We start from the raw sequence: 60,274 nt of genomic DNA, 5'->3' as shown, positions 1-60,274 counted from the left end.
TTTTAGGGAAGGGTATTTTGGTAATTTCACAGTGCAATTAAATTTGCTGAGGTTGTAGCCTTTTATTTAATTTGTTAAAAATAAAATAGTGAAATTACATTTAAATATTGTTAACATATATTTAAATAAATTATCATTATTGTTATGTTAATATATTATATTATATTATATATATATTAAATATATATTAATTGATTTTAATTGAGATAATGATAAATAAAATAAATATCTAATTAGGAGTGTTTGGAAACATGGGGTGTTTGGGTTGAGCCTAAGCCTATCCATATGGGAATATGGCAATTAAGCTTTACTATAAGAAAAAGGTTATTGTAAAAGTTAGAGATTTCATTTTTCATCATTCTTGTAAAAGAAAAACACAGCCCCTAAACACCTCTCCTCACGCCAACTTTTTTTTTTGCCTAAAATCAACACTCTTCATTTCTTTGATTCTTAAGGCTAAACATGGATCTAGCAAATCCCTCCTTAGTTCCTTGTGATTTTCTTCGTGTGGACTACGTCGTTTGACCCTACCTTAGGTTGGTAGCAAAATACATTCAGAGACAAATTTGGAGGAGCCTCCAAACGTGCGTATGGTTTCTTAAACTCTAGATTAATTTTCTGCAGATTCTTATTGCGATATAAACTGTAAAATTACCCTGATCTTGGTTCTATGGAACGATCCTTGTTATTATATTTTTGTTTTCCGTTGCCTCAATGGATTGTTTCCTAACAGTGGTATTAGAGCCTAGGGTACCAGATTTTACAGTTTTTATGTGGATGTTGATAACATGTATTTGATGATAATATTTTGCCTTAAAGAATTGCGTAAAATCTGCCTTAAAAGCATGTTTTAAGAAATCAATCAATCGATTATTTTAATTTGTTGATGATCTACAAATTTGGTATATGGGTGATGGATTTTTGTTGAAATCAGTGTATATATTGATTGCAAATCCTTTGGTGTGTATTTGGTTACTGTATGAACAGATCCGAAGCTACAGATCTGTGTACGCTCGCTGCAGCGATATAACTCATTGTTGCGGCGTGTGTTGCTCACGTTCGCACTGATTACGAAATCAGCGCTCGCCGCAGCGTATAAACCATCGCTGCCGCTAGGACTAGCGCTGTACAAAATCGCGCTCACTGCGACGGCGATCGCACATTGAGTGTGAACGTCAGTTACCAGCGCATGCTGCAGCAATCTAACTTGCCGTAGCGAGCGCACTTCCGAGTGCACAGGGGCCAGATTATAAAATTTCAAAACTTTTGGACCAAACGCATCTACAAATTTTCGGGGTCATAAATAATAACCCACCAATTTAAAAAATTGATTGTTTTTAAAATGTATGCTATGTACTTGTTTGTATATTGCATGGTGCCTGGTACATAAGCCTTAGACCTATGGTGAATGTTTTAAATATTTTTGGATAGTATGGTTGTATAATTTATTAAATAGGGCCTGCGTGTCCTGGCTTTCTCCTCTTCTCTCTCATCTCATTCCCCTCGAATGTAATTGAGGTTTCTAAATTTATTGATGTAAAGAATTTTGTATATTATTCTTATTGTAAATTTAGTATGATGTATTTGTAATGTCTTAAAGACGGAGCAAAGGACGAGGCAACCATACTTGAAGACTCAAGATATTTATTACAGACCCTAGGTGACCCCATCGATTCCTTTAGGCTCGAGGAAATCGGTTTTAGTTAGGCCATGTTCGGCACATTTAATATTGTATTTAGAATGCATCTAAGGTTGAATGTTGAATAACATGCCAAACAATGTCATTCTAACAAAGATAATAATCTGGCGAGATATTAATAACAAACCCTCAATTAAAGTATATTAAGTCACGTAAGCCTTCCATCACCATGGTTTTAATCAAACCACTGTTTGTCAAAACCTTGTTCGCCAAAGCGAAGGGTACACTTCTACCAGTGGGAGGTTAAAATGCATTGGAGTTTTCCTTAATGGTGATGGGTCGACTTAAAATGATGGTTTTGCTTGTTCGCCAAAGTGAAGGTTGATACACGTTATAAGCATAGTAGTGTATTACACATTTTGTGCTACGTGGTGATATGTATGGTCCATTCTACTGATACTGAGACACACTTGAACAATGGTTGGAGCCACTGGATTGTGTGATTGGCTTGTTGGCTTTTTCACATTTGAGGTTGTAGTAGGAGCTATCAACTGGTGTGGATTAAGTTTGTTGGCCTACCCAATCAACCATTTGGCTTGTTCGCCAAAGCGAAGGTTTGAAATTGACAGGATGGGATCTTGGTCCACTAGGAAAGTCAACGGCTTTCCCAAGTTAATATGAGGGCTATTGACTTGAGTAAAATAGTGGGATATCGTTTAATAAAAGACCATTTATAATAATGAACTTTTAATGACTTTATTTTTTGCAATTATAGATTCACCAAAATGAGCATTAGGAACCTCCGACCGGTAATCGAGAAAGAAAACAGGTTGGATGGATCCAATTTCTCAGACTGGTATTGTAATCTTCGATTATACTCAAGTCAGAAAGAAATTGTATACCCTTGAAAAGCCATACATGGCTGAGCCTGATCCTGAGCCACTCAGGAAGTAAAAGATACTTACAAAAGTTCCTTGATGATGTGATAGCGTTCAATGCTTGATGTTACATCGATGATACCTATGCTGCAAAAGCAGCATGAGAATATGGACGCTTCTTCCATTTTTACACCTCAAGGAGCTTTTCGAAAACAATGCTCGACATGAGGTACAGTATCGAAAGCACTGTTTGGAGTCGTCTGACTGAGGGAGCTCAATTTGGTCCTCATGTGCTCAAATGATCGAGCACATAGAGAGACTTGAGACTTTGGGATATGGCTTGGATTGAGATTATAGATGGATTTAATTCTGTAATCCTTGCTTGACTCTTATGCTCCGTTCATAATGAATTTCAATATGAACACGATGGAGAAAACCCTATCATAACTTTTGAACATGTTGAGGACTGCAGAGCAGGACTTGAAAAAGTCCAAGCCTGTTTATTGTTGTTGCCATAAGCAAAGGGTAACGACAAGGGTAAGGCGAAGGCCAAACCCAAGCTCAAGCCCAAAGGACTGTTGCTTTTGGTCTTGAGAGTGGCATAGGGAAGCAGGGTAGTTTGCTTCTTTTGTGGCAAGCCTGGCCACTGGAGGAAACACTGCAAGGCTTTCCTCAAAGGAAAAGAAGTCAGATGCTACGACTTCAGGTATTTTTATGATTGAGATGGATTTCTCTCCCTCAACATCTTGGGTCTTGACACGGATGTGGTACTCACATTTGTATTGATGTGCAGGGACTAAGACAAAGTAGAGTGCTCGCCAAGGGAGAGGTGGACCTACGAGTTGGAAATGGAGCACATGTGGCTGCATTGGATATACGGACTTACTGTTTATCTTTGCCTACGGGTTTGTTTGGAACTACATAACGTGTATCACGCATCTTCTATTTCTAGAAATATTATTTCATTATCCGCTTTGGATATATGGGTATCATTTTGGATATCTAATGAATTGTTATCCTTTAGTTTGAATGGTATTCTATTTGGAATTGCAAGGTTATATATGGATTATTGTTCTTGATTTAAACAATAAAGATATTCTCAATACTGAAACCAAGAAAGCTAAACATAGCGATCAAAACCAGACATATCTCAGCACGGTAGATTGTGTTATGTTAATAAGACCCACATTACAAAACTTTAAAGGGATGGAGTTTTGGACCCTTTTGACTTTCAGTCATTTGAGGTATGCGGTCATGCCTGTTAGGCAAGATGACCAAGTCTCCTTTCATAGGACAAGGTGAAAGGGCTACTGAGCTGTTAGGCATTATCCATAGTGATGTATGTGGTCCACTAACAGTTGAGGCCAGGGTGGTATTTCATACTTCATCACATTTATTGATGATTTCAGTAGATATGGTTATGTCTACCTTATGAGACATAAATTTGAAGCCTTTGATAAATTCAAGGAATTCATGAATGAAATACAGAATATGTTAGGCAAAGTATGAAGCTCTTCGGTCGGATCGAGAAGGTGAATACTTAAGCTCAGGGTTTTCGAAGTACCTGAAGGAATGTGGTAGTATCACAACTCACCCTTCCTTAACACCCCAACATAATGGAGTGTCAGAAAGGGGAACAAGACTTACTACTTGACATGGCTAGGTCTATGATGAGTTTTAGTGATTTACCTACATCGTTCTGGGGTTATGCCTTAGAGACTACGACTCAAGTTTTGAACCGTGTGCCGTCAAGTCTGTAGATAGACTCCATATGAGCTATGGAGTGGTGAAACCCAACTTGTCTTATCTAAGGATTTGGGGTTGCGAAGCTTATGTTAAGAAATTGACTTTGAACAAACTGGGCCCAAATCCTGTAAATGTATATTTGTGGTATCCAAAGGAGATCAAAGGATACTATTTCTACCACCAGAAGAGCACAAATTTTTGTTGCAAGATCTGGTGTCTTCCTAGAAAAGGAATATTTTCTAAGAAGTATAGTGTAAGAAAAGTAGAACTTAATGAAGTTCTAGAACCACAAGTATACTAGACAAAGGACGAGATGATATGCCGCATGAAGTGTTGAACATTAAGAGGAGGTTACTCCATAACTTGTGGATCAAATGAACCACCTCAGTAGCACAGGAGCTATGTAGATCTGCAGAGTACACCATGAGCCCGAGAGATACGTTATCTCATGACTCAACATGGTGACGTACTAGTCTACCAAGACGATGAACCCAGAACCTATGAAGACTCTAAATCGGATCCAGATTCCATTAAATGGCTTGAAGCCATGAAATCTGAGATGAACTCCATACCAGACCAAGTGTGGTCTCTAGTGGAACCACCTAAAGGGTAAAACCCACAGGGTGTAATAGGCCTTCAAGAAGAAGACTACATGGATGGCAAGGTGCATACTTGTAAAGCACGACTGGTTGCCAAGGTTTCAAACAAATTCATGGCATTGACTATGAGGAAACCTTTTCACCGGTTGCCATGATTAAATCCATTCGGATTATGCTTGCGATTGCTGCATATCATGACTATGAAATTTGGCAAATGGATGTCAAACAGTTTTGCTGAACGGAAACCTTGAGGAGGATGTGATATGACAAACTTGATGGTTTCGTTCTTGATGGGCAAGTTCAGAGATTCATATATAGACTCAAGCAAGCTTCGAGGAGCTGACATTCGTTTTTGATAAGCCTTAAAAGAATTCGGTTTTATCAAGAACAAAGATGAGCCCTGTTTTTACAAGAGTGAGTGGGAGCGCAGTAGTATCCTAGTGTTGTATTTCAATGACATACTTCTGATCGGGAATGATATACCGAACTTGCAGTCGGTAGAGACTTGGTTATCCAAGTGCTTCTCCATGAAGACTTAGGGAAGCAGCCTACATCCTTGGAATAAAGATCTATCGTGATAGATCGCGTAGGTTGCTTGGCCTAAGTTAAAGTGCATACATTGACAAAGTATTGAAAAGATTCAATATGGAAGAATCCAAAAGGGGTTTCTTCCGATGTCACTGGTGTTTTTTCTCTAAGGAATTGTGTCCTAGAACACAAGATGAGAGAGATAAGATAGAGGATCCCTATGCATTAGCAATTGGATCCATCATGTATGTTAGCTATGTACTCGGATTGATGTCTCATGTGCTTTGAGCACGTATAGTAGATATCAATCAAATCCAGGTGACGTCACTAGATGGCTGTCAAGAATATTCTTAACCTGAAGAGGACTACGGATATGTTCTTAGTTTATGGAGGGAAAGATGAGCTCACTGTAAGAGGATACAGTGATGCTAGTTTCCAAACTGACAAAGATGATTATCGATAGCAATCAGGTTTTTTATTTTGTCTCATGGCGGTGCAGTGAGCTAGAGAGCTCCAAGCAAAGCACTGTAGCGGACTCTATATTGGAGCCTGAGTATATTGCATTGTTAGATGCGGCCAAGAAGGCAGTTTGGATTAAGAAGTTCGTACTGAACTTGGTGTGGTTCCCACGATTGTTGATCCAATAGACATTTATTGTGATAACAATGGAGCAATCACACAAGCCAGAGAACCACGGTCTCATCAGAAATCCAACACATACTCAGACGATTCCATCTCATCAGAGAAATAGTTGAGAGCAAAGACTGCATATTAGTAAAGTGCATATTGACGACAATCTCGCAGATCCATTGACAAAGCCTCTATCGCACAGAGCATGAAAGGCACTTGAGTCTTTTGGTATTAATACATGAATGATTGGCTATAGTGCAAGTGGGAGATTGTTAGAGTAGATGCCCTAGAGCAATTAATTATTGTAGAATTGACTCTTTGTAATAATGTTCATATCAATAAATGCATTTTATTTTATATCGTGTAAATCTATTATTACAATATGTATTGATATATGTCCTTAGAATGGTAGAACCATGACGAGGGTATCAATTGTTTCAAACTTGATAGTGAGAACCCTATGAGCACATAGGTGCCATCTAGAAACGTCCGTAGCCCTAGTATTATTCTGAAGTAAGGGCACAATAATCGGTAAGCTATCATAGTATTGAATGACCTGTCCAAAGACAGTGATTGATCTCACTTGTCAAGGGTGTTTGGTGACAACCTGGTGCAACACATTAGCTTACCGTAGACGAATACACTGCAGCAAGTTCACTAGACTGGCCCACAGAAGGATCCATATGGATGGTAACCACAGTTTCATGGAACAAATCCTTTAACAATGGTGATGCTGTGATCCTTGACTTGAGATCGCGAGCGCCTTGTGCATCGTGATGCAGTTTTGACACTAGCCTAACACAGTTCTATTTAGAGTTGTCAATACGGTGGTGATTGGCTGCATCAAAGAGTGTATCAAGACTATGGTGGATAGATGAGGATTCATCACTCCCGGGTACGGGAGAAGTTATCTCACGATGCAATTCATTAATGGCAATGACACTAAAACTGTGGCCACAGTGAGATTGAGTTGTTGCTCTATCCAGTTTATATATAGTCATTGGTCCAGAGACTGAATACTAATATTGAGAGTAACCAAAGGTTGACACTATTTCTATGCCTTCATCTCGTCGATAACGTATGATGAAAGTATCGATGTACGGTAACCATATCATTGACAGGTAGCTACTTTGTTGAATCCGAACTATCGGTGTCATGATGCCTTGTTAGGGCCAATCTTAGTCTGTGTTTAGTGAGACGATTAATTGGTATTAATCGCGATACTATACACTACCGGTATGATGAAAGCCTATGTGTCACCATAGAAGATAATTTAAACTTAGGAAGTAAGAAGGCGTTTTCGTCTTTGAGGTGAAATGGTATATTGGTAATTTCACAGTGCAATTAAATTTGTTGAAGTCGTAGCCTTTTATTTAATTTGTTAAAAAAATAAAATAAGTGAAATTACATTTAAATATGTGTTAACATAAATTTAATAAATTATTATTATTTTTAAATGTTAATATATATATATATATTAATTGATTTTAATTGAAGATAATGATTAAAGGTGGAAAAGTAACCCGCCTGGCTTGCGGCGGGTTACACAATTTGGCGGGTTAGGAACCAACAAAGGCAGGCTGGGTTAGGCCCGCCATTTTGGAGAAAATGGCTGGCCTAGCCCGGCCCGCAACCCTAATTGTCGGGTCAGGCGGCGGGTCGGCCGGGTTAGCCCTATTTTTATTTTATTTTGTTTTTATTTTTTAGCTTTTCAAATTAATATTAACAATTATAAATGAATAAATTATAAATATAATTGTTTTTAGTTAACTTTTCAAATATCAATAATTCAATTAAATTAATTTTTTTTTTGTTAACATTTCAAATATTAATTCAATTTTAATACAATAAAATTGTAATATAAAAAAATTAGACTTATTCATTTATCAAAAATAAAATAAGAAATTACAACAATTATTACCTTTTAAAACCTCACCAAGAAAAACCCAATGAAGAAAAACTTGGTAAAAAAAAAGAGTGCAATAATTGACAATTAATTTACAAATTACATTTTACAAAACAACTAATTTGGGGTGGTTCACTAGGACTTCCCTCATCCGTATCATCTATATTACAAAATTGAAATGATTCTATTAAAGTATCGTCGACAACCTCGTATTGATCTTGATGCGCGACCGTTCCCAGTTTCGAAGACATGTGAGGACTTTAATCATTTTTGGAGAAAGCTTAGTCCTCCTTTCATTTAAATTCTTCCACTTGCACTAAATGTTTGTTCGGATGAGACGGTTGAGACATGAACACGAAAACATCCAAGGCAAGTCTTGATAATACCGGAAAAATACATTTTCTGGCTCTCCAAAAGTCTAAGAGATCAATGTTGCGCTCTCGTTGTGGATCTACTGGTAACATTTCAGGGGTTGCCAAATATTGTTGAAGCTCATTACTCGCGACGGCATGGAGGACAATAGATTAGTTTGTTGTTGTTGTTGGTGGTGGAGCTTTTGAAGAGGAGGTTGTGCTTCGGATTCGGGTCTTCTTCGGCCTATTCAGTGCACCCCAAGAGTAGAAGTCTTCATTTGTTTCTTCTGATGCAGCTTCCCTGGATGTTTCGCCTCTTTGCGGGTTCCCATACCTGTTTTCATATTGGAAATATACTTCGAAAAGTCTATTTTTTACCTCTCCTATTTGATTGGCATATACTTCGGTTTGTAAATTTCACATAAATTGTCAAAACCATTTTCTAAACCTGCTAATTTAATTCTAGGATCAAATATAGCACCTAAACAATAAAGACAAGGAATGGGTTCCCATATTTTTTTAAAAAAATTTCATTGCCTTTATGGTGCCTTTAAATTTCATTGTCTTTGTTTTTTATAAAACAACTTAAATTTTTTATAATTGTATGTATTACCAATGGACTAGTAGAATAATACACCCGAAAGTTGTAAAGTGGATTGGTAAAAATTTTTAAGAAAGAATGAAATACTTTAGCTATTTGCCAATCATTTTCTACCAAATAATAGAGGCCCACCAAATATGAGGACCTATTATTTGCTACAAAATAACTATTATTTAGCATAAGGTAAACATGAATCAAGCATTAAATAAGTTATTCCATCTAACAGGCATGTCTATGCACAAAGTTCTAGGAGACATATTTGATTTTATACAAGCGTCTTGAAATTCATATTTCTTTATTGCTACTAGTAATCCAAGCTAAAGAAGCCCTAATTCTATCATATTTTCTTTATTGTTTTCATACCACTTTTCAAATTAAATTAATAATGTGACATGCACAATGTTAGTGAAAAAACTTCAAACTGTTATACAAACGATAATTACTTTAAAAAAATCTATAGCTGTAGTATTAACACTTGCATTATCTAAAGTTATACTTATTACTTTATCAAGAACTTAATCTCTCAAAACTTCAACAATTTTATTATAATTTTGTTGACCCTATGATCCACATCCATTAATCTAATCCTAATAAAGATTTATTTAATTTAAAGTCATTATCAAATAATGACTAGTCACACAAATATAATCTTGTTTAGCTCTACCACTCCAAATATTGGCAGTTAGAGTCACATTAACATGACAACTAGGTATTTTTTTTTTAATTCTAATTTCATTTTTCTAAACAATTTTATTAAATCATTTCTAGTTGCATTTTAGAATAACTTTTAAATCATGGAAAAAATGAATTTTAAACAATCTTTCAAAATATTTATCTTCAGCCATTTAGTGTTGATCAGTTGCAGCAATATATAAAGCTAACTGTTCCCTATATATATCAGAATTATAACTCTAAGTAGTACCCATATTAGTTATTTGAGTTTGATTGCTTTCTCTATATCCATGTTGATTAATATGTTTATTAGCATGCCTTTTTAACGTACTAGTACCATTACCTGAATCAGCTTTATAAATATTTCCATAGTATTTGCATCTCGCTTTCTTGACTTGAATGCCATTTTCTGTCTCGTAAAACTTGTTGAAATGCGTCCAAACGTCTGATGTGTGTATGTCTTTAGTTTCGACGGTGGTTGATGAACCCACCTCAACTTGAGATGAAGTTGGACGAGGACAACGATTACGAGGACGACTTCTAGAACCACCGGGAGCTGTTGGAATCGGGGGCATATTTTGAGGTGTATTGGATTCTGAGAATGGGAAAGCGGGACTATTTGAATCTCCTCCTGCATTTATGTTAGTAAAATCAGTGGGACTAGGACTAGGATAGTAGTTTTCTTCATCATTGTAATTGATGGGAGAGAAATATCTATCCATTGTAGTTGAAAAAAAAAATTGATGTAGAAGAAATAAAAATTAAAGAAAGAGAATTGGAATATGGAAATTGGAAATTGGAATTTGGAAAATTGGAAATATGAATTAAAAATTGCAAAAACTAATAAAAATTAAAATACGAGCAAATTGATAACAAAGAGATTAAGAGAATAAATGAATAACTGAGAGATTAGAGATTATAGAATATGAGAGAATAAGAGAATTTGAGTTGTGAGAAAAATGTGAGAGTTTAGGGCCAATTTATAGAAAAAAATGGGAAAAGAAAATGATGAAAAAGACTCCTACAATGGCTATAAAACGGCTATATTTCAAGGGTAAAGGGGTAATTTGAAAAAACAAAAAAAAATTCAAATTTTTTTTTTCGGCCAACCTGCAGGTCAACTCGGCGGGTTGGCCGTTGGTTGACAACAGCCAACCCGCCGGGTTGACAACAACCTGGTTGGCGGTCGTTTCTTTAGAAAGGACAAAACAGCAACCCGCAGGTCGGCGGGTTGCCATTTTGCAACCCGGCCCGCTCTGGGGTTGCTGCTGGGTTGGGTTCAACCCGGCCTGCCTTATTGGCGGTCTGGGTTTAACCCTCTTCATTGCGGGTCGAGTTAGGGTTGACCTGCCTAACCTGGCCCATTTGTTCCACCTCTAATAATGATGAATTAAAATAAATATTTAATTGGGAGTGTTTGGAAACATGGGGTGTTGGGTTGGAGCTCAAGCCTATTCTATATGGGAATAGGGCAATTAAACTTTACTATAAAAGAAAAAGGTTAATTGTAAAAGTTAAGAGATTTCATTTTTCACTCATTCATTGTAAAAGAAAAACACAGCCCCTTAAACACTCTCTCCCATGCCGAACTTGGTTTTTGCCTAAAATCAACACTCTTCCTTTCTTCTTGATTCTTAAGGCTAAAGAGGGATCTAGCAAATCCCTCCTTAGTTCCTTGTGATTGTCTTCGTGTGGACTACGTCAATTCAACCCTATACTTGGGTCAGTAGCAAAATACATTCAAACACAAATTTGGAGGAGCCTCCAAACGTGCGTATGGTTTCTTAAACTCTAGATTAATTTTTTGCAGATTCTTATTGCGATATAAATTGTAAAATTATACCCTGATCTTGGTTCTATGGAACGATCCTTGTTATTATTATTTTTGTTTTCCACTGCCTCAATGGATCGTTTCCTAACACATTTCTACGTCAAAAAATTAAGTATAGATTTCATTGTATCATCTTCACTTGTCACTATAGATTTCACTATAATGACTTCTCACAGAATGATCACCATCTGACCATATCGCTTCCCCAAACACATATCCCTTAAAACTAACATTACCTTGACCAACAAATTCGGCTTCAAATTTCTTCTCTTTGCCATATTTTTCGAACTTCAAACTGTTTGGCTCGATAAAGACTGAGAATCCAGCTGGTGCTTTCAGTCTCGCTTTATAAATACCGGGCAAACCAACATTCTTAAGATGTTGAGTAATGCTGGTTGAGCCATTAACATATGAAACAACAACGGAAGGGTAATTAAAATTTGCAATGTTGAAAACTTGAGGACATGAGTAGGTTTTTTCTGAGATTGTGAATGCTCTGAGGAAACTTTCATTGTATCTATATGCACATAAATAGTCTAAGTAGTTTTCAATAGTCAAGTCATAAATAAGGCTAGGATCTAAATGCACTATTCAGATTCACATGTCCTGAACCATACACGAACGGGGTCGCATCGACGTTGTTGTCATCTATAATCGGATGCGTACTATTGTCCCCTGAACTTGCTGTAAAAGAAGATAATTAACTCCACTGCAATGAAAAAGCATGGAAATACTTTTGTAAAAAAGGTCTCATTGGTGGTCATGATGGCGGATTTAATAGCTACAGGACTCCAATCTGAGTAGAGAGTTTTGAGAAGGCCAACAACACTGGAAACATGAGGGCATGACATTGAAGTTATGGACATTATGTTGAAAGGATTGCGACGATTATTAGAGATTAAATAAAATGGCGGTATTGCTTCATTATAAGCAGAAAGTATGTTCACTCCGGGTGTTGTGACATCAAGCTACAAAAATGAAAAACATAGATGAAAAACAAGTGATTATACTTTGAGCAGCTAAAAAAAATCGATGGTTTGATTCTTTTAAGATCTTGATTATAGCAGATCAATCACATTAGGACCCCTCCCCGAGAAAATACCTATTGCTGGAGCTGAGTTCAAATTAAAATATGCCTCTAAATCACTTATGCTTGCCACTGAAGTCCTATTGTATTATGTATAAACACAATACATCAATCACTATTTTGATATCCTATCGAGAATTTTCAAATCAATGAATATAAAAGAATTGTATGAAAGAGAGATATATATAGTACTTGGTAGAGTTCATGTAGGCATAGACAATTTGAGCATCAGTGAAATTGATATGAGAAACGGGACGACATCAACATCGAGATGAATGGCATTGCCAAGTGTTTTGTTGTTAGCCAAAATGATGCCAGCAGTGCCAATTTCAGCAGCCCACTCACCCACTTCAGGTGATATGGTATGGTAGAAGCGAATATAAACCAAGATTGTGCCATTAACCTTTTTTGGATCAAGTGTTCTAGAAAAGCATTGAGTTTTGCACCAGCTCAAGTTCATTTGAAGAATTAAAACCGATTGTATATATTATTAATTTACAAACGAATGAACATAGAATTTATATATTCTTACGCATCTTCAACTGTTGCACTATTAGCCTTTGCCTCTGCTCCTAGAATCATTGGATAGAACTTTTGAGATGGTAAGCTTTTGGTCGAAAGGCTTAATCCCTGGCTTTTAGTGTTTCTTTGATTTGAATAATAAAACTATGCTCTCAATGAACAATCCCAGCAAGATTAATAAACAATCAACCACAGAACAATCTATAGGCATCAAGATATAAAGAGAAAAACAAGAAAAATAAAGGAGACAGTCGATTATAGTGGTTTAACACTCAAGGCCTATGTCCATTCTTCAAGGCAAGGTAGTATTTCATTGAATCAGCAATATGTTAGATTTACAAATCATATTAACCTCTAAACTCAATAACAAGGAAGAATAACACCTGATTAGTTGATAAACCCTAACCCCCTTTGAATCCAGTCAACTCTCTCTCTCTGTGTTCACCAAGGGTGAGTTTTTATACAATCAAAAGGTCTCGGCATCAGCTTCCACCTGGAATCAAACTTCCTTCCAACCATAAGATGAAGATGAAGATTGATCTTAACAGAATGGTGCGACATTGCAAACAAGAGAGAGCAACAGAATTCGTTTTGTTGTAGATGAATGAATGCCACAAAGACAAGAGCTAAAAGTGGTCCTCCAATCTTCAAAACGACACCATTTCAATAAGCCTCCATATTTGACTTTTCAAACATTATAATAAGCTTGTTGACTTGGCTAGTGACATGGCAAAGAAGTGTCAAACTCATCACAATTCTCCACCTTGGTACTTGCTTTGACATACTAGAAAACTAACCCTTGCCTTGGAATCCTTGATCATCATCATTCAACATGTAATAGGCTTATACATAGCCTATGTTTATCAGCAGTAATTGGATTTGTAAGCATGTCTAATGGATTTTTAGAGCGAGCAACCTTTTCCACTCTTATCTCACCATTCTCAATAAGTTCCCAAATGAAGTGAAGACGTATATCTACGTGTTTAGTACGTTCATGGAAAACTTGATTCTTACACAAGTGAATAGCACTCTTGCTATCACTTTGTATCACCACCAACTTCTGAACAATTCCCAGTTCGCCTACAAGACCCATCAGCCACCTTACTTCTTTTGCAGCTTCATTAATGGCTACACTGCAGGCAAAGTTTCAAAGAGCCGAAGGGTGTGGTCACTCCGAATTTTATATGGGATGCTTCCGGAAAAGAGAAAGCATCTATGGAACAAGTTTTGACTTAGAGAGAGTATGAATCAAAGGACCATTTCGAAAAACTATTTGGTTACTCACTACGTCAAGAATGTTAACATCGATCTTATGTTACCAAAATGATGTTGATTATAATTCCTATTTCGTTATCAATTCGCTGTTGAATGTTATTGGCATTGATATCGTTATATGTTACTAAAATCTTGAAGGGATTTCAGATTCCGTAGAGGATAAAGTCACCATATGCTGAAGTTTAGATTTCCAACTCACCACATTTCCCCAAACCAAGAATACATATCCAATAGTGGATTTTCTTCTGTCTGCATCTCCTGCATAATCAGCATCTACAAACCCATCTACACAAGCTTGATTCAATTGACTTCTCTTGTTTTCAATACCAACAGAAGTTGTCCCTTCACATATCTTAGTACCCACTTCAAGGCATCCCAATGAACCTTCCCAAGATTACTCATAAATTTTCTTATAAGGCCCACTGCAGAAGCTAAGTCTGGCCTGGTGTAAATCATCAGATACATCAAACTTCCCAGAGCATTAGCATAAGGCACAAAAGACATCTTCAATTTTTCTTCTTTTGATTGTGGACTTTGATCATGTGACAACTTGAAATGTTGCCCAAGTGGTGTCTGAACAGCCTTGGACTCTCCCATATTAAACTTTTGTAGTATTTTCTCAGCATATTCTTGCCGAGACCGCTTCAAGCTCCCATTAACTCGATCTCTGATTATTGAAACACTAAGAATCTTTTGAGCCTGACCCAGCTCTTTCATTTCGAACTTGGTATTCAACATCTTNAGCATTAGCATAAGGCACAAAAGACATCTTCAATTTTTCTTCTTTTGATTGTGGACTTTGATCATGTGACAACTTGAAATGTTGCCCAAGTGGTGTCTGAACAGCCTTGGACTCTCCCATATTAAACTTTTGTAGTATTTTCTCAGCATATTCTTGCCGAGACCGCTTCAAGCTCCCATTAACTCGATCTCTGATTATTGAAACACTAAGAATCTTTTGAGCCTGACCCAGCTCTTTCATTTCGAACTTGGTATTCAACATCTTTTTCAGATGAATTAATTCAAACTTGTCATGGCAAGCAATAAGCATGTCATCCACATACAAAAGCAAATAAACATGAGTCATATTTGAAATCCTTTTAAAGTAAAGACAACTGTCATAATTACATCTCAAAAAACCAATTTCAAGCATAAATGAATCAAAATTTTTATACCATTGACGTGGTGATTTTTTAAGGTCATATAAAGATTTTTTAAGTAAACAAACTTTACCTTTACTGCCTTTTTCTACATAACCTTTAGGTTGCTCCATCAAAATCCTTTCCTCTAAGTCAACATGTAGAAATGTTGTCTTAACATTTAATTACTCTAGCTCAAGATCATATTGAACAATCAGTGACAATAGCACTCTTATGGAAGATTGCTTGACTACAGGAGAGAAAATTTCATTGTAGTATATACCCTAAACTTGAGTAAATCCTTTGCCACTAAACGAGCCTTGAATCTTGAAGGTTCAGAAGTATTCATTCCTAGTTTCCTTTTAAAGATCCACTTACATTTAACAATTATGCTTTTCTTGGGTTTATCCACCAGTATCCATGTTCTATTCTTCAATAAAGAGTTAAACTTTTCATTAATAGCCTTTTTCCACTTAAGTTTATCCCTTCACGTTATAGCTTCTTGATATGTCTTAGGTTCATCATTCAAATCTTCTTTAACTTGCAATGCATTAGCAATAAGATCTGTATATCTAAACCTATTTGGAGGCCTAATCATCCTCCTAACCCGATCTCTTGCTAAATGACAATCTCCTAATTCTGATTCATTTCCCACTGGTTCATCTTCAAGATTTTTCAACTTGCTCATCTTCTGTCTCATGTGGAATTTTAGTATCAATTGCTTCACCTTTATCTGAATTCTGCCCAAATTGAAAAGTTAACAACTCTAGTTCTAATTTATCAGCCTAAGATAACATCCCCTTTGAACTCTACATCTCTTTCCCAAGTCCCAGTAACACATCCTCTCTGAATATCACATCTCTGCTTATAATGCACTTTTTATCCTCCAAATTCCAGAGTTTGAAGCCTTTAACACCTTCCAGATATCCCTAAAACATGCATTTCATGGCCCTCGATTTAAGTTTATCATCCTTAATATGAGAATAGGATAAGCAGCCAAACACTTTAAGATTGTCCAGTTTAACTAAGTGACCAGTAAACTTCTCCAAAGGAACCTTAAAATCTGTTGTTGAGGATGGTGTTCTGTTAATGAGGTAGACTGTAGTGTGTGACAGCCCCAAACTTCACTGGTAATTTTGAACTTGAACACCTTTTCCAAAATGATCCTATTCATTCTTTCACATAAGTCATTTTGTTGTGGTGTATGCTTCATTGTCTTGTGCCTCACTATACCATTCAACTTGCAAAAATCATTAAACTCTTGATTAACAAATTCTAGACCATTATCAATTCTGAGCTTCTTCAATTTCTTCTTAGTTTGAGTCTCCACCATGGTCTTCCATTCCTTGAACTTTAGAAATGCTTCATCCTTGGTCTTCAAAAAATAAACCCAAACATATTTTAAGAAATCATCCACAAAACTAATAAAATACCTACATCCCCTAAGAGAATAATATCTAGAGGGTCCCCAAACATATGAGTGAACATACTCAAGTGGTGCCTTTGAGTAATGTTGACCAGAACCAAACTTAACTCTACCCATCTTGCTATAAACACAGTGATCACAAAATGTCAATTTCTCAATTTTATCCCCACAAAGCAGATTTTGCCAACTTAACTCTAATAGACCTCTCTCACTAACATGAGCAAGTCTCTGGTGCCAAAAAACAATCTTGTCTTGAACCTCTGGAGAACTAATAGCTGCAATACCACTCTCACCTTCCCCATTCAACACATACAACCAATTCTTTCTCTCAGCCTTCATAACCACTAAAGTCATCACCTTCAAACTCACATTCACTGCTTTGTAACTGAGACCATTAGCGTCAAGTGTACCAAGAGAAATTAGATTTCATTTCAGATTAGGAATGTAGCTAACATTAGTGAGTGTTTTGATTAGACCATTACATAAACTTAGTCTAACATTGCTAATACCTTTTATCTGACAAATAGCATTGTTTCCCATCAAAACCTTACCACCATCTAGAGGCAGAAAAGAACAAAACTATTCTCTATTTGGTGTCATGTGATAGGTGCACTCTGTGTCAAGTATCCGCTCCTCACTCAGTTTACCCTCAGAAATAATCAAAACTTTTGAACTATCATAACCCTCTGCGACAACATCTACACTCCTTTCCTTACTATTCTTATGTGATTTCTTCTTATTTTTCCTCTCAGGGCAATCTCTTTTAAAGTGTCCCTCCATATGACAATAGAAACACTTTCGGGAACCAGATTTAGATTTAGACTTATTTTTACCCTGATTATGACCTCCATTTTTCCAGTTTTTCTTTTCTGATTTTCCCCTAACACTAAGACCTTCCCCATCCCCATTATGCCTATCCTTCATCCTATTTTCACTATCTTTAGCTGAAATTGCTTCTATTACCTCTTCTAACTTTAGTGTTTGCCTCCCATATTTCAAAGTCTCCACAAAATTAGAATAAGATTTAGGTAATGTATTTAATAAAATCACAGCCTGATCCTCATCAGCAATTTCAACCGAAATACTTTCCAAGTCCTATTATATCTTTAAAAAATCATCCGTATTATCTTTTAAAGACTTCTGTTCATCCATTTTGAACCCAAATAGTTGTTGTTTCAAATATAATCTATTAGGTACAGCTTTAGATAAACAAAAAGAGTCTAACTTATTCCAAATCTCAACGACTGTCTTCTCCTTGATTTCTCGAAGAACTTTATCACCCAGCCCAAGAATCAAGGAACTCTTTGCTTTATCCAGCATCTCCTTCTTCTCAACTGCTGTCATGGATGTTGGAAGCTCTGATTCATTTTTAACGCTAAAGCTAAGCCTTCTTTCACCGGTACAACCTCCATCTTCATTTTCCAAAGCCCAAAATTGTTGGTACTTGTAAATTTCTCCAACTCAAATTTGGTAGACATGTTTAACAATGCAGGCTCTGATACCAATTTTTAATGTTTCTTTGATTTGAATAATAAAACTATGCTCTTAGATGAACAATCCTAGCAAGATTAATAAACAATCAGCCACAGAACAATCAATAGGCATCAAAATATAAAGAGAAAAACAAGAAAAAAATAAAGGAGACGGTCGATTATAGTGGTTCAGCACTCAAGGCCTACGTCCACTCTTCAAGGCAAGGTAGTATTTCATTGAATCAGCAATATCGTTAGATTTACAAATCATATTAACCTCTAAACCCAATAACAAGAAAGTATCACACTTAATTAATTGATAAACCTTAGCCCCTTTTGAATCCAATCAACTCTCTCTCTTTGTGTTGACCAAGGGTGAGTTTTTATATAATCAAAGGGTTTTAGCATCAGCTTCCGCCAAGAATCAAGCTTCCTTCTAGCCATAGGATGAAGATCAAGATGGATCTTAATAGAATGGTGTGACATTGCAAACAAGAGAGAGCAACAAAATTCGTTTTGCTGTAGGTGAATGAATGCCACGAAGACAAGAGCTAAAAGTGGTCCTCCATTCTACAAAACGACACCATTTCAATAAGCCTCCATATTTGACTTATCAAACATTATAAAAAGCTTGCTAACTTGGCTAGTGACATGGCAAAGAAGTGCCAAACTCATCACACTGGAAAATTGAAGTAAAAGCCGAATAGAATATTGAAATGCTAATCAACCTATCGTGAAATGCATGAAAATTAAAGAATACCTTCAGGATCTAGTTGTTGCCAAGAGTAATGTAGCTTACAAACTCCCTGTTTGTGGTACTAGCTCCAACAGTGAACATCCACGGCGCGACATTTGTTATAGTTCCTGGAGTTGGTCCTGAGTTGCCAGTAGCAGCAACCTCAACAATGTCATTCTTAACAGCATGAAAGGGACTAATTGCAAATGGATCATCAAAATATCTATTTGGTGATCCGCCGTTTGAAATCGAAAGCACATCAACACCATCACTTATTGCAACTTTGAAGGTAGCCATGATGTCTGCATCATAACAGCCTTGGTCATCTAGTGGCTTCCAGCATATCTTTTAAGAAGCCACACGAGCTTTAGGTGATCCGCCTTTTGCTTTCTCGTTGCCATGACCAAAGAAAGTAGCATTAGTAACGAAGTTACCACCAACTGTTGAAAGGGTGTGTGAGCCATGCCCGTCTAGGTCGCGTCCGGTCATAACCATGGGAGTGATGACATATGTTGCATTGATCCTGCGAGCGACCTGACGAGCATAATGAAGATAACCTTTGTTGAAAAACCTTACCCCTAACAATTTACTGCAGTGAATAAAACCATAATAGATGACACTCTAATCATACAAGGAAATTTGCACCATAATACAAAACATTTTCTATCAAAATTTTTGGAGAAAAGTGGAGAGAGTAGAGATTTGAGTAGTTAACTAAGTACCTATTGCATTCAATTCCATCTTTATGGTAATTTTGGCAAGTTCCTCGCCATTGTGTTGGCATTGGACCCATTTCTTCATCATTGTTTCTGGCCGAACGCCTTTCAGTATATCATGCAAATTATGAACAATGGTTAATCAAGGACAACAAAAACTATGAATGGAAAATACCTGGAAAAAGAAAGGAGGTATAGAATCATCTAATACACATGAATTTCTCAAATAGCATGGAATAAAATAATGAAAAATTAGGATATGAAAACTACCTGAATCAAGGTTTCCAATAATTACATCTTCACTGAATCTTGCCTTCTTCCATGGTAAGTTCAAAGGAATGTCATTATCTTTCTCTAATCCAAGAAAATTCCATGAATTTGTGGTATGTATTCTTCTTCCTTTGCTCAAGAAAGCTGCTACAACGTTTTGGTGATCTAAATAAAAATAAACACAAAAATAAATCATGTCATTTATGACCCTTCTCAATTTTCATATATGATAGAAACTTTACTCAAGAAATTAAGAGAGACAAGTATTAGAAACTGAACTTCTCACTTTTAACTCTTGCTACATCTTCCTCATTAAGGATTGCAGCAAAGCCATTGATAAACCAGTGGTATGAGCACAAAATCGAGCTTTTTGCCTTCCTAAAGCTGCTTAAGAACATTATAAAATGAATAAACTAATGCTAATCTTAGTTTCTGACAAAATCAAGGTCTCATTGTTTGATTTGTGATTCAAAATTTATTTTCAAAAAATAAATCCGATTCAGATTTTTGAGTTGTATCTTTATATTTTTAATATTTTAAAATATGTTTGATATAATATTTAAATAATGTTTTTAGATAAAAAACTATGAAAACCTGCAAAAAAAAAAATAAACTTTTATTTGTTTTATAATTTTACATTAGTTTTGAGGATTGTATTAAATAACTTTTTGACTCATACGCGTTTTCGTACGATTTGTTGTGTCCCTCGTTTTCAAAATATTTAAATTCTATATCAAACCAACCTCATTGTTTTATGAATATCTTTACCTTCCAAAGCATGATCCTAGGAGTTCAATATGATACTTTATGGCTTGTTCATAATCAACAGTTGTATTATCCGAATGACCTGGATATGATCCTAAATACACTATATAAGTTTGCATGATTTAATAAATTAAAATTAAAATTAAAAGTAATCAATTTAACAAACATATTACCATCAACATTTTAATGATTGTAAAAGAGAAATAAAACAAAATAATATTGGCTTGCCTGTGTTTCAGCAGGAGCTGATGTTTTAAATAGCAGCAGAGAATAGAAAATAGTGACCCTCATGGCTTTTTTCTTTGAAACTGAATTTATTATCTGCCGCTAAATTCTCTCCAAAGAGAGATGATACATCAACCTACTTATGTTTTTCATTTTGATTTTATAAATTTGTTTTCGAAAACAAATTCTATTGGAAGAAATTGGAGTTGAGTGATTTTAGAGTCAAAATCTTTCTCGGTTCATTTTTTTAATGTTGGACGGCGCACATATTGGGATATGTCCTTTTTCTCCTGTGGTTTGGGTTTTGTTCGCTTTGCCCCAGTATTATGGGATACAAACACTACAGTCATGTCAGAATTCAAATGACTTGACGTTAGTGTTGTTTCCCAAAGTTTAGAATTCCAGGAATTCCAGTAAAAGTCCAGTCTTGACAAATATATTTTCCTTATAAATCCCTAATTTTCCTGATGTTAAATTTAACCCATCAAATGCAGCTCTTCTCTTTTGTAAATTAGTCATCTATTGTACTTAAAAGAGTGTGGCAAGGAGTGAAATGAAGTAAATGGTAAACTTTAATATTGATTTCGATTTTGTATTTGTTGAGTGCTTGCAGATAAAAAATCATATGTTCAAATGGCACCCATTTGCATTGAGGTACATACTTCATATACTTTGGAAATTGTTCAAATCCAAACAAAGAGTATTTTTGTATTTTATGAAGTTATGGTCTACTCAGTAAACTTTGAGAATTGACAGCCCAAAGAAAATCAGGTACTGAGTAAATAACTCATCCCACATAGGAAAGTGCCATTGTTGCTACTTGGAGAATTGACAATTTAACTACTTGATGGAGGAGCCATGGAGTGGAGTCTATATATAAATCTTTAGCTAGTTAAAAGTTTCAATAGCAATACTTTTCCAGCTCAGAAAATGACAGTAACATCAGGAAATTCTTCAAGTAATTCTATTTGTTTTGTTTGAAATGGGCTGTCAAATGGAGAACTGGTGCTTCGAGAGCACTCTTTGGTTCTTGCTTTCTTTGAAATGTTTTCAACATAAAGCAAGTTAATTTTATCAAGACAGATTTGTAAAGCAAAAGCAAAAAAGTAGATAGTCTAACAAGAAGAGACCACATGGTAGGATACAAAAAGACAACAGCAATGTTGCAGCAAAATATACATCAGTTTTTAGATGCAGAATTTGCCATTGTGAGAAAGGCAGAAACATGAAGAGTCTGGCGAGCGTGAGCAGCAACGGTGGGAGGCTGTCGACGGAAGAGAATGAAGAGGATGAGAAATCGAGATTGGTCATCTCTTCTCTTCAAGCTAGAGAAGAAGAGATTCTGAGGAAGAAAATGGAAGTGAAGGAGAAAGTTGAACTTCAACTCGGCCGCGCTGAAGAAGAATCCAGGCGATTGGCACAAATCTGGGAAGTAAGTATTACGACTTAAATACTATTACATTTTTTTTTTTTTTTTGATAAATTAGAAATCCTTGAACCTCACTCTGCAAAGTCCAAATATTGTGGGAGCAAACCACAAAGCCTAACTGCATAACCCTCGTATATCTTATGTTCTGTTAAAGCTACTCTTTCTTATGTTCTGTAAGGAACTGGAGGAGCTGACGGATCCTCTCAGAAAGGAAGTTGCAATTGTGAGGAAAAAGATTGATATTGCTAACAAAGAGCTAAAGCCATTGGGACAGAGCTGCCAGAAGAAGGTTACTAATTGCTTTTTTTTTTTTTTTTATCTCCAAACTATTTTAGCAATTCGGTGTCAAGAGAATTTGATGAGGGTTTTGGTTGGTGACAGGAGAAAGAATACAAAGAAGCCATGGAAGCCTTCAATGAAAAGAATAAAGAAAAAGCTCAGCTGGTTGCAGCACTCATGGAGGTGAGCTCTAAAATCTAAATCCAATTAATCTCTCCCGCAATTCTTTTTCATTTTTCATATTTTGACAACGGCGATATATTGTTTTGTTTGTGATCTTCCTACCAGATGATGACAGAAAGTGAAAGACTGAGGATGAAGAAACTGGAAGAGCTCAGCAAGAACATAGAATCTATACATTAAGATGGCTTGATCTTCAGCAAAAGAAAATGCTTGTGTGCTTGTATTTAGTATAATATTTTTCATTACGTTTGTTCATCGAACTCAGGTAATAAAATTATCAATTCAACATTTCTATTTCAAAGTAAACCACATTTACTTGTGTCTAGGGTCTAAGGTCAAGAATTTTATTAAGCATGATATAAACAAAACTAGTATGAAATGTATATCCAACTGATAGCATACAAAGCCTATGGAAAATATCTTTTTCTATACTCAATTACCTGAACGAACCATAATGCCATGTTATGGGATGTCGTAACATGAACAAGAGGAGATCTGGAATCGTATTACAAAGCATGTTTGATAATAGTACTCATACAGTCAAGATTTCAAGGACTCCATGGTGGCAATTATAATAAAGGGAGCTCCCCCAGACTAAAATTCAATCAGATAAAAGCTTTTTGTACTCTTCCAGGAGCTTTGGGATATCAACCATACGCAACTGTGAATAAACAAGAGAGCAAAGATAAAATGCAGTGAAAAAAATGAGCACACTTCATTCAGAAGCGTGGAATAAAAAAAGAAAAGAGGTACAACACGAGGCATAGTGTATATTGATAAATGGTTAAATTTCATTTGGCTAGCATCAGCAGTAAAAAGCACAGGCATTGGAGCATCTTAAGGAGACTCACATCAAGGATCAGAATTTACACCAACCTATACATGGACCAAACCACCCCAAAACCAAAGATTAAAGGGTGCAAAAGAAAATTGAACCTCTGAAATACTCTATGAATTCATTGATGAGTTTACTTATTAGTCCAGCACCATATGAAATTACTTAAATGAACATGAATTCTATTCAAGTAATCGGGGTAGGACTAGGTGCTAGTTGATTCTTAAGGAAAAAAGGGAAAAAAAACTATAAATAAAGCTGAATAATGTATATTGATAAATATTTCATCTCTTAATAAAAAATGAGGGTTCAATATTGACTGTGCAATCAAGTTTCGAGCATCACAATACACCATGCCCTGACAAATGACAGCATACCTACATCTGAAGTATAAACTACTAGATGAAACTACATAACAAGAGAATATCTCAGTAGGCAAGTAATGCTGCATGGAGCACTCTGGATATCTAAATTGTCAGCTCTTGATAAACAATCAACTGAAACAGAAATAACATTTATCCGAATTATTCTCCATAAATCATACCTGAGAAGCATTTTTCAGATGATAAAACGTATAAGCCTCTTTTCCAAGAAGACTTGACTCAGAGGCCTGCAAATAAGGTCCACCATTGGCACTGCCATATTTAACAGATGATACCAAAGAGAGAATAACTAATCAGCAAAGAGTAGAAACAAAATAGAAAATGCCCTACAACAGACATGTGGCAACCAAACGACAGAGACATATTGCATGACACACATTTGCGTGGGAAATGTCCGAAAAAAATCTTACAAGTTTAAACAAAAAGATCTATAGATCATCAACTACAGTTCATCCGAAATTAGGGTTTCACTGACATGGAGTTCTAGATGTTAATATTATATAAGCAAGCAAGGATTAAGTAATGTTGAGGAAATTTGAGCTTTGACTGTGACAATTTCCTTCTTGTAAGAGTAGAACTACAAATATGTACATTCAAAAATAACCAAGGCTTCGAGAGTTGAGTATTACAAGTCTTTCAAGATACTGAGGAAAATTTTTCAACCTTTTATGAATTAAGTGCTGAAACAATATACTATAATTTGGACTATAAGGTGATTCTTACAAATGACAACGAGTAACCAAACGTTGATAATCTCGAAGCAACGGACTAAGTTCCTTGATTAGTATTGACTTTGGTGTACACTTCTTCCAATGATCACGAAGCACCTGAGTTGTCTTTTTCTGCACACGCACACAACATTATCAGTAAAAAATAACAAAAGTATATATCATGAAATTTATCAAACTTACCTGAGCTTGTGATTGTCCGCTACTGAAAACTACTCCTCCAGTTAACCTTGATGCTAGGTCAAGGAATTCTTTATCTTCTGACTCATCCACAATTTGAAGTCTAGGACCTGAGGGTGAAACTGAGACTTCTAACCTTTTTTGCAGTTCTGCAATAGCAGAACTTTCCCTGTGGCTTTCCTGTAGAAGATGTGAGGATCATTATCAATTTCAGAAACCAAAAAACAATTTGCATAGACTGATGGATAATCATAAGAAATTAGAAGGGAAATCAGATGCCATAGAAATTTTGATAAAAATTATTTGCTTCCAGAGGGAGAAGCAATCTATTAAGTTTTTATAAATAAACAAAGGTTCATGACAAGAATCTAAAGCATACTGATATGAGATTTCATTTTTCATTTGCCAATAAGATTTCACTTGATCATGAAGTCAAATTGCTAAAGAAGCGCAAATACTATTTAAACTTTGCAACTAGACATCCAGTGATCATAATATGTGCCATACCAATGTGTTCTACAAATAATATACATATATAGTGTTTCCATCCAATCAGCAGAAATAACCACCAACAGAAAGAACATAAAACAGCCTCCGGTTAGAACGGATAAAGAAACAAGATCACTCTAAATTTCATTTAACTGGTGACAGTAAAAATTTCAAAAATGTATTTGACCCCCCACAAAATTCCATCTACTGCACAAAAATTAGCCCACAAAGCATTTGCTTAAAACTTCAAAATTCACAACAATATTGAAAGCAAAGTTTTACTCCAATTGAAAGAACTGAAAGTTAAGAGCAGGGCTGAAATCCTCAACACACTGGCTACATCAACGGAAAAATAAAGGGAACTGGACATGACTAAATTAATACCTTGAGAGCAGATAGGGAATTATCATTTTCCATTAAGACATCCTTATTTTCAGGAAGACCTTCAGGTGGAGATTCAGCAAACCGTTTTGCAATTGGGTCCTCTACAAAACAAGTAAAAAGTGGCAGACTATAAACGTGGGGCTTTGGATATAAACATGACAAAGACAGAAATCAGCAAAATAAATCTATTGATATCAGTTACAGATTGTAATAGATGACCAAAAATTCTACGGGGGCGTTTGGTTGGGGGTTATATGGGATTACTGGGGCAATGTCATCTTATATTACTTGATTACCATGTTTGGTTGTCAAGAAATATAACATACCGGTAATCTTCAAATACCAATAGTGATTACTATTGGTAATATTGGAGGTAATCTGATTACCTCCATTTTCTTAGGTATTCTGAAATTACTAAGGTTATCTTTTTTTGTTACAATTTTATCCCTTATTAATAAAAAATTTGGACAATGATATCCCTACTTTAAAACAAATTTACATTAATATCCTATTTCAATTTTACCCTTAATTAATTAAAATTTTAGACAATAATGCCCTTATATTTAAAATAATTTATAGACCATCACTGCCACCTAGCCATCACCACCACTGCCACCCAGCCACCACCGCCGACAGCGGGCCAACCACCATGGGCTGCCGCCGGAAAATCACCGGAGTCTCTAAAAAAGAACGAGACTCGGTGGGAGACTCCGGGAAGCTTCGATATGGCCGTATCGAAGCCTCTTGGTCACGATCAGCTGCTGATGGGGACTTTCGGATACTTTCGGAGGTGGTCTGCGGTGGCGGCAGGCGACGGCAGGTGGTAGGGGTGATTTCGTAATAAATTAAAGTTTTATATAAGCGGGGGTGTTTTAACTAAATTTGAAATATTGGGGGTTAAATGAAATTATTCATAAATTAATTATAAAAATAATATTATATTAATATTTGAAAAGGGGACAATTTGGTAATTTAAATAACATACCCACCAATTTATTCCCCATAACCAAACATATTAATATAACATACCCACCAACTAACCAAATACATTTTTCTAAAGATTCCCAGTAATCTTCCAAGGTAATCTATCTTTCCAGTAATCCAACATTCCCAGTAATCTAACATTCCTGAACCAAACGCCTCCTACATGTTTGCTTACTTCCAGTAAAATCCATTTTCTTCTAAAATTATAAAACTTATACATGCCTAATAAAAAATTTCAGTCTTCCAATTTCAATGGACCAATATGAATTTTGGAACACCCATAATCACTTATAAAAATAATAATGATACTGCTGTTTAAAAACTTCTTAATAAAAACTACATAGGGTCATGGAAAACGTTTTATCCAACCAAATCAGCAAATCTCTTTTACCTTGTTTATTAACATTGTGCATCAAAAAGCCCTGAACAACATAAGTTTATCATTCTGAACCATGAAATACATATATATGCAAAACTATGTCTCTATTCACAAGAGAAGGCACAAAAATTTATTTAAACAAAAAAATTAATGCATACAATATTTCACAAATTCATTTCACTGATGCTTTTTTAAAGAAAAGGATAACTTAATGATAACCAAATATACATGAGACGCAATTAAAAAGTGATTTTAGTACCTTCTGGAACCAACCACCACATATCCCCAAATGTTGATTTCCCATCAAAGCCACCAAATAAGAGATAGCGAGAGCCTATAAGTGTCATAGAATGGTATGCTCGAGCAGGAGGGGGTTCATTGGCAATAGGTAAGCGCTTCCACTGTGCAGAGACTACATGGGCAAAAAGTACATAAATAAGTAAACCAAAGATCAGAATGGAAACGAAATTGATGGAGGTAAAGGAAATTGCAATGACTTCAAGAATTGTGAAATCATACTACGCCAAAGAATGGACTTAATCAACCAAGTAGATGCATGGGTTCCATGAGTTAGTGACAAGACCCACCCCAACCCCTCCCTGGGATATGGGACGATCCTGCAGAGTGTTGACTGGCTTCCTATTACAGTCACATTGGGTGTCACCCTTACACTTTCTGATTACTTTGTCTTTTAAAATTAATGTCCAATAGCAGAATAGTGAAAGCAAAAATAATAAAGATGGTTCATTAAATATCATAAAAGCACATCAAACACACGTCCTTTAAGAGTTCAACATGAAAAGTCTACAAGCACTCACCTCTGTCTAAAATAATAGAGTCATTATAATAAATGTCATAACGACTCAACCAACCACCAGTGCTATGTCCTCCAAATAGCAAGAGCTGCAAAAATATAGAATATCTTCACAAGAAGGTATATAGCAGGGAATGCAGTTTCATATTTTTGAGCCAAAAAAAAAAAAGTGTTTTTTATTCCCAATTTACTATTAGCTTTTAGTATCAAAACTCAAAATGGGGCTGAATTTCTATTATCAGGTTTAAAGATCTTCAGAGTTTTAAGAAACTAAATGACCTATGAGAATTAACCCTAGTTAAGGTGCTCAACATCTCTTATAGCTAGGACCAATGACTATCAATATCAAACCTCTTAACTATTCTCCATCATTCTGATTTTTTTTTTTTTTTTTTTTTTCCTCAATTAATAGCTAGGAGAAAAGCTGGCATAGATATTGGTGTTACAATAAACACCAGCATCAACAAAGGACAAAGAACACTGAAATGGTTGTATGCTGAAATGCGTTGTAGATCTACATAAGTTTTGGGAAATTGTCTCTTCCACTTTTTTTTTGGGAAATTATTAGACCTCAAAAATAGGGGTTCTCAGCAATTCTTTTACCAAAATTTCCAATTTAGTGGGGTCTTTTTATAGTTTCTGAAAACATTGGGTTCTTTCCCTCTCTCTCTCTCTCTTTTAAAATTTGAGCATCTCTCAAGGGGTTCACGATATTAGCTCTTTTTTGTTTCTTCTTCTTTTGAAGTAAGATAGACAGGTACACCATGCGCGGGTTCAATTCCCATTGTTCACCCATAGCCCATAACTAACTAGTGGTTATAACTCTAAAAAATATTAACATTTAAAATGTTAATTAACTCATATTTTCTTTTTCTTTTGTAAATTGCAAAAATGAAGAAAGGAATTCAATTTTCTCTCCTATGTACTACGGCGGCGAAGAATCAAATTATCACTGTATTTATTCCTTTTTTTACTTCTTCTTCCAAGTGTAGGATAACCTCATGGGGTTGCGTGTCTTTTTATACCAATTGGAACACTTCCTTCACCACTCCCATTGGGGTGGTCTACAGGTACTCCTCTTACTACAGGACTCTTACCTAGCCAACATTTCGATCTGGCTCTACCCAAACTTTTATGGTTCACCCCAACATTCCCCACTTGTTTGACTGTTGTTGAGCAATTTTTGGATATCAAATGGACCTGCCCAAAGGTTAAATTTAATGTGGCCGATTTCCCCTCCTTTGCAATAAGTTTTGCTACAGCACCCACTACTCTAGCTAATTGTCCACCCTTTCCTAGTGTGATTTCTATGATATTGTCTTCAATCACAGGATTAAAGATGGTCATCAAGCCCACAAGAAGACATGTATTTGAAGCAAGCATGCTTTTTGACAACGTATATTTTTAAGTTTTTAAGAGCCAATTCCACCATCAAACATATATTAGTCTACCCTCAAAAACAATTTGTGTCAGATTAACATACAAGTAAGCAGTAAGGGTTTCAGTTATGTCCTTACATTGTGCCCTCCGGATGTAATGGTATGGCCACAACGGGAAGAGGGTGATTGACCAGGAAGCTTCAATTGTGTCCATCCAGGAGTTTCATTCTCTTCCTTCCACAACAAAGATCACATATGAACATAACTTAGTAATTAAAGAACTTGAATAAACTTTATATAAATCTAAAATTATACTATTTCTACGAGTTGTGACAGCATAAAGCCAACGATCATGAAACAGATAAACAATGTATATGCAACTCAATATAGGGCACAGACTCACAGATAAGCACAAAAAGAAAAGACTGTATAGTACACAATAAGTACTACCATTGCCTTTGAACTTTTGTTACAGGTTCTCAAATTGTGCATTTTGATTGTTTCAGATATAAATCAGCATCAAAATTTGTGAATTAGTATGAATGGGTCTCCTGCAAGTTGATTAGTAGAAGGCCATAGCATGAGATCCCCATTCATTCATTCTTATTCTTGTGAAAAACGTGAGCTAAGAGTCTTTCAGAATGAAAAGTCCAAATCCTGCTTTTGCATCATGCATTTAAAATCCAAGAGATGAGTTTCTAGCATCTAAACATTAATACTGGCGTCAAATCAGGTTAGGTGAAAATATCATGTTATTTTGTCTTGAATGAGGAACTTGCAGCATAAACCAAGAGATGAAATGGATGATCACAACAACTTAAAGAATTCCTATTAATAACTATCGGTAGAATTTTTACCAACAAGAATGAAAAGGACAGCTACAGGTAAACCAGAAACAAGAGAAGTCGTATATAACTTGGTGAAATTAATAGAATACTCTCACTAAGACGAAAAAAAAGAATTAGCTATAAACCTTCTAGAATAAGCCCCTTTAAAGCCCATAAATCACCCATGATTGGTCCACCACCACCTATCAAATACAAGAAAAGCAATCTTATCAGCAAAGACTAAGAGTCACTAAATGAACATAGGAAAATTTCATCAGGATTGCAAGACAATCCCCAAACAAACATGTGATAGGAAACATAAAGAAATTAAAGGATTGTTGACATGACAATTTATGCCACTTCACCTCTGCCACCATAAACAAGCAATCGCTTCTCAAGCATTGTAGCTGTATGGCCACATCTAGGTGGTGGCACCGTTCCAGAAATTGGCAACTCTATCCACTCAAGTGATACTGTTTGAGGAAGCAGAGAACATAGCCAACAAGTTTGACATAAGTTTTATAGAATCTCGTAACACCAAAAAATAAATAAGAAAAAATCAACAAAATAAGAAAAACAAATTCTCTAAGCCAGAGCAAATAAGTTACTTGTGTCCAGGATATATACATCTGACAACCACTTTTTACCATCCCAGCCACCATACCTGCACTCAATTCAATTCTGCCTATATCAAATACTAAAAAAAAATCTAAATCAACTATTTGATAAACAATGCAAGGTATTACTACCCACATAACTATTTTACGATTTCCAATAGCTGATGCAGCAGCAAAATCTCGTGGAGAAGGTAAATCACCAAAACTGGTCAGCTCAGACCATTGCCATATATCTGAAACAAAGCATAGATTGAATAATCCTCAACGGGTCTATAAAGGGGACACAACCACTGAGACAAGTATATCCATTTTTATTGCACATGATTGTCAACATAAAGGGCTTGCATGACTAAATTCTTACCCGTGTCCAGAACCCAGAAGTCACCCAACCTGAAATTCCAAGTTCATGTTAATAGCACATTTAGAGAATTGTTGGGTATAAAAACAAAAACAATTGTATAGGACAGAATAGATATTGGATGAGAACATACCTTTTATTTCCACACCGTCCACCAAAGATGAACATATGACAATCAATTGCAATAGCAATGTGAAATGCTCGTGGGCTGGGACCCACCTGTCCATCAGAACCATTACCCGTGCACTCTGGCTGAAACCACAATTTATTATCTGAAACAATCCAAATTCACAACTTGAGAACCCGTACCAAACCTTCAAAAGCAATGCTAGTGCTTATCATGTATTAAAACGACCTTTCTTTCCATGCTTTCGTCTACATGTCAGTGCAATGATTAGAGTTCTTTAAGATTCCATACAAGATGGATTGCAGCATGCATTAGACACAATAACATTTATTTTTACAAAACCCAACCATAACTGTGTTTTGTCAATTGTTAAGTTACAGAGAAACGAATAATATAAGCTAAGTTAAGCTACAATCTCTTCACTTTTTCATCGTTATTTTCAAATATGAGCTAAAGAAAGAACTAGTTCTCTCCTTCAAAAATTTCAAAGAAAATTCTGAAATAATTAATTCCCAAAATGGTAGAGTTTGATCTCCTTAAAAACTATAAAATAGCAAGCAAATATGCTGAACAGAAACTGATCATACAGGACAAAGAGTACAAAACCATCAAAATTACTCCACTCCACACTTCCAGTGAATCAATAAATAAATGTAAGCTAACTAAGCAGTGATACCAATCAAAGATTAAAATAAAAACTAAACCCAGAAATCACATAGAACTAAAATTGAATTTTTAGAAAGAAAAAAGAATACCAATATCATAAACAGCGATATCGCTCAGAAATTTCTTGTCCACAAGCCCACCAAACACCACCACTTTAGATTTCCCAATGTTAACGGCCGTGTGACCGCTGTTAAAAAAAAAAACAAAACAAAAGATTGATGATCATGTAAAATATAACTGTATGGATAGAGAGAAAAAGAGAAAATTTGTTGCCTTCGAGGTTGAGGAAGAGTTCCACCGAAGTCAGAAGAAGAAGCTCGAACCCAGTAGTGCATTTTACCCGATTCAGCTAACTCTGTTCCAGCAAATCACACTTCAAAAGATGTTTCTCTTCTCTTTGAAATCGCCAGAAAACTCATTTCGTACCTTCCACGGTCTGATAAGTAGAACTGTAGCTCGACCCGGGCCGGGTCAGAACAAGCCCACCAAAGCCCAATATGTTAAAAGGATGAGCAATCATTTTAATCCCACTTTTTTTTTTTTTCTTTTAATCCATCCCATTTTTCCTATCAAATTAAGTACACATAAATATTTTAAGAGTAAACGACATATTCCCACCCAAGGTTTGACGAAATCCCAGGTGAGTACCACAGGTTTCATTTATTCCATATTCACACCCTTAAAGTAACGTGTATGAACTTTTAGGGTTAGAGACGTGCAATTACCATAATGCCCTAACCTAAATTAATAAATTATTTTTAACCCCTAATTTATTAGAATTATAAAACTTACCATTTTATTTTCAAATTATATCAAAAAACACCACGGTCATTACACCCCCTCGGTCATTACACACCCTCATCGGAAACAGCCCGATCTGGGCTGTTTCCGACGACGTCGAACGTCCTGGTCACTCCATCACCTTCCCCGTATTCCACGCCAAAACCCCTCTCATTCCCGACTATTTGCCCCTCCAATCGCCGGCACCGAGACTAGGGTTTTGACGTTCTTCACGGATTCCGGTCGATTCGGCGGTGGAAAATCCATATGGACACCACCAATGAAACCACCGTATCCAGATCTATAAATTCCCCATGTCCCAGCAGCCGTTAGTCGTCATTCGCCGGCGCGGAGTCGTTGTTCTTCGGCCGTTTTTCGATGAAGCGGTGGACGGCAAACGGTGAGCTGCCGTGGCTGGAAACGTTAGGGGTTTTGTAGGCGAGGATTGGAGGAGTCAAATGGTGGTGACAAGGGTGATTTTGGGTGGAAAAATCGCCGGAAAAAGAGCGAAAAAGTTTACCGGCTGTGGTCTGCTAACGTGCGCCGGAGGACTGTTACAGGTGGTGGTCTGCTAACGTGCGCCGCCCATGTAAAATGACCAATTTACCCCTTTACCGTTATATCAAACGTTTTTCCGTCACTTTAAGGGTGGAAATCTGGAATAAATTGAACCTGTGGTACTCACTTGAGATTACGTCAAACCTTGGGTGGCAATATGTCGTTTACTCATATTTTAAATAAGAGGTTAATGAAAAAAAAAAAAAAAAAAAAGATGGGGTTGAATATAATTTCATTAAAAGTATAATCGATATAAGAAGGGAGTAATGTATCATATGACGAGTGCAAAGTGCCTAAATGTTATCATAAACTAATTATCACGTAAATAATTTATTTAACAATCATCAATCACGTTATTTATAAAGATAGATGAGAAAAAAAAATCAAGATTAATCATAAATAAAACAGTTATATATGACATAAGGACATTAATTTATGATATCATGACAAATTATGCTTGTGATATTCTAAAAAAAAAATTCTCGTTAAAGAGTTATTAAATTTAAGTTAGAACTCAAAGAAGATTAGTCAGGAATATTATACTTATCCAACTACTTTTGAGTGATCGAGTAGTTTGATAAGAACTGTTGAATGTATTACTCAAGAGTATGTGTTATTTTTTAGTGATCGAGTGGTTTGATAAGAACTCTTGAATGTATTACTCAAGAGCATGGGTGAATCCAACACTTGTTGAGGATAGGTCATGAACCACCCTCAATTTAAAAAAAGAAAATACTAATATATACAATTTCTAGATTTTCGTCTACCCTAACAAAAATATTAATTTATAATTAGTTTTTATTTTAAACCACCTTAACAGAAATTTTTGAATCTATACTACTATTTAAGAAATCCTAAATTTAAGTCTTTTCTCAGTTTTACTAATAAGAGTAATTATTAGAACTCTTAAGTCTTATCAGATGATAAGATCGGGGCATAAGCGGGCCCTAACATCCTTTGGCATCAACCGATTGTCGTGTTTGGCATCCAATAATTTAGTTATCAACATTGTATATCTTCTCCACGTGTCATCAAGAATAAGTTTTTCAATATACAATGTATATTTTTATTAAAAACAGAATCTCAACCATATATCATAAATAATAATCACACAATACACTATTTTTAAAACTTATTGACGTGATAAAACAAAAGTATACGAGTGATGACTAAAAGGAGTTGATTTTGGTTGCACAACAAAGCTTGATCAATTCATCAATTTCTTCGTCACCTTTCTTTCTTATAGACTCACTCATTTCTCTTGCTTTTCTTCTCTCTTTCTCTCCGTTTTCTCCACCACCACCTCTTTTATCACTCTCGCAATCTCTCCCCTCTCAAGCCCCCCGTTCTCCTTTCTCTCACCTCAATTCCAACGCCAACATCTTCAACCAACCTCGCATTCAACGGCTGATCAAGATGCATCGGCATGGCGATTATCGGTACCCCAAACTGCATGCTCTCCATTACCGAACTCCACCCACAATGACTCACAAACACCCTAATGGCACCATGCGCTAAAACTCTCGCTCGTGGCGCCCAACCTTCAACAACCATGCCTCTCTCCATTGAAATTCTGTCAAGAAATTCCTCTGGAAGTTCATCTTCAAGCTTAACTTTCTCTTCGCTATTCGGAAATCTAACAACCCAGATGAAGTTCACCTTGCTATTCTCTAGTCCGCAAGCTATTTTTTCCATCTCTTCCCTGGAAGAAAATACTCAGTGCCGAAGGAGACGAACACCGCCGAGTTTTTTTCCCTCTTGTCAAGCCATTTGATGATTTTCATTTCTTGAAAGTTCTCTTCTTCATTTGGATCTTGAACAAGCGGGCCAACGGAAACCATCTTCTTGTTGAGTGAAAACGAGAGATAATCAATATATCTCCCCTCCAGTTCTCTGAAACTCTTTATCAGAATAATGTTAGAAGAGCGCTCAAATCATTCTTCAACCTTGTCTTGATCTTTCATTCCATTTGAAATCGATTCAAGCAAGTGGGATAATTTCGGCTTCACATAATCATGAATAAAAATCCCTGGATTGAAAAATTCAACACCTGGATTTGTACCAGTGTGATCTAAAAACGCAGTCATCACGGCAGAAGTGACAAGAAAATGAACGGTAGGAATGTTGAGTGATAAAGCCATGGCAGGCGCCCATGGCTGGAGAAAATCATAAATGACCAAATCGGGGTTGAGTTCTTTCAGGATTTGGTGGAAATCAGGGGCGGCCATGTCGAAAGCTTTCTTGAGAGTAGGCATGAGGTGGAGAGTTAGGTCTTTGGTGGTGTGATAGTGAGGAGGAAGGTCAGGTGATGAAGAAAGGTGGAGATCTATAAATTTGATTGAAGGTGACTATTTTGGAGAGAGTTTAATGGAATTGAGATTTACAGGCGTTGAACAAAAGTAGATGAAGAAGCTTCCCTTTGTGAGGCTCTTGGCTAGCTCCATGAAGGGAGATATGTGACCCTGAGCTAGCCATGGCAGCATCAAAATACTGATACTTCTCTGCCTAGAATCCATGTTCTTGGCCTCTCTCCTTTACAATTTATGTTTTGTGATGAAAGTTTATATAGAATATGCGAAAACATCTGGAATATTATAAGACTATCGCGTCCTTTTATAAATCATTGAATCAAGTAGAAATTATTCATTTTAGACTCCGGTTGAAATGAGTTTGCTTTTGAATTTCATTAGTTAGATACTACGAATCACATATAAAACTATTTGTTTTATAGACCTAATGTCTTTGTGAGGTCGTCACATCGGTTCTAATCCAATAAAAATTATATGTAGGTCTAGACGACACATAGTTTTGAGCTTTTTAAGTTTCATGTAAACCTTCTTTACTCAAAACGTGTATATTTAATTAGAGACATCCATTAAGGATATAAGATAATAATGTTTATAGATAATATTAATAACTTTAACGGCGTCACCAGCTTTTAGATTATATTAGTACTTCTGAGTAATTGAGTGGGTTGATAAAGACTTTTAGGTATATTACTTAAGAAATCCTGAATTTGAGTCCTTCCTCAATTGTTAATAGGGATAATCATTGAAGCTTTTACTCGAACAGTAATTTTAAAGTCTCAAGAGATTAAAGAAATGAGTACGTTGGTCTGAATACTCTGATCATTAAAAAATAATAATAATAATAATAAAAATAAAAACTCTCTCATATCATGATGTTGTGCAATATGGGACATGGGACATTGACTAGGGATATTAGGATTTGGCTGTATACATTAATATTAACTCTGTAGCATAAACTTTTAGTTTACTATCGAAGACTTTTTCGGATCATGATGTGTGGATTCTGGGACGAGAAAGTATGGGAGAAATGAGATTGAGGCATGAAATGGAGGAAGAGAAACGTGGCAGATGAAAAAGAGCGTGGAAGCAGGAAATGAAGGTTGGTGTCAATTCTAACGTAATTCCTCTGAATTAATATATATCACATATTCAGGAGGAAAGGCAATGCCACTAGTTTTGTTCTTTTTCGATCTCAAAAGACAAACGCCTGCCATTGTATTACGTGTGGATGTTGTGCTCAATTTCTCCTTTGCATGCGGCGAAAACGATGACAAAGACAGACAATTAATGTTGCCATAAAATCTTGAAAGAGGAAAAACCATAATTAATTATCAATCAATTTAATTGAATGAATGAATAATCAGTGCTAGTCTTACAAAGAAGCTTATAAAGAAGATATACAAAGTTAATCTACATCCTTTATCTTCATCATTTTTCTCTCTCTTTTTCTTTTTTTCCATTTTTCTTTTATTTTTTTCTTCACTTTGTAAACTTCTTTGTAAGGATAGAATTATAAAAGGGTGAGCGGTTCTGGGTATCCTGTATTTTTCGAGAAAATCAGAACCAGAACTACACAGTATAGGTTCCCAAAAAAAGGAACCGAAATCGGAACTGCACAGTGCATGTTCTTCAATTCAAGGAACCGGAACCTAAAATGTAAGTTCCGGTTCCTTTCCAGGGTACCCTGTAAAAAATCAATTACCCCCCTATTAGTTTAAAAAATAACAAAAACACCTTATAAGTTTACAAATACACCCCTAACAAATTTTCATTATTCATTCATTTGTGTCCAATGTAACTCATAACCTGTAATCTCTAAGCAAACACTTGAATTCAATCAATTCATCACAATTCACATAAAATTCGTCAATCAAAACCAAAACACAAACAATTATTCATACAATTCATATAAAATAAATTATTAATATTTATAATTTATTAATTTAATGTATAATTGGTCCAGGGTATTATATATACCAATATAATTTAGTAAATTTAATATTAGAAACTAGTAATGTTATAATTAAATAAGTGATCATACTACAATGTAAATTGTAATGTTATAATTAATTAAGTGATCATACTACAATGAAAATTGTAATGTTATAATTAATAAGTAATATACTATTAATTATAATGTAATATTATAATTAATTAAATTGTAATCATTTAATAAGTATTGTAATATTGTTATAATAGAATGTTATAATTAATTAAATAATCATACCATAAATTTATAATATATGTCATAATTAATAAAATTATAATAATTTGATTAAGTATTGTGTAAAAGTAAATACTAATGTTATAATATAATGTCCTAATCAATAAGTAATCATTAATTATGTAATGTTATATTATTATTGACAAGTATAATAGTATAGTAAGTTATAATGATTAAGTAACCATACTATAAATCTATAATTTAATATTTAATTAATTAAATTTCAAATCATTTAATTAATATACTAATGTTTATAATGGAATATTATAATGATTAAGTAAATATTATAAATATATAAAGTAATGTATAATAATTAAATTTTTAATCGTTTATTAAGTAAGAATAGTATAGAAATTACTAATGTTTATAATGAATATTATAAATTCATAACTAATTAAGTAATTATGCGATCATTTAACTATATAATGCTATAATTAAGTAAGTGATCATAATATAATGTAATATAATAATATTATAATTTAATTGAGTAATTATTAACTATATGTAATGCTTAATTAATGTTTATAATGAAATGTTTATAAGGTAATGTTTATAATTAATTAATTCTATCATTTAATTAAGTATTGTACTAATGTTTATGTAGTAAATTAGTAATTACTAATGTTTAAAACATAATATCATAACTCATAATCAATTAAGTAATCATTAATTATGTAATGTTATATTAATTTGATCATACTATAATAGTATAATGTAATGTTATAATGAATTAAGTAATCATATAAATCTATAATTTAATATTATAATTAATTAAATTTCAAATCATTTGATTAATATACTAATGTTTATAATAGAATGTTATAATGATTAAGTAATCATATTATAAAAATATAAGGGAATGTTATAATTAATAAATTTAATCGTTTAATTAAGTAATGTAATAATATAGTAAATTACTAATGTTTATAATGTAATGTTATAAATTCATAACTAATTATGTAATTATGTAATCATTTAACTATGTAATGCTATAATTAAGTAAGTGATCTAAATATATAAGTAATATAATAATATTATATTTAATTGAGTAATATTTAACTATAATGTAATGCTTAATAATGTTTATAATGAAATGTTTATAAGGTAATGTTTAATTAATTAAATTTCTTTCATTTAATTAAATATTGTGCTAATGTTTATATAGTAAATTAGTAATTACTAATGTTTAAAACATAATATCATAACTCATATCAATTAAGTAATCATTTAATATGTAATGTTATATTAATTATATGATCATATATAATAGATAATGTAATGTTATAATAATTAAGTAATCACTACTATAAATCTATAATTAATATTATAATTAATTAAATTTCAAATCATTTGATTAATATACTAATGTTTATAATGGAATGTTATATGATTAAGTAATTATATTATAAATATATAAGGTAATATTATAATTAATTAAATTTTAATCGTTTAATTAAGTAAGTAATAATATAGTAAATTAATAATGTTTATAATGTAGTGTTATAAATTCATAACTAATTAAGTAATATGTAATCATTAACTATGTAATGCTATATTAAGTAAGTGATCATATATATAATGTAATCATAATATTAATTTATTTGAGTAATTATTACTATAATGTAATGTTTATAATGTGAATGTTATAAGGTAATGGTATAATTAATTAAATTTCTTATCATTAATTAAGTATTATGCTAATGTTTATGTAGTAAGTAGTAATTACTAATATTTATAATATAATGACATAATCAATTAAGTAATTATTTAATTATGTAATGTTAATTAATTTATAATCATACTATAATGTAATGTTATAGTGAATTACTATAGTAATCATACTATAATTTTAATGTAATATTATAATTAATTAAATTTTTAATCATTTAATTAAGTTGTACTAAGTTATAATAAAATGTTTAATTGATAAGTAATTATACTATAAATCTAAACGTAATGCTATAATTAATTAATTCAATTATAAGTCAATTAATTAAATATTAATTATGTTATAACTTTATAGTCAATTAATTAAGTAATCAATAATGTAATGCTAAATTAATTATACTATAAACAATTAAGTAATGTTATAAAATTATAATTAATTAAGTAATCATTTAACTATATGTAATGTTATAATTGATTAAGTATGATATTTAACTAGTAATTAAATTATTAATGTTTATCAATTTATCATATATAATTAATTAATATAATTTATTATAGATATACTAGAACTTGATAATTGAAATAAAAACTAAATATATTATTACTTAATCAAATATACTATTTATTCAAAAATAATTCTTTTAATAACATTAAAAATGTAAAACACTTTTAATTGGATCATAATTCCAATTATTCACTAATTGATCAAAACTTTAATATTAATGTAATAATATATTAAAGCTTTTAATATGGTGTAATTTATATGTAATAAGTTAATTGTATTCGTATATTTATTTAATTAGGTTATTCTAAATTTAACTTTTCTATTTTAAATTTTTTTATATGTAAAATAATAGAAACTCCCCCATTATTTACATTTCACAAATATTTTATATAGTTCAGGTTCCAAATAGGTTCTAAACAGGTTCCAAGAGTTTCAAAACAGGTTCCAACGGTTCCAAAACAGGGTCCAAAGCAGGTTCCAAAAGGTTCAAAAAAATTGGAAACGGAACCTACCCGCACAGTGCAGGTTCTGGGTAGGTTTCGGTTCCAGTTCTTACCCCTGGTTCCGGTTCTACCCGCTACTCGTGCTCACCGCTTATTCATGAATAATATTGTAAGCCAGACATTCTTTTAATAAACTCTTCACTCACCTTGTGCATCTCATCAACATTTGATTAAATCATTAAGATCTCTTGAAAGATTTGTAGAAACATGGTTCAGATTTGGGGATAGTTTTAATAAAAATACAATCTAAAAATAAGAATTATCTTCTTATTAAATACCTCATATCTAAAAATAATGTCCAAAGTTACATAAATTATTAAAGAGAGTAAAAACATCTTCTTTTCATAGTATCCACTACAAAATTAACAAAGAGTCGTTTGACTAAAAATATCTTTAATATATTTTTTTTTGTAAAAATTTTCATTAAAAAAAAATTAAATATAGAACTCTCTCTATAATAATATTCTATATATGAATAATCTCTATGTAATCATAAAAATTCTGATCACAACTGAACCAGTTATAAATAAGAATAAATTTCACATTATAATAAGTTATAATTTTTCTAGGTTTGTCTTAAAGAACTTGCCTCTACATAGTAATAATTATGTATATTGCAAAAATTATTGTTATGTTACATTAAAGTTTAAGATGAAATAAAATATTTATTAAAGTATTTTGGACAATGATTTATGCTTCAAAGTGTTAGCATATTTTTTATCTTGGGTACATAATAAGCCACTAGATGAACACCTTCTTGTTGAAGCCAAAAATATTCTAACTCTCAACATGTTTAGAGCTTCTTGGTATGAAATTTCTAGCTTTAAAGTTGTTATCATATTTACATGACTTTTTGATATTCATTTCCGTACTATCATATACTCTAAAACATGATTTAAAATAAAAATCAAAACAATAATATTTTGTACCTACACCTCTATTAAATTAATCCTCCTATAGTATAAATTTAATTGGTCATAATATATGATTATAGGAGGTTCTATGTATAACATTATATTATTAAAATAAATTAACTATTCATATTTAATATTTTTCATGTTAAAAATTAAATTAACTATTTATATATTAAAAGAATACATTTTTTTAAATATCTTATAACATTCATAATATTTCAATAGAAGCGTTTTTGTTTTATAAAGACGTTCTGATTTATTAAGGTAGTTTAAAACCATCTTTAATAAAAGTTTTTGTAATAGTTCTAACATTCTTTTTTATTTTATTTTTTTTAAACCGTAATATTCTTCGACTCAAACACAAGGCTTGCCAACTAGCCACAAGGAGAGAGTAATACTTTAAACATTCTATCAAAATAATTTAATTTAATTATTAAAAAGATGAATGTCTTATAAAACAATGACTAAAAATTAAGTCTAGTCTCTACCCTTTACATTATATGTTTTTGAAATTGGGTCTAAAAAAAATTGTTTAATTAACAACTCGTTTTTAATATCTTTTGTAAAGAAATATTAAATACAAATTTGACCAAGTAACCTTGACTAGGTATTTTTATCTTTAGTGTGTGTTACGATACGAAGTAAGAAGAATGATTCTAAGTCAAAGTTTCGTTGACCGTCAGAAGTCCAGCCCAATTTGAAGCCGCCCCCACCCATAAGTAAATATTTCAAGTTGGGCTTAATGTTATTATTCAGAATTTCTTATATATTTATTTCTTATAATCAAGATATTTTAGTCAAATTTTGATTTCAATTTGTAATTGTCAATCAAATATACATCATTTGATAGTTGGCATTGAAGGGAGGAGAGAAGAGAATTAAAATACACAAAGAAAAATCTATTGACCCAAAAGAATTCATTAGAAACTAATTTAAAAGATAAATACTATGGATTAATATTAAATGTGTGCACCGTTTATCGAAAAATATTATATATAGTATTTATATTTTCTTATAACGATATATACGTTCTTATGAATTAAAAGTATGTTATTATTATCAATAGTTTAATTAATCACCTTTGACGGCTAAAATTTCTTTTTTTTTTTTAAAAAAAAAAAACCCTTTTTTTAAAAAAAAAAAAACCCTTTTCTTACACATTAAAAATAGGTTAAGTCTAAAAGATGAATAATTAAGAAAAAGATATTATCACATACCTTTCAATTTAAAAATAAAAAAAATAAGAATAATTTTATAAAACCCCTATATAGTTAACTTTATAGGTCACATGTTCAATATAGTGCACTGACAAATAAAAATAGAATTAGAATTAAAAAAAAGTTAGGCACATGGTGTAGAAATTGAGTTGAATTGCTGTTTAATTATGAAAAAATTGCAAAGAGATCATCTATGTCTAATTTTCATTGTAGTAAAACACATTATTTTATATGAGAGAATTTGTATGTAAATATTATTCCAAAGAGATATTTGGACAATATAATCACATGATTTTTTTTTTTTTTAAATTAATGATTATTCAGTTGTATCTGTGATAAAGATTGATGAGAGAGAAAATATTATGATTAGATGATGAAAATATATTGTTGATTGTAGGGACGAGATGATAACAGATTACCAGTTCTAGATTTTTCCTAGAATGAGAAAGTGTAATTTTTTTACTTTTTAATTTTAAGGAAGCAAATAGTGATAATAAATGACAGTTAAAACACAAGAAATTCACGAAAGCAATTGATGGTTTCTGGGCCATGGTGGTTCAAAGGGTCACCAAAAGAAGCTTCCTTTGTTCATTCCCAACGGACTTAAAACTTTTCTCCAATCCATACTCAAAGCTCCTCTTTCCAGCTTCATGGACTTTCACACTTTACCTCTCTAAGGCTTTCTCTTCTTTCTTCACACTTCATCTCAATTCCCCATCTCGGTTCTGTTCTGTTCTTTCTTTTTCTTTTGTTTCAACTGATGTTTTAAGTGATTTTCTCTCTCTTTGTTGTCACAGAAGCTGAGTTGAGTTTTTGTGGGGTACTGTTTATCTTTGTGATAATGCTGAATTCTGATCAGGAGAAGCAAGATCAGAGGTAAATACCATCTGGGTATATTTAATTTTTGGTGGTTTTTGTGCTTGACTTAGGGTTTTATAATAATTGAGCTAATGAGGTTTTGTAGTTATTGTTTCCTAGTTTGATCCATTGAATATTAGTTCATTGATACTTTTGAGTGTTTTGACTGTGATTCTATTGCTTTTGCTGTAGTTGGTTCATGAATTAAATTGAGAACAAGTCAAAGATGATCTGAACATACGGTATTTTTTTTTTTTTTTTTTTCAGTTTTTGGGGGTTGGTCGTCTGTTGTTGAATTCATTTGTGTTTTCAAGTGTTTGAACTAGGATTCTATTCCTTGTCCTCTTGTTTCGGCTTTCTATTACAACGAGTTAAATTGAAACTATTGAAGTTTGGCTATAATGTTGTTTTGCTTGTGCTGAATACGTGTGTGTATTCTTAAAAGATATTGGTTATGTGATTTTAGCTTATAGTCTGTTTCATCAGTGTGAGAGGGAGAGATGTTCGTTGTTGATGGTGAATGTATGTTGATCTGTGAAGCTTTCACTTGATAGTTTTTGTATTTTTCTTCCACATTTTGTTGATTTATTGGTAATTATTTAGCAGGACGAACTCTAACATGGAGGATTCCACTGCAATGACTATTGAGTTTCTTCGGGCACGATTACTGTCTGAAAGATCCATCTCCAAAAGTGCTAGGCAGCGAGCTGATGAACTGGCAAGACGGGTGAGTTTTGAGGTTATTGTAGGGGGAAGTCTTTCCTGATTGGTCTAATCATTGAAGAACCAGTCATCTCTCTCTCTTAAAGTTCTCTTTCTGGACATAGTCAAATATTGGTTCTTGTTATGAATTAGGTAGCAGAACTGGAGGAACAGCTAAGGTTTGTGTCTCATCAAAGAAAGAAGGCTGAGAAAGCAACTGCTGATGTTCTCGCTATTTTGGAGAATAATGGGATAAGTGACATTTCTGAGTCATTTGATTCAAGTTCTGACCAGGAAGCCCCTTGTGATTCAAAAGTCAGTAATAGTTCTAATAGAGAAGAGGATAACTCAGGCAGTCCAAAACTAAGAAGAAATGAGTGGGAGGAACATTCAGGTTTGGACATTGATTTTTCTCCAGTGCTTTGCAGACGCTTGTCTTGGAAAGGCCGCAAGGATACTTCGCATTCTCCTGAAAAGTACAAGGATTCTTATATGAGAAGACGTAGCAGTTTTAGATCTGTTGGATCTTCTGCAAAACATCGTGTAGGAAAATCATGTCGCCAAATAAGAAGTCTGGAATCAAAGTTAGTTTATTTCTCTCTCTTTATGTGTGGGGAGGGGGCGAGGGTTATTCTATCAACATAATTCCTCCCCTATTCCTCCTCTTTTGTCTAATATAATTATATTACTATATTCTGATGGAGCCTCCTGTAAAATTGAATCAAAACCAACCGCAATACACACAAAAGTAACAAGCAAGAGAACACACACTCTGATATGAACTGTATTAGTATTAATAAAAGGATTGAAATAACAATTGAAAAACTATAGCACCCAAACAGATAGATTCCCTGTAGTTCGAGGAGCTGGGGAGCCTCCCTTAATGACCTATGAAGAATTTACTTGACCATCACCTCACACTCTCTCTCTTTACTATCTACTAATTACTCTTTACTAACTGGCACTAAATCCATCCTCTAAATATCAGCCACGTTTATATTCTTTTAACAAACTCACTCACACTCTTCACACTCACTGCCTCTTCACGCTCACTGCCCTTAACGCCTATTCTTGCCTTTCAACTTATAGACCTTGCTAATGGGTGGTCTATCATATTCAAATGTGCTAGTGTGTCGTCTTTTTTGTAGTACTGTATTGATGACCAGTATGTGATGATATGATAAGCACTTCTATGCTTTTTGAGCTTGTAATTATAGTTCTTAATGAAATTTTGATAATTGGAGAGAATTTGTTGGTGTTAAACTCATCATTCTATGACTTCTTCTTATTTTTTTTTTTTAACAAGTTTGCGGATGATATGAAAAACTGGAGACTAAGAAAAAGAGTGTAGTATTGTGATGAGTATCTCATGTTTCTCCCTTTCTGTGGGATATTGCAATTTTAATAAAATATTTCTTCTATTTGGTTCATGTCAACTTCTGTCTGCTTGTATGTTTCTTTTTAATCTTTGCTCCACCCTGATGCAAGGTAATTATTAATCTGTTGTTTGTGTTGCAGATCTGAGGATGAGGAGCATAAAACAGAACCTACAAAGGTTGATTCTCAAGAAAATGGGGTTGCTACCTCTTTAGAAGAGGTTTCTCCGAATCACTCCAATGGTAGACCTGAGATCTTGAGAGAAGGCTCTGAAGCTCCAGAAGAGAAATTTTTACCTGAGGGTTCACAAGGTAGCTTAGAAAATGGAAAAAATGTGAGCAGTGGTAATGTTGACTTCAATGAGCATGGAGGAGAAACAACTATGGAGAAGGCATTAGAAAATCAAGCGCAACTGATTGGAAAATATGAAAAAATGGAAAAGGCTCAAAGAGAATGGGAAGAGAGTTTTAGAGAAAATAACAACAGTACACCGGTATGCTTTTTTAGAACCTATGTGATTTAGACAGTTAAATGCTCTCTCTTTAACTGATTGCAAACAACTGTTTGCTGTGTGTTAAAACTTAAAAAAGAAAGAAAGAAGAAGATGTGTTACTGGTGAAATTTGAATGTCCTTTTAAACATTTTAGTGTGAGGTCAGATAGTTCCCTAGGATTAACCCCCCGCCCTTCAGCAAAGGAAAAAGTTCTTTCTTTACTTTAAATCGGCCTGGGACATTCAATAAAAAAGGGATTCTAGTTTAAGTTTTATATACAAACTGATTCTTTATCTAATAGATTCAAAGGTTCAGCGTAAATGAAATAGTGAGGGTAATGGCTTGGAGATCCAAATCTTGTAATACTAATGTAACTACTCACTCCAAATCGTTTAAATGGGTAGAACACTATTTCTTGTTTGTTTCATCTGCAAACCCCCCTTCTCCCAAAAATAAATAAATATATAACTTGTGCATATGTGTGAGACCTTTTGGTTGCACAATTTTGTGATAGTCTTATGTGGAAATTGGTGCGGTGTATGCTTTACATGTGTGTTATTCATCAGATGCAGTGATTGTTTCTGATAACTCCAAAAAGAGTTGTCTGTTTTATCTGGAAAAAACCGAGGGCACTCGCACAATATACTAAATGATTAAAGCAACAGCTCTATCACTCTGTCTCTCTTGTTTTCTATTGTGTGTGTTCACACTTGTGTGCTTCTGTGCATCTGCGATATGTGTATGTAGCTGTAGATTTCTTTATATTGTTAGATTTATGCTAGATATGTACTAGTTGCCCAAAAGTAGTAATACCCTCATGATCTGCAATTTGAGTGGCATCAAACATAGACCTTTTAGAATACTACATCTTGTTGTAGCATTGTTACTTGTAAAAATATTAAATCTTTTGATGTTCCAATATTTTTATACTAATTATTCTCTTCCAAGAGGAAAGATTACCCCTTCTTCCTAAAGAGGAAATAGATATGTTCTAATTATGATATATAGAAGAATGGACATTTGTATACTAACTGCTACAGCTTCTCTCTCTCAAAGAAATAGCAATATTGATACTAAAACTGGCATATATTGTTAAATTAAGTTTATTTAGGCCAGTTACAGTTACCTGCATATCTTTGGGCTTAATGACGATGATGGTAATTAATAATGTTGCTAAGGCATATAAGGTAGGATTCTGTTGTTGGTGGCGACTAGTGCTTGAAATGTTTCCTAGATACATAGTAAATGCTATTATAGATGCTGCTAGATAAATATGGTGTATCATTGGGATGTATGGTCCTCAAAGAGACTGTTTTCCATCAATAACAGGGCACAAAAAAATGAATCAGATGATTGTATTTTGTTAAGAATTTTCTATTGAACACACCCCAGATAAATAAGATTCAAGCATCAGTTAACTTTTGATATGTTGATTGTTGTATTGCAGTGCTTGATTCTAATTTATCCCTTTCCTGATGTAATTGGAGATTACAATAGTCAGGCATATGTTTGTCTATATGTTCCCAAGTCTTTTGTCCTTTTTATCAAATCTTGTTTCCGAACATATTGACATTGTGGTTTATTGTTCAGGATTCTTGTGATCCTGGGAATCAATCAGATGTAACTGAGGAAAGAGAGGAGATCAAACCACAAGTTGAATGCCCTACTGCCACAATCAATACTGTCCAAGAGGCTAAGTCAGAAGATGTTTGTTTCTCTGATAAATTGTCCAATACTCAGTCTAACGGCTTTCACTCACCTTCACATGGTGATGTGCAATATTTAGGTGATCAGAAATTAAGCGGCATTCATGCACCTGAATCACTGGCTCAAGACTTTGCATTTCCTACGGCCAATGAAAAGCAAAACCAGGAGAGCCTGAAAACCGACCATTATCTACCTTCACAGAGGGCCCATTGCCATCCACATGGAAACCACTCAGCAGTGGTTTTTTCATCAAATTCAGGCAGTGAGTTCTGTAGAGGAGAAGTTTCTGGGAGCCAAAATGAACTCTATGCACTAGTGCCACATGAAAAACCTAACGGGTTCAATGAAGTGCTGGAGGCACTCAGGCGGGCAAAGTTATCGCTGCAACAGGAAGTCAGCAGAGTGCCGGTAACAGAAAGGAAATCTCTTGAAAAAGCTATTAAACCTTTTATTAGAATGCCAGTAACAGAAAGTAAATCTCTTGAAAAAGCTATTACCCCTTCTATTCCTGCTACGGAAGTTTGGGACAAGGGAGAGATTCCTGTTGGATTAGCTGGACTTTTCAGATTACCATCCGATTATGCAGTTGAGGAGAGCAGAGCCAACTTACTGGTTTCTGGTTCTCAACCAAGTTTGGCAAACTATTATCCTAGTACAGGTCTTGGAGTAACTGTTGGTGACCGAATTCTTACAAATTCGTACATGGATGGTAGGTCCACTTCTTCTGCTGGTAATTTTCTGGTAGCTGGGGATCAATTTGTCACTAGGCCTTCCATGGATAGGAGGTCAACGTATTCAACAGAAGATCGAGTTTTCACCAGCCAATACTCAGATATATCATCAAGAATGTCCATTCAGAAGCCAACTTTTGATGGTAACTCGGATGCTGGTCTACCCTCTTCCAGACAATTTACTTACTCCACCATTTCCTCTTCTCCTGACCTGATGCCACGAATACCAGCTGACCAAAGATTCTCAACATACCCTCTGAATAGACCAGTTGGGATGCCTCCCTCGAACCTGGATGCAGGTCTATCCTCCTCCAACCGATTTACTTACCCCACGTTGCCCTCCTATCCTGATCAAATGCCGAGAATGCCAACTAATGAAGGATTTCCTACATTTCACCCTGGTAGGTCAGTTGGGATGCCCCCTGCTGATCACTCATTTTACAGTGATCGTACCGGACCAAATATGTATAGATAATACTGCAGCTTAACCTAGGTGTTAGAAATACTGGTTTAGAGTGTACCATCTGTTTTCAAAATCTTGGCCTTTGATAGGTCACTCTCTGTATCATCCCTTTTCATTATTTCCCTGTATTTTGTGTTTGTAAAATATTGATTCAACTGATGTTTGTCTCTCCTATTTGTTGTTGTATCCAATAAATTATTATCAATCACAATTTAAGCGGTCAACAGGGATTAGTAAAGTTTTGTCATTCCCCAAAGAGTTAACGACATGTTCCCACCCAAATAATGGCTCATTGACAAATTTATATCCGCCCATTTTTTAAATATTCTTTTAGTGCCCAAAGCACAATCTTTTTAGTAATTTTCGTTATGAGGAAGTGCAAAATCGTCAAAAGTCCGTTATTAGTGAGGGCAGAATGGTCAGCAAACATTTGGCCGCCCGAGAAGAAGAAAAGAAAAGGGACGACGCATGTTAGTAGCGTCACAGCCAACAGTTTTTGCTGTTTTTCGGTTGATTCCGATGTTCAAAATCACTTTTGAGACCACCCACAAAATCTCCATCACCTCTTCTACAAAGCCCAAGCCTCCATTTGCCATCATCACTCACCATTTCCCACCACCACCTCTATTTGCACAGCTAACTCTTCAAGCTGGATTTTCGGTCGATTTCTTTGCCAGAAATTCCCATAGACACCACCATCACACTGCCCACAACCCACTCTATAAAACCCTTACCTCCCCCACTGTTCCTTGCTTGTCGGTCACCGGTCATGCATCGCACGATCTTTCAACTTCCAAGCTGATTTCTTGTTGTTTTCGGTGTCAGAAATCGTCCTTGCCACTACTAATTGACTCCTTGGATCTTCCTTCCAAAAGCCCTAACATTCTCGATCCTGTTTGCTCACAAATCGTCGGTGATTGAAGCTTTCCCACCCTAGGGTTTTTTGAGTTTTGATCAATTAATTGGGTTTGATTAGTTTGGTTTTTGAGTTTGTTGAGTTGAAAGATGATGGAGGAATGTTTATTTGTAGTATTGGTGATTAGTTGGTTGATTTTTTGGTCGCCAGTACTCCCCAACGCCAGCGGCAATTGTCGGCAATGGAAGAGGCTAAGAAGAGAAGAAAAAAGAGGGTTTTTTTTTTTTTTTTTTCGTAAATCACTGTATTTCCTGCCAAAACCAGAGGAAAACATAACATTTAGGTAGTAAAAAGTATTTTAAAAGTCTTAGGGTGGAATAGTGGGAAAAAGTCGCTAACTTTTCCCCAAATTTCCAGATTATCTGTACTGTGGATCTTTTTTACTAGAAGTCATGTTGAATTGGTAAAACATGTGTTTGATAGTTGCTTCTAGATATTCTTAGGAGTGTTTATTTTTCCAAACAGAACATGGTAAAACACTTACTACATTTACACAAACAGAAGTAAAGTATTTTAATATTTTACAATTATTTTCTCAGAAAGCTCCTTGAAACATCTAGAAGCACAAAAAAGTTGTTTTTGACTCAAAAAATTAGTGATGTTTGTTTCTTAAGAAAATCTTTTCAATGACCATGTTAATATGTGAAGCCGTCAAAACTGTGTCGTATTGGGCTTTAGTAATGCACTGCCATTTCAAGTTGTCTCTCTTCAGTCTTGGCCTTTGATCTCTGTCAAATCCAACGGCTGAAATCTTCTCTGGTGGTCAACATATAAAAGCAGCAGATCAACCAATTTGCACAATGAAATCCCTTTGTAATTTCGCGATCAAACACTCTCTGCTAAGGTTTTTAATCTCTAACTATTTTCTTGTGTAAATTGGGTTGTAAATCCACCCAAAAGTTGTGTTTCTTTTGAGGGTAAAGAATCGGGGATAGGCTTCTCTGTAGGATTGTAGATTTACAGTAACAAGAACAGAAAGATTGAGGTTCTTAAGAGTGAGTGATTGAGTGTGTGCTTGAGGGTTGTACTTTGTGATTCTATGATAATAATAGTGCAACGAGCCACCATATTCTGGAGCTCAACGTGGACGTAACTTGTTCAATCTTGAACAAGTGAACCACGGTAAAAGATCGTGTGTTGTTCTTTCCTATTTTTTGATCTTTGTTTTGTTGGTTAGAATCTTATGTTTTGGTTAAGTAGACTCGGATTTACAACAATGGTATCAGAGCCGAGTTTAGGGTTCCTTGAATTTTACATTCTAGGGTTTTCTTGATTTGGGAAATTTTCTAGGGTTTGGAAAAATAGGGCCTTTTTCAATTAAGTAGTTCCTAGAGTCCTAGGGTTCCAAATACAACAAGAATTTGCAAAATCTTAGTGAGTCGAGTCCATCATCATAATCTTGATTCTTTAGGGTTTGCTTTTGAACCCAAACCATGAGCACCACGCGCATGGAAATCTCCCAATATGATGGGAAGATTGATTTCAACACTTGGAAAAAGAAGATGAAGGCCTTTTTAACCCACAATAAGGTGGGAATTGCTCTAGAAAAGGACGCCACCAAATGGCCGGAAGAAAAGCTAAAGAAGAAGGCAGAGGTAGACGAAGAAGCATATATTTTGATTATCATGAACCTGTCCGACATCGTGCTACGGAAGGTGGATGGCTTGGAATCTCCAATCGCTCTCTGGGGTAAACTCGAATCTTTATATGTTCTTTAGTCAGCACCTAATTTAGCTTTCTTAAAAGGTGCATCGTTCACATAGCTAAATCTTTAGATGAAAACTTGGATGAATTTCTAAAGATGACCCTAACTCTAAAAAGTACTGACCAAGAACTAGGAGACTCTAGTCTTGTCATGATTTTGTTAAACTCCCTGCCAGAAGAGTATCTAATTGTAAAGAATGCTTTACAGTATAGTGGCACAGTCCCTAGTGTGGATTTGATAGTTTTTGGGTTAAAATCTAGGGAACTAGAATTGAAAATTCAAAAAGAAATGGTAGTAATCTATTTGTAAAAGGTAGATAGATCCTGGATAGTTTAATAAAGAAGCTGGAAAGAATTCTCAAAGTAACTTAGGCACTAAAACTAGAGAGAAAGGTAAGGGGAATGAGAAACCTAAGGGAGAATCTAGGAAGTGCTTCTTTTGTAATAAACTAGGACATCTTAAGAAAAAATGTTACGAATGGATTAAAAAGCACAAACAAACCAGTACTGAGAGCAACCTAGCTAGCACAAGCAGTAACATTGAAATCTCTAAAGCAGTTATTGTTTCTAATACTGCTAGGGTTAATGAGTAGGTGTTAGATTCTGGTTGTACTTTCCATATGAGTCCAAATAGAAATTGGTTTCAAAGACTTAAAATTGGTGAACAAGAAACAGTGTTCATGGGAAATAACCATTCCTGTGAGGTCCAAGGCATAGTTGATATAGCCATTAAACTAATCAATGGTAAGGTAATACTACTAACTAGGGTTAGATACATACCTGAGCTTAAGCGGAACCCGATTTCACTAGGAACATTAGATGAATTTGGCTGTTCCTATAAAGCCCAAAATGGATGCTTAGAAGTGTACAAGAATGGTCATGTTTTGCTTAAGGGTGTTAAAAAGAATGGTCTGTATATCTTATGTGGACACTACTATCATGATGTTTTCAATACTGCTCTACTATCTACTAACATGTCTACTGCAGAGAAATGACATTTGAGATTGGGCCACATAGGCCAAAATGGCATGAATGCACTTAGACAGCAGGGCTATTTTGGTAATGATTATGTTTCTGATTTAAATTTTTGTGAGAGATGTGCTCTTGGTAAACAGCACAGGATGAGTTTCCAAAAAGGAACTCATCTTGCTGCAAATTGTTTGGATTATGTGCATGCGGACCTTTAGGGTCCAGAAAGTGTCAAGTCGCATGTAGGGAACACATATTTCATCTCAATTGTAGACGATTATAACAGGAAGGTATGGGTATACCTTCTCAAGACTAAGGATGAAGCCTTGACTAAGCTCAAAGGCTGGAAAATTTTGGTAGAAAACCAAATAGATAGAAAAGTCAAGGCCCTTAGGACAGATAATGGGTTGGAGTTCTGCAACCTAGAGTTTGACACTTATTACACTTACTGTAGCAATTAGGGGGTATTAAGGCATAGGACAGTAAGGGGAACCCCCCAACAAAATGGGGTTGCAAAGAGAATGTATAGAACACTTCTAGAAAGGGTTAGATGTCTCTTATTCACTGTTGGTTTACCCAAAGCCTTCTGGGGTGAAACCCTAATCACTGTAGCTTATCTAATCAATAGGAGTCCTTTAAGTTCGATAGAGTTTAAGTGCCCTGAAGAGATATGGTTAGGGAGGAGGCCAAATCTGAGTCACTTAAAGGTGTTTGGGTGTGTTGCTTATGCACACACTCGAGATGGGAAGTTAGAACCTAGGTCCCTAAAATGTGTATTTTTAGGATATCTAGAAGGGACCAAAGGGTATAGGTTGTGGGAAAGAGATGCTCCAAGGGTCAAGGTAATAATCAGTAGTGATGTAGTCTTTAATGAGATCATGTTTCCTTGCAAGATTTCTAATAACAATGTAAGTAAGTCAAGGAGTGATTCTGAGAGGTTTGATCAAACTAAGAGATCTCAGTTTGAGGTGGAGCTAGCAAGCTTGGCTGAGCACCCTGAACAACCAGAAGCTGTTGAACCAGAAAACTACCCACTGCCTAATAATGAGGACCAAGATGAAGAAAGGGAACAGTCTGAAAACATTGAAGAAGCCCAAAATGACAACTTGATAGAATACTAGCTAGCAAGAGATAGAGTTAGGAGGGGGATAAGGCCCCTTACCAGGTTCAACTATGCTGACCTAATCTATATAGCCTTGGTTATTGGTGTAGAGATCCAAAAGTCTGAGCCTGAAACCTAAGAAGAAGCCATGAATTCCAAAGACAAAGATAAATGGCTTTCAGCCATGAAGGAAGAAATGAAGTCTTTAAAGCTGAATAAGACATAGTCTTTGGTCTCAAAACCAATTGACCAGAAACTGGTAGAGTGCAAATAGCTTTACAAGTTAAAGGAAGACATAACAAGCTCAAACCCGCCAAGATACAAAGCCAGACTTATGGCTAAGGGCTTCACATAGAGGGCAGGTATTGACTTTACTGAAATCTTTTCACCTGTAATTAAGTTTAAAACTATTAGGCTAAGGCTATCAATTATGGCTCATTATGATTTTGAATTGGAACAATTGGATGTTAAAACATCATTTTTGCATGGTGAATTGGAAGAAAAGATATTTATGAGTCAACCTATTGGGTTTAGGGATAGGAACCTGCCTGAACATGTTTGCCTATTGCATAAGTCTCTTTATGGCCTTAAATAATCCACTAGGCAATGGTACAAGAGATTTAACTCATTCATAGTAGGAGTTGGGTTTACTAGAAGTGAATATGATAACTGTTTCTATTTTGCTTGCATAAATAACATGCCTATATACCTGCTGCTGTACGTAGATGACATGCTATTAATATGTAAATCTAAGTCACACATAGATGAACTAAAAGCTAAACTAAGTGCCGAGTTTGATATGAAAGATTTAGGTTCTGTAAAAAGGATTTTGTGGATGATTATTGATAGAAACAGGAAACTAAATAGGCTAGAGCTTCACCAACTGCCATACCTGCAAAAACTGACTTCTAGGTTTGGAATGGCTGAATCTAAACCTGTAAACATACCCTTAGCTGATCACTTTACCTTGAGTGAATTGCAGTGCCCAAAAACAGATGCTAAAGTGTTAAAAATGGAAAATATTCCCTACTCAAGTGCCATAGGATCAGTGATGTATGCCATGATAAGTACTAGACTTGGTTTTTCATTTGCCATATCATTATTAATTAAGTAGGTTTATGTCAAATCCAGGAATAGAACATTGGGTTGCATTAAAATGGCTACTTAGATACATTAATAGTATTGTGCATATTGGATTAGATTTTTACAAGAGAAGCACTATACTTGATCTTGTTGGGTATGTAGACTCTGATTTTGTATGTGATCGAGACTTAAAGAAGTCTATTACAGCCTACTACTTCACCTTAGGAGGCAACTGCATTAGTTGGAAATCATAATTGCAACCATTAGTTGCACTGTCCACAATAGAAGTTGAGTATGTGGTAGTGACTGATGCTTTTAAGGAGGCCATATGGTTGCAAGGGATCTTGAAAGAAGCAAGTTTGATGGATGGACTTGTGATTATGCATTTTGACAGTCAAAATGTCATTCACCTAAGCAAGAACCCAGTATATCATGAGAGGACGAAGCACGTGGACGTGAAGTATCATTTTGTACGAGACCAAATCTCAAAAGGGAAGTTGAACCTGTTGAAAATACCAACTGAAGAAAATCCAGCTGATATGGGAACAAAAGTGGTGACTCCTGCAAAGTTCAAGCATTGCTTGAACTTATTGCACATCAACTGATCCAAATAGAGCTGAGAAAGAGTATGTGAGAAGCTTGCTACACTGATGGTTTGCTGTTTGGAGTGATGGCTTCAAGGTGGAGATTGTTAATATGTGAAGCCGTCAAAATTGTGTCGTATTGGGCTTTAGTAAAGCGCTACCGTTTCAAGTTGTCTCTCTTCAGTCTTGGCCCTTGATCTCTGTCAAATCCAATGACTGAAATCTTCTCTGGTGGTCAACATATAAAAGCAGCAGATCAACCAATTTGCACAGTGAAATCCCTTTGTAATTTCGCGATCAAACACTCTTTGCTAAGGTTCTTAATCTCTAATTGTTCTCTTGTGTAAATTGGGTTGTATATCCACCCAAAAGTTGTGTTTCTTTTGAATAGGCTTCTCTATAGGATTGTAGATTTACGGTAACAGGAGTAGAAAGATTGAGGTTCTTGAGAGTGAGTGATTGAGCAAGTGATTGAGCGTGTGCTTGAGGGTTGTACTCTGTGATTCTGTGATAATAATAGTGCAGCAAGCCACCATATACTAGAGCTCAACGTGGACGTAACTTGTTCAATCTTGAACAAGTGAACCATAGTAAAAGATCGTGTGTTGTTCTTTCCTGTTTTTTTATCTTTGTTTGGTTGGTTAGAATCTTGATTTGGTTAAGTAGACTCAGATTTACAACAGACCAATTATACTCCATTGAATCTGACTTGGATGCACTTCCATTAGTTAAAACCATCCCTAAAGCAAGAATCATCCTGGAAAATTAACAAGAATGATTTGGTTATGGCTTCAAAACTCTGATTTTTCAAACATTTTGGTTGCTCAAAATCTCTATATAATTATAGCTGGCTTAACACATCACATAACTTCAAGCACCAAGCAAATTCATTATCGATTTTCTCATCATAACCCGCATAAGCTTCTCTCAGTCTTACTGTCTGTATCATCATCCAAACTTCTAAACAAAATCGGGGACATGGATGCTCGATATTATGCGCCGGAAACTTATGAACATGGGAATTTCTCGGATGGTCAAAAGAATATGGCATGTTCAAGTACTGATGATATTTCACTATTGGAAAATGATCATTATCCACCAAAAGTTACAACTACTGGGAAATCATTTGATCCAAGGTTACTTGTGCTGTTAGAATATTTCAGGGAACTCCAAGAACGAAAAGGAGACTTGTTCAGGAAAATATTTCCAGGAATTCATAACGAGTTTGTCGAATTTTTCAAGAAAATTGACGAATTGTTGTCCCAAGTGAAATCTCATAATCAAATGAGAGGTGTGAGAACTATGCAAAGGAGTTTAAGCGTTGGTTCACCGCGCACTCGTGCCATAGAAGGCGATGAATCGCCATTGAGGCTTAAACGGTTTAAGATTCGGACAGTAATTCTGGACGGAATTTCCTAGGGTGGTGGCCAAGGTGGCAGTCAGCAGGGTGACAGTAACTGACCAAGATTTGTGGGAAGAAAAAAGAAAAGCAGTAGGCATGCTTCAAATTTTGTGGCAACTATAGTTTATTGTTTAATTGATTTGTGACAAGATTATAACATTTATAATATTCATGAACTATAGTCTTCTTGTAAATATATATTATGTATGAAACCTTAGTTGGACCTTTTCTTCATTCTTTATACATGTAAATATGTAAACTAATTCACTGATGACGAATTCAACATGTAACAGTGATAGTCAATGAGCAAGATTAAGGTTATAATTTTAATTAAGAAATATCATAAGACAATTTTATTTTAAAAGAGGTCAGAATGAAAAATTTGAAATTAGGAATGGTTGATACAAGAACTGAGATGTCTTTTTATCTGGGACGGGAAGTGTACAGGATTTGTGAGTTTTGTCCACTGAAATACTAAAAAGTAAAAAGTTTCAACAGTCTCTTTCTTAAAAGTATGGTGTATGGATATGAATTTTAAAAAACCTATATAATATGGAGAGTTGGATCAAATGTTATCTCCATTTTTTCAGATTATTGAAGCTTTTAAACATTTCAGTAGGGACTATTAGGTGTATTACTCAAGAGGTTTTGAGTTTGAATCCCTCTTCGGTTTGCTAATAGGGGTGGTCACCAGAACTCTTACGCGGCTGATAGTTCTAGGTTCCTGGGAGATTAGTTAAGATACGTGTAAGTTAACTTAAACACTTTCGATCATAAAAAAAAAATAGAAAAAAAAAAAAAAAAAAAAAAAAAAAAAAAAAAAAAGGAGTCAGACTATAGTAACTCTAAATATTGGCCTTAAATTGAGACAACTTCTTGATAGTAGATTTCTTTGTAATTCAATGGATGTGAGAAAGAAGTTGGAGATAGTTATTTTGTTTACCACCTCAACAACTCGGACACCATTAAAATTGTATTGAATTCAGGGCTGAAAATTTGTGTAACAAAGTTAAGTTAGATATAGCCTAACCAAGATATAAATTCTTATACTTACATATGCGAACATCTTTTATTTTCTAAAATTCCAAATCTCTGATTCTTCGATCGGGAGAGGAGTTAACCAAAATTTAAGGGTGTATACTTTTTTTTTTATTAATTCGTTTTGTACTGAAAAAATTAAAAAGATCGATTTACAGAAATGAATCATAACCTAAAAATATAATGTTTTTTTACAGAAGAAAATTGATGGAAATTTGTAAATATTTATTTTTAAGCTGATTTTCACAAGAAAGAAGGATAGCAGAAAACCCTGAATCATCTGTCCATCTCCAATAATTTAGAATTTAGTAAAATTTTTAAATCAAAATCTAATGTACACCGCCTGAGACGCGGGCTGCGAATTTAATGTTGATTTGGTATGCAGATCTTGCTAGCTGTAGTGATAATTCTACAAGAAACGCTGATAATTTCCTATTGAAAAACCGTGACTGATTTTATACGGTCAAACTACTAGTCTTCCAAGTTAAATCTGGTGGAGAACCAGAACTTATCTAAACTGGAATAAAAAAAAAAAAAAAAAAAAAAAATCATGTCCAAGCTGAATTAATAGAACTTTGTTGAAACTTTCTGGAAATAATGTGTTTGTCTCTTCTAATTAACTAAAGTTGGTACTGGGAAATCAATTGATCCGAGATTAGTTGTGTTGCTGGAATATTTCAGGAAATTGTATGTTCGGAAAGGAGACTTGTTCAGGAAAACTTTTCCAGGAATTCATGATGAATTTGCGGATTTTATCAAGAGAATTGGTCAAGTGTTATCGCCAGTAGTGAAATCTGTAAAGGAGTTTAAGCGTTGGTTCGCCATGCAGTCGTGCCATAGATGGCGATAAGTCACCATTGAGGCTTGACCGGTTCAAGATTCGGACGGTGGTTCTGGATGGTGGCGGCCAAGGTAGCGGCCTAGATGGTGGTCAACCCAGTGTACCAAGTTAGGTACTTCAAAATAGGAATTTGAGCATATTTCCTTCTCGGCTTGGTTGCCTTCGTAATCAAATTTTTTTATGGCGAGTTTTGTTGCTTGTCAATATTTCCGATTCTTATAGTGTTACTTACTCTGTTAACACAAGAATGTGAGCATGATTTGCAAAGAATTAGAAATTATTATTGTTGATGCGAGATTTTGACACCAACCAAACGTACGTGTGAGATGCTAAGCAGGCCCAGAAGACACACGTGAATGTGAAAATAAGAGTAAATGCAATGGGAAACAATGTTTAAAGTGGTTCGGATGCAAAGGAAGCGAATCCTACGTCCACTGATTTTTGTATTAATGATAGAGGTCAGGTCGCGTTAGCGGACTAACTTTCAAATGATTGTACAAGAAAGAGAATGCAATATATTTTTGAGAGAGAGTAGCCAATCCCACAAATGAGAGAAGAGCTCTTAATTTATAACGGGATGAAATAAGGTTATAATTACTAAATCTGTAAGTTGGCGGGATTATCCGTGCAAATCCTTCTTTATGTCACATTGCCCACCTTCTAGAGTGATTTACGCGATTTGGTGCAGGGATTGGACACATGGAATCACTACAGCTTCTGGCAGGTCTGGCGCGCACCCACTTTACTAACAGGAGTGTGCTGCTCCTGTCACCAAGCAACGTGGCTGCCTTTAACTGGCAGCGGGCCTACCTAAGCTCTGACTTTTTATGCTGGCTGAGCTTGCGTCAGCCCTATATTTACAGGTATAACAGAAGTCCCCTAGTTTTTAAGGTTTGAGAATCGAACCTTGGAAACTACAAAAGCCTTGATTTGATGCGTTTGAAGAGATGTTGGTCGATTCGACCTGATTGCAAAGGAGATCGAGATGACATCTTTCCATAAGCGACCTAGGATGATCCGCGACCTTAGGATCAGCGACCTGGTCACGGTCACGGTCACCCAGTGCTAGTGATGATCCCGACTTGAGGGAATTCCTGACCTGTTCGCACTTGACAACTTTTTAGGATAAATGGCCATGCTGCTTCGTAGTCGGTCACATCACTTTGCGATTGATGTGAGATAGGGTCGAACAATCACGTCGCTTCACGACTGATAAGAAGTCTGAAGAGTCACGTCGCCTCGCGACTAACGAAAAGTTCGGAGTCACGTCGCTTCAAAACTGACGATGAAGAGTGTTTCTGGTAACGATCTCTTCAGGTATTATCCGTTGCACTTTTTGCAGTGGGTGCATTAAATGAAATGCCCTTTGCTTTGGCAGACGTGTCTTATGTGCAATAAGTGCCAGCTGCGCGCATTAAATACAAGCCATGCTGAAACGACATTCCTTATTAGGGCATTAAATGCGGCTGTGGGCGCATTAAATGTGGAGGAGGGAAAACGTGCTGTCGCTTGAGTCGTTTCAATGGAAAGAGGTAACGATCTATTTTCTGGAGGCGTGACGGTCACTCT

The 60,274-nt window shown here is 34.8% G+C and overlaps 3 protein-coding genes and 1 pseudogene across 6 annotated transcripts; 2 read left to right on the top strand and 2 right to left on the bottom strand.

Annotated features, from left to right (window-relative positions):
- Window positions 1-22,212: 22,212 nt before the first annotated feature.
- On the top strand, window positions 22,213-23,273 carry LOC116127207. The gene is made up of 4 exons (XM_031412861.1): window positions 22,213-22,448; window positions 22,624-22,734; window positions 22,827-22,907; window positions 23,013-23,273. The coding sequence occupies exons 1-4, from the start codon at window positions 22,242-22,244 to the stop codon at window positions 23,085-23,087; spliced, it is 474 nt and encodes a 157-aa protein (XP_031268721.1). The 5' UTR covers window positions 22,213-22,241; the 3' UTR covers window positions 23,088-23,273.
- On the bottom strand, window positions 23,212-32,463 carry LOC116127206 (protein GLUTELIN PRECURSOR ACCUMULATION 3). 3 transcript variants are annotated; one of them, XM_031412858.1, is made up of 16 exons: window positions 32,331-32,463; window positions 32,147-32,244; window positions 31,398-31,536; window positions 31,268-31,296; window positions 31,043-31,139; window positions 30,898-30,953; window positions 30,655-30,762; window positions 30,436-30,492; window positions 29,601-29,692; window positions 28,088-28,172; window positions 27,529-27,681; window positions 25,907-26,007; window positions 25,037-25,213; window positions 24,849-24,961; window positions 24,287-24,386; window positions 23,212-23,568 (listed from the first exon to the last, which is right to left on the bottom strand). In XM_031412858.1, exons 1-16 carry the CDS (start codon window positions 32,390-32,392, stop codon window positions 23,509-23,511), a joined length of 1,527 nt encoding a protein of 508 aa, XP_031268718.1. In that variant the 5' UTR covers window positions 32,393-32,463; the 3' UTR covers window positions 23,212-23,508. The 3 variants fall into 3 exon arrangements, with proteins under 3 accessions (XP_031268718.1, XP_031268719.1, XP_031268720.1); XM_031412859.1 differs by having other exon boundaries at window positions 24,287-24,377; XM_031412860.1 differs by lacking the exons at window positions 28,088-28,172; window positions 29,601-29,692.
- A 2,101-nt stretch (window positions 32,464-34,564) lies between these two features.
- Window positions 34,565-35,623, bottom strand: LOC116127181 (annotated as a pseudogene).
- A 7,601-nt stretch (window positions 35,624-43,224) lies between these two features.
- Window positions 43,225-49,277, top strand: LOC116127200. Of its 2 annotated transcripts, none has more exons than XM_031412851.1 (6): window positions 43,225-43,413; window positions 43,533-43,611; window positions 44,200-44,320; window positions 44,449-44,879; window positions 45,814-46,165; window positions 47,756-49,277. In XM_031412851.1, the coding sequence occupies exons 2-6, from the start codon at window positions 43,577-43,579 to the stop codon at window positions 49,076-49,078; spliced, it is 2,262 nt and encodes a 753-aa protein (XP_031268711.1). In that variant the 5' UTR covers window positions 43,225-43,413; window positions 43,533-43,576; the 3' UTR covers window positions 49,079-49,277. The 2 variants fall into 2 exon arrangements, with proteins under 2 accessions (XP_031268711.1, XP_031268710.1); XM_031412850.1 differs by having other exon boundaries at window positions 44,197-44,320.
- The last annotated feature ends 10,997 nt before the right edge of the window (window positions 49,278-60,274 follow it).

The sequence above is a fragment of the Pistacia vera genome, unplaced genomic scaffold, assembly GCF_008641045.1.
Source record: "Pistacia vera cultivar Batoury unplaced genomic scaffold, PisVer_v2 Contig19, whole genome shotgun sequence".
In the NCBI taxonomy this organism is placed as follows: Eukaryota; Viridiplantae; Streptophyta; class Magnoliopsida; order Sapindales; family Anacardiaceae; genus Pistacia; species Pistacia vera.
The sequence above is the reverse complement of the archived record's forward strand: the minus strand, read 5'-3'. Positions and strand labels throughout refer to the sequence as shown.

Bases quoted from the DNA above. Each gene is read 5' to 3' on its own strand.
- LOC116127206 (XM_031412858.1), bottom strand. From the start codon at position 32,392: ATGCACTACTGGGTTCGAGCTTCTTCTTCTGACTTCGGTGGAACTCTT. The intron at 30,493-30,654 runs GTGAAGTGGCAT...TGTATTTGATAG, and splicing joins GCTTGTTTATGGTGGCAGAG to GTGGTGGTGGACCAATCATG. The intron at 24,387-24,848 runs GTAAGAATCACC...ATCATCTGTTAA, and splicing joins TTGGTTACTCGTTGTCATTT to ATATGGCAGTGCCAATGGTG.
- LOC116127207 (XM_031412861.1), top strand. From the start codon at position 22,242: ATGAAGAGTCTGGCGAGCGTGAGCAGCAACGGTGGGAGGCTGTCGACG. The intron at 22,449-22,623 runs GTAAGTATTACG...ATGTTCTGTAAG, and splicing joins GATTGGCACAAATCTGGGAA to GAACTGGAGGAGCTGACGGA. The intron at 22,735-22,826 runs GTTACTAATTGC...GGTTGGTGACAG, and splicing joins GACAGAGCTGCCAGAAGAAG to GAGAAAGAATACAAAGAAGC.
- LOC116127200 (XM_031412850.1), top strand. From the start codon at position 43,577: ATGCTGAATTCTGATCAGGAGAAGCAAGATCAGAG. The intron at 44,880-45,813 runs GTTAGTTTATTT...TTTGTGTTGCAG, and splicing joins ATAAGAAGTCTGGAATCAAA to ATCTGAGGATGAGGAGCATA. The intron at 46,166-47,755 runs GTATGCTTTTTT...TTTATTGTTCAG, and splicing joins AAAATAACAACAGTACACCG to GATTCTTGTGATCCTGGGAA.